Raw genomic sequence first — 72,089 nt, 5'->3', positions numbered from 1 at the left:
CATGGGTGAAATATTTTTATGTGTACATTCCGGTCAAATGTATATTAAATTTAAAATTTGGAGATTAATTGAATGACTATTTTTTTGTTTTCCCTAAATTAGGGCAAGGAGAGATATTCAACTACAAATATCATCAGTAAATTGAGGTATTCATTATTATGTCTACTTGGAGATATTTGTAAAGCACACATTTTTCAGCCTTTGGATGGCCTTTGAACTTGGATAGATCTCCTCAATCAATTGATGTATTCTCTCTACTTAATCCTGCTTGGGGATATTTCTAGAACACACATTTTGAGCCATGACTGGCATTTGAACTTTCACTAGGTCAATTTATGTATTCTCTCTACTTAATCATGCTTGGGGATATTTCTAGAACACACATTTTGGGCCATGACTAGCATTTGAACTTTCAATAGGTCTTCATTGTGAGATTGTATCTATGAGAGTTATTGCTAACCAACCTCCCCGTCTACACACAGATAGCCAGCCGTGCTACCAGATTTGCAGGTATTTAAGTGGAATGAATAAATTTGGTCCTACACTAATTATTCTCTACGTCAATTGAAAAGACTGAGCATATGCAATTGCATGCAGTCGGGACATGAAATAAAGAGTAAAATATTACTGTCAAATTATGCCTGTACTCTGTTCTCTTATTGTACTGTACTTGTGTTCAAACTTCATATAGAGACACTGTTTGGAATTCCCCTTCCTGTCATCCCTCCGCCATGGCTAAAATCAGAGGTGCTGGGATACAGCAGAGTATATGCTACTTGGGCTGGACCTCTTCTGTTTTTTAACATGGTGTCCTCATTCCTTTCACTTATTTTCTTCTCTATATCAACCAGTGTGGATCCAAACTTCTGAAATTGCTTCAAAACACGCTCATCATTTGTCCAGCCTTGAGAAGATCTCTGCCCAAGGTACACCTCATCTGTGGAATGCCTTGACAGGATCTCAATTACAGACATGCCCGTGGTGGCCTGATACCGATTTGAAACTGTTTTCAGAAAGGCTGTGTCTGGGCTGTTCACAAGCTCTGTGAAATCTTGAGATCCTTCCTGGGGAATTAGCCTTCTGCTCACAGCAGGCCTGTTGGGCATGTACCCAGAGTAGGCAAACTGCCCGAAATTGGTAGCAGCGTGAAGGGCAGAGGCCAACCAGATGATGGTTGTTAATGTTTTCTGAAGCTCTGCAACTGTTTCCATCTTATACCACCAAGATTCATCCTTTTTGTCTCCATGTCCAACATATCGGATCTCATGCCACCATGCCTGAAGTTCTGTATCAGTCTTCACCAATTCATCGTTGTAATAGATTGACAGATAGTCGCCAACCCAAGTTTCTATTGCAGACCAGATCTCCAGTCCATCCACTGCGAAGGGATAATCTTCAATCAAGAGCTTCAGCCCATGGGGCATTGAATCATCCTTGACTGCCATTCCCCTGTTCCATGTCATTTTGTTAGAGGGTCACTCACATTAAAATTCAGCAAAATTTGAATCTTTTTGTTCTGCCGACTTACATTACAATTCAGCAAAATTTAATGTTGTTGCCTACCTTTTAAGGAGATCTGCAGGTAGCCCTTCCTGGTCAAATCTCCAGTCTTTGTAAACTACAGCAGACAATTCCATGGAATACTTGCCAGAAAAGACTGATTGTTCAAGTAGTCCTCCAGCGTTTATGAGGATTTGGCGAGCCAGAGCATTGATGTTCATTGTGTCTAGGAAATGGGGGCTTAGTAACCTGTAAACTGGATGCATCGCACTAAGCTGCCTGTTTGCTGCAATTATATAGGGCTCTGTGGCTGCGTGTGTTCTCAGCCTTACAGAAGACAAGTTTTTAGGGTTAATTTGTATGCCCAAATCATATAAAAACATAAGCTTTGAGATTATTTAAAGTAACCATGAGGGAATCATATCAAACCAGTGAGTTATCAGCTCATGAACGCCAGAATCATTGACGGCCACATAAGCTTTAGCGAGTTGCCACAGGGCTCCTTGTGCTCCTTCCTCTGCAGGTGTGAATACTTTGCTAACGCTTCGAGGCAGACTAAGCTCTATTGCAACTGGTTTCAATGTACCATCTTCCTTGAGATACAATATTGTGCGAGTTGCATATGTCTTGGTTGTTTCCAGACCATTTATTCTATCTAAATATGGCATCAATAGATCATGATAATCCAGAATGAAGAGCTTGTTTTTCTGCAGAGCCTGCAGAAAAATGAAGAGTCGCAATTTCCCTGCAATCAATACTGATTTTTCTCTGAATTACGAGATGGGTCACTTGAAATATAAAAAATTACCTGAGTCACGGTAAAGCCATCAAGGTTTTTCTCAATATCTGCAGCAGTGATAGAACTTAGCTGGTCACCATACTCTTTTGGATCTAACTTGCTCTTGGGAGGAAAGCTCTGTTATATAGTTCAGATTTCAGAATAAGAATGAGCCCATCAAGTCCCTAGAAAGTCGTTCTATGATCTACAGTATAAAATCAAACAAACTAAAAATGTTCTACAGCGAATCTTTGTACATACTTTCAGAAGTTCTATGCACTCTGGATTCACACCAGAGATCATCTCACGGGCAAATTCCTCATCTTTCCTCCATGCATGTTGGTCAGCTGCATCCAAACTTCCCAATGTCAAAATACAGTTCCACAAAAGATGAATTCAGACATTTGTTAGTGAGATGTCCAGGATAATACCCACCAACAATAACTTGTGGAATAGGATACTTGTGTACTTCTCCACCTTCTGTCTTTAAAAACTGCTTGATGAGTTCTAGTGGAATGAAATCCTTTACGGCCTCAAGGAAATGATTCTCAGGCAACTTCAAACCATCACTATACAGTTTCATGATGTCTTCGAAGGAGTCGAACTCATTTGGGGTGGAGTCGAATACAGATGTCACTTGTGGCACTAAAAACTGAACGATTGATTTCAGACCATAAGCCAAAAAGTCAGACAATTTGATTTGCCCAAAACGTTCATCCCGTGGTACATAAATGTCTAAGAACTTCAGTAATGGCAGTCTGCCTTCAGTAGCCGGATCTATATCAATAAACAGTCAAGAAACCATCAAATTCAGGCCGTTTTCGCTTCTATCCTCAAGATTCAGAAAGAAATTAGATTCATATCACAAATAAAAATGGGTCTTGCAAACAGAAACACATTCTATATAAAGAAAGACCTTGGCAAACTCTGAAAGTAAGTCAAAGCAACATAAAACCAGTTAAAATGGAGAATTTTTACAGGCAGTCAACTATAGAATTAAAACGAAAGAACCGGTAACATCATAGTCAATCACTGAAAAATTCAATAAACCAAGTCAGTACTGTAACATGGTAACAAACCTGCTTTAGTATGTGGACGACCAGTTCTACACCTTCGAGGGTAAGGAAGCTTTTGGGAACCACCCAATACAGGACGGCTTAGTTCTTCATTTTTGTCTGGGTCTCCAAGATCATTATAAACATCATAATCATAAATCCTGTCCGACTCCTCCCTCTTTCCCATCCCATTTCCTCTCAGGCTTTCTAGTTCTTGTTTCCTCAAGTTGACAAGAACAGGGGGAGTATGAACGGGGAGATAACTCTGCAAATACCGAGAAGAAATTTATTAATAATTCTAGCCAGCTAACAATATCTTTAAGAGAATGATTTATGGATCCGACTGCTTAGAAGCATGCAGATCAAACAAGAAACTTTTCTCAGAAATCTAATTCAAAAACTTGAAAGAATTTTGGACTTAAAACATTAGGTTTGCCCACCTGGTTTGAGAAGAAAACTCTCTCAGCCGTATACTTAGAGGCAGGGTACACCCATGAATTGCATTCAAAATGAACAGAATTTCCTTCATGTTGCAGAGTCAAGGACTTGAGATAGAACTCACTATGATGAGAATTCTTGACCAAAATGGCTACTGGATTTCCAAAGTGAGAATCCCAATTGAAGTCAATTGCATAGGCTTTCTCCCCAGCAAGAAGCCCATGAATAGAGATCCAATTCTTTAGAAATGCAGGCTCACCCAGAATTCCAGACCCACTTTCTGCATATTTCAAGTTCAGCGAATTCAATAACAGTAATCCAGAAATGAAACCAAAATATAAACAAACTCAAAGCACGCTCTTACTTAGATCGACATTAGAACCCACAAGCCTAATCGACACTCCTTTTCCGACGAGCTCCGAAAGATCATCCGCAATGCTCGCTGGGAGATCTTGAAAATCAAGAAAGTTCTTCTTCTGAAGAACAATGTGTCCTTTTATCTTGTAGCCCATCCTGAAACTTCTTTCTCCTGGTAAAGAGTTTAGTACATTTGAATGCCAAAACAGGCCTTTAAATAGATCATGGTATTGGCAAAGCGGTTGATAAGAAGATGGGTGAGAAGGAAATGCGAAATTGATATTGATATTGGGACTCAGTCCACGATTGGTATTTAAATTGAGTTTCGTAAAGAACACCAACTTAATCCCTTTTCTTGGGGTCACTCCAAATTTGGCGATGTCAATAATGCTATCGACCATTTCTGATCATAAACTCTTGTTGTTTTCTTCAATTTTAGTTCTCTAAGTTCGTCCAAGTCAATATGCAATCTACCATTCCTGGTCATGTTATTATTTTAGGGTTTTTCTTCTTTTAACCCTGCAATAATTTATTCCTCATCTGATTCAGACAACAGGTAGATCATCTTCCACGTGGCGTAATAGGCATTTTGTTATTGGCCATAGATAATTAAGCAACGAGCATTCGATCCATATAGGTATATCGATCTGAATCATGATAGCTGAATGATGATGATGATGATTAGGGTCAAATAGAAGAACCAGCTGAGCAGGTAACTCACCTGAATTGAATTGACAAAAGCTCAAGTTTTGGGTTATCTTCCATGGAATGGTGGTCAGAAGATAATAATAGGAGCTACGTGTTAAGTTGCACCGTCGTTCGGAATAGTGTGTGATTTTACGTCCAATGGGTGCTCGCCAGTCTGGAACTTGCTCATCCCCAACTTTGAAGAGGCTGCAATCATATCTTTGGCATCTTCCTTTACTTTTCTTTATACAGGTGTTTATTTATAATATTAAGAGAGTAAAGTTTTTTTGTTGGATTGAATTATTAGAAGGAGAAAGATTTAAGATACCAAATCTCGAATGAATTAATTTTTGAAGAGAATTTAAGTTCTTGGATAAGAATGAGATTCTTTTGAGTGGATTACATGGTAGAATTGTTTTTTATAATAATTGTGTAGAGATTTTTTGGTCAATATTATAGATCATAGTTCATGATTTATTATTAAAAAAGAGGAAAAAATATAAAATGATTATAGAGTTAGCTTCCAAAAAAGAATGGACAAGAAGTAGAGGAAATGGAAAGTTAGATAGAGTAGCCTAGATACTTATCAATAGAGAAAAAAGAATTAAAAAAAAAGAAATTAGGGAATGGAGAAAGAAACCATAACGGGTTAGAGGGTAAAAGTTCTAAATAATGTAGGAATAAAAAATGGCAAAATAAAAATCACGATCACAATAAATACTTAAAGAGGAAAGAAATTAAACATAAATGCCAAAAATAAGAAGAGCAATACAAACATCACAAAATGAGTAAGCGAAAATTAGTAATAAAAATAATTATATAGAAATGTCCGAGCTAAACACAACCAATCAAAGAGGATTAGAGAAAAGAAATGGAATAGAGGGGCATGCCAAATAACAAGAAGGCCAATGTCCAAAGAGCTTAATAATACACTCAACAAATAGAATGAAAAAATCTTAAGTAATTTGAATACCAAGAATAACAATAAAGAACAAAGGGAAATGAAAAAATGAAAAGACATAAGAAAATTAGAAGATAATCAAAATAAAAGTTACTCAATATTAAGACCAAAGAACTAAGAAGAGAGCCAATAAAAGAGTGATAAAAGCAAAAAGAATAAAGAAATGAAGCAATTTAATGGGAAGATAGAAGGACCTAATGATGCACAATAGGAAAAAGTCATAAAGATAAAATTAATGAAATGAATCTAAAAAAGAAAGCAATTTAATGGGAGGATAGAAGGACCTAATGATGCACAATAGGAAAAAGTCATAAAGATAAAATTAATGAAATGAATCTAAAAAAGAAAGCAGAGCAAGTTGATGCACATGAAAAAAAGGACTAATAAAAGGAGATGGGAGGGGACACTCATTAAGATGGTAGGACTATGAGCATTATGAGGGAGTGAGGGGGAAAGGGAGAGGGAGAGGAAAAAATAACAAGAAGTAAGACATGAAAGTGTAAAGACAAGAAAGTGGAGGTGGAGGAGGGAGCTCAATATCAAAAGAAGGGATGGAGCAAGTAATAAGAAAAGGTGGATGACAAACAAGAAAGACTAGGAAGAGTAGTAGGGTTGGCAAGAGTTTAAGAGTGGATGCCATGTCAAGTTTGAGTTTCACCCCTCAACTCAATTAAGGTTCAAGAGATAACAATGGATGTGAATTATTTTTGGTTTTTTAAATGAAGTTTTCTTCTCTCCCAAAGACTCTTCATCCCCTAGACAAATGCAACAATGCTTGGCTGTAGATGAATGTTTGACAAGGAACAATTTGACAATCTACTCATACCTATGTTTCTTAACTCTAATGTTGATGAAGCAAACCGTCTCACCTATATATGTATAGAGTCTCACATCCACCATCACTCTTATATACCCTTAAATAGAAATAAAATCTCTAAGATATTTGGTAGATGGGATGATATTTTAGATGGTAGTACAAGATTTGAAGGTACACTCAAGACCTTTCCTACCAAAATCTTTAATTGAAAATACCTTAAACAGTCTGCACCAAAAAAAAATCTCTACACGTTTCCCAAAAGGGAAAACAAATCTAAAGACCATAGATTTCACATGTGCCTGAAAGTAAAATGTTAAAAAATGACGCCGCGGCACAACTTCTTGTGAGCTTCGACGTGTTGAGGAAGCCTTCCCTCATAATCAAACTTTGTTTTTGGTTTGTGTTTAAGTATGATAAATGACTGTTAATAGAAACCACATCAGCATCGTTGTTCCACGTGACACGAGAATGAATTTGCACCGTAGCTTAAAAGTTGGCATAAATATATTCTGTGCAAATAAAGTAGGCTAAACAGATAATCCAGAGTCTGTGTTTGAATGATTTTAATAGAAAGTAGTTAAACGTGTAGACGTAAATATGTTGAAACTGTAGCTACGAAAGATATGGCGTGGGTAAGTGCACTTTTTTTTTTGAGGAAAACGTATATATGGGGGAAGGCAAAGGCAGTGTAGAGCTGAGATATATGAATGTTTACAATGAAAGTGATGTGATAAGAACAGGAAAGTGATCTGTACAATTCTCATAGACGGCAAATTAGTATGAATTCTTCTCTCATTTGAAGTTTCTGATCTTGACAAATTGGCTTTCTTTTTGCATAGATCAAACCTTATCAATTAGTGGGTCCAACATCAATTTGTTTGTGATTTGTGAATCGTCAAGTCGCGTGCCATCTAGAAAATTGTTTGTTTTTGTAGGAGGTCGTGAGGGTTAACTTTATCAACATGTGGTCGTCATATGGGCTAATTTTGTCAACATGTAGTCGTCATATGGAATATTGTAAGACCTTTGTTTTTTTAAGAAATGTAAATGGATACTTAATTATCTACAACTAAAGTTTGAAGATGTGACTCATCATGCAACTCGTCAAAATAACACGTCTAGTGCGAAGTGTCCAAAAAAATGACTTTTTAAAGATTCGACCAAAATTTAATCTAAAAATCCCTAGTAGTTGAATAAAAAAATATCATTCGTAATTAGTATAATATCATATTTTTATGTAAAATATAACTTATATGCAACTTAAATGGACCAATTACCTATTAGTAATCATAAATATGTGTTATCTCTAACTTTTATATCCAACACTAAAGGACCACTAGTTGAACACAAAAAATTATTTGTTGTTATAAAAACAACATTATTATATAAAATACAACTTATATTGAACACAAAAGGACCAATTGTTGAACACTAAACCTTTGGACAATCCCTCACATTTCATGGAAAAAAATAAGGTATTTATTATGTTCACCTTTTATATTTGTGATGAGACAAATTATTAATATGAAACACTCCAATGCTTATAGATTACTACCCAATAGTTGTACACATAAGTATAATATATTTTCACTATGATAAGAGTACATGTTTAAGTGAAAATCTTATTTTATAAATGACACACTTTTTTTTTTTTTTTTTGATCGGTAATTAGCCGAAGCTTGAATAGCTTTTGATTGGAGCTATGAACCAGCGGGAACACAGTAGGGGGCCCCATCCCCATTACATATCTTTGAATTATTATTATTATTATGTTTTATTAGATTGACCCCAAGACCTTCCCCATCCTATGGAAGGCCAAGAGTCACAACTTAGAATTCCACTTCAGATGTCCCTATTGGAAATTGAACTTGGATCTCCACAGTGAGAACCCAATGTTTTAACCAGTTAAGCTCAACCCCTTGGACATGAATGACACACTTATAGTGGATAGCTATGATATTTTATTTGGAGCAAAAATTATTTATTTCTCTTGTTAATGAATGTATTTATGCATTTTTTATATAACATTCATAGGTTCTCGCATGTTCAAGTATTGGTTCATTTTGACCAACATTTGGTAATTTTTTTATTTACATGTGAATTATTTATTTACAATATATTGTATAAATTTGTGGCAAGATTGGATATTATAAGTACAAGTGAATGTACAACTAGTGGCCATGTACAACTATTGACCTAGTTCATAAAGAATGGCAATGATTTGGTATAGATAATTATAATCCATATATTGGTCTACTCTTGATTAGAATTTTAAGAGAGTAAAACTTTTTTTGTTGGGTTAAATTATTATAAGGAGAAATATTTAATATACCAAATCTTGAATGAATTAATTTTTCAATAGAATTTATGTTTTAGGGATAGGATATAGAGATAAAGGAGATGGGATTTTTAAAGTGTGGTAGAGTTGTTTTCTAATAATAATTGTGTAGAGAGTTTTTTTTGTCAACACTTAAGATCACATTTCATGATTTATTATCAAAAAAAGAAGAAGAAAGAGATAAAACTATAGAGTTAGCTTATTAAAAAAAAGGAAGAACAAGAAGTTATAGAAAACACAAGTTAGATATATAACCTAGATACCTAACAATAGAGAAAAAAGAAGCATAAAAGTTTAGAGGGTAAAAGGTGGAAATAATGTAGGGATAAAAAATGAAAAAAAAAATCAAAATCACAATAAATTGCTACAATTAGTACTTAAAAAGGAAATAAATTTACATAAACATTAAAAATGAGAAGAAAAATACAAACACCATAAAATTAATAATAATAATAATAATAATAATAATAATAACAACAACAACTATATAGAAACACCCAAGCTAAACACAACCAATCAAAGAGAATAAGAGAAAAGAAATTAAATAGAAGGACATGACAAATAATAAGAAGACCAATGTCTAAAAAGGGTAATATACCAATAAATAGAATGAAAAAATCCTAAGAAAGTTGAGCACCAAGAATAACGATAGAATTTAAATAAAAGTTATCTGATATTAAGGTCAAAGAACTAAAAAGAGAACTAAGAAAGCATAGATAAAAGCTAAAGGAATAAAGAATTGGAACGAAAAAATAATGTAGGATGATGGGAGGATAGAAGGAGTCTAGTTCCACCCCTCAACTCAATTAAGGTTCAAGAAATGACAATGGATGTGAATTGCTTTGAGTTTTTTCTTAATGAAGTTTTCTCCTTTAGCAAGAACCCTTAGATCCTCTAAACAAATACAATGCTTGATGGTAGATGAGCGTTTGACAAGGATCAATTTGGTAATCTACTCGTGCTTGATGTCAACACTATCTTTCTTAATTCTAATATTGATGGAGTAAGTGATCTAAACTATGTATAAAGTTCCAAATGAACAATCAATCTTATAGACTTTTGAGATCTATTAATAAAGAGTAAGTGATCTTACCTATGTATAGAGTTCCACATGAACAATCAATCTTATAGACTTTATAGACTTTTGAGATCTATTAATAAAGATGATATTCAAAAGTACACTTGAAACCTTTCTTACCATAATCTTTAGATATCTGCATAGCATAGATGCCTGAAAGTAAACGTTCTAAATATGAAACCGCGGCACAAAATCTTGCGATCTTCGACGTGTTGACGACGTCTTCCGTGAGTAATGAAACTTAGTTTGTGGTGTGATATGTCGAAAAATGAGTGGTAACAGGAAGCACATGATCAACGTCGTTGTTTCATGTGACACGAGAATGATTTTGCACCGTAGCTTAAAAGGTGGCATAATATAATATATTCTACTCCGCAAATAAACTAGGCTAAATAGATACTCTCTCTGCCCAGTCGGTGTTTGAATGACTTTAATAGAAAGCACTTAAACGTGTAGAGTAGGAATAGGATTGGTGTAAGATATGGCGTGTTTAGTAAGTGCACTAATCTTTGTAAGGAAAGTGGCACAATCCTAACATTTTTTAATCTCTCCTAGATCTCTACATGCCTTATATTTTTATGTTCACACACCATGATATAATATTAATTTTCTTATAAAGACAATCCTAACCAATTCTTCTCATGCCTAGAATAGCTACATGATTTGTGACTACAACTTGCTTTTATTTTAATATAAATCATTTAGTATTATTCTAGCCTAAGTGAGTACTAACATAATTTCCTAGCAATCATTGTATTTATTTTGCATACAAGTGTATAGATATATAGAAGGAAAGTTTCTTCTAAAGCATCCTATAAATGAGAATATACTAATGCACCATTATTTACTAAACATTAAGATTAATGTGTGATTAGAGGCTTAAGATGGTATTCAAGAGGATATAACCACATTTAGTAAATTAAATGAATTATATTGGAAGCATATTTTGAGTGAAAAATGCCATGAAGCTATATTAAAGTGTACTAGTTAGGGAAAGATAGATAAATAATTAGACATTTTGATAAAAACTATAATATGCTTAGTTATATTATGTAATAGTTTGGTACAAGATATGAGAGATTGGATGTGTTGTGAATGATGCTTAAGCTATCTCATGTCAAAACACTAAGCTAGCTAACTTCTTAGCTTTCTATTAGTCTTACAAACAATGGTACTATACATTATTATACATGTAAAATTATGATTAGCAATTTAACAATTGTGAAATATTATTCACCTTTTTACTCAGTCCTAGTAAGATTCCCTTCATTGTCATTATACAAGAATAACACTAAACTTACCTATGTAGAATAAGTCTATCAAAATAGATGCCACCAAAACAAAGATCCAAAATTCAGTGGTTGAAAGAGGGTGACATAAACTCGGCTTTCTTCCACCGCTCAATGAGCATTCACAAAAGGAGAAACTTTATCAAATGTCTAAAGGACGACTCTGGTCAAGAGATCACTGGAGAATCCTTAATTGGTCAAACTGCCACTGACTTCTTCATCTGTATGTATACTGAGTCTGGAAGAGACAATGAGTCCCTCCATGACAGGCTTTTGAGTAAGCTCCCTAATGCCATTGGGGAGGAGGATAACTGTCAGCTCCTTGCTCTTATTTCCTCGAAGGAGGTCCGCTTGGTGGTCTTTGTGATGGGTGCTTTCAAGACTCCGGGCCCGGATGGATTCCCCCTGATGTTCTTCCAGGATTATTGGGACATCGCTAGTTATGATGTTACTAAAGCAGTGAAGGACTTCTTCAGGACTGGAAAATTACTGAAAAAACTGAACAACACCTACATTGTTCTTGTCCCCAAGTCTTTGAGCCCCAATTGCATGAAGGACTTTCAACCCATAAGCCTTTGCAATTCTATCTACAAGATAATCTCTAAGGTCTCGATGAATAGAATTAAGCCCCTTCTAGGTAAGTTTATCAGTCCCTCCCAGAAAGGTTTTGTCCCTGGTCGTCAAATCCTAGATGCGGCCATTGCTACCCATGAAATAATCCACTCTATGGAAAGGAGTAGAACCCCAAGTATGGCTTTCAAGCTCGACATTTCAAAAGCTTATGATAAAGTCAACTGGTGCTTCCTATTTAAAACTATCTCAAAACTGGGCTTCAACCAGAAGGTTGTTGACATGATACGGGAATGTGTTTCTACGATCCAGTTCTCAGTCTTGATCAATGGGACCCCTAGGGGCTGCTTTAAATCTGGAAAAGGTATTCAATAGGGAGACTCCCTGTCCCCTTATCTTTTCATTATGATTGCTGAAGTCTTGAGTAGGAATGTGGTTGATATGATGATCAATGGTAGACTGCAGGGATTCAAAGCAACTTCTACTATTCCCCCCTCAGTGAACCAACAATTTGTCGATGATACCTTTATGTTTGGTATATCCTCAATGATTGAGGCTAAACTATGGAAGAATTTACTAGCGGATTATGCCTCTGCCTTGGGGCAATGTATCAACTATGATAAAAGTAATCTCTTCTTCTTCAACACCTTTGTCGACCTCCAGCTTAAAATTCTTGCTATCCTAGGGTGTAAGTTTGTTGCTCTTCCTGGGTCTCCCCCTCACTGTCAAAGAGGTTGCCCCTGCGTTCTGGAATACTATCCTTGAGCGAATACAAAAGAAACTTGTTGATTGGAATGGAAAATTCCTTAGTAGTGCGGGTAAGCTCCAACTCCTTGCTGCTTCCCTCTAGGGCATCTCAGTGTACATCCTTTCCTTGTTCAAAATATCTGGTGCTATGGGGGAAAAGCTTGAGAGGATCCAAAGAAATTTTATTTGGATAGGCATGGAGGAAAAGAAACGCCTCTCTTTGGTCAATTGGGACATTGTTTGCTTACCCAAATCCATGGGAGGTCTTGGTATCAAAAAGATAAATGCCTTGAACAAGGATTTAATTGCTAAAGTGGGATGGACCCTAGCTAAAGGTCAGCCAGACTGGTGTAACATTATCAAGGCCAAGTATTTGGAAAGGGCAGAATTCTGTTGTAATTTGAGTGTTGGTGACCTACCTCATGGGTCAAAATTATGGAACAACATCTTGAAACTCAGGTCGGTTATCAGAGAAGGACTAAAGTGGCAGATTGGGAATGACAGGAAGATTAGGTTCTAGGAAGACTCTTGGTTGGATGACAAACCTCTGGCTGAATCTCGATTCTGCCAAATAATGTATTCCCTAAAGGAGCACTTTGGTGATTACATTGTTGATTACATGGTGCCGAGAAGAGGAAGATGGAAGAACATAGCCCCGATCTTTTCTAATCAACCTAACCTGTTACCCACTGCCCTTAATCTGCATGATCTTATGCTGGAGTGCAGAATTCCCTTAGCTCCCCAGGAGGATAGATTCATATGGAAGGGGACCCAGTCGGGGGAGTTCTCAGTCAAGTCTGCTTACAGACAACTCCTGAGACCCACTGGTGATGTTGAGTGTTGGAGGAAGATATGGAACTCACAGTTGATTCCAAAAATTAACTTCTTCTGGTGGTCCCTTATGCATGGAAAAATATTGACTCGGGACAATCTGAAAAGGAGGGGATTCCAACTTCCCAACAAATGCATTTTATGTAAAGCTAAGGAGGAAACTATTACCATCTTTTCATCCATTGCCCCTTCGCTGGACACTTGTGGACCATTACCCTTGAATAATGTGGTATGCAATGGGTTTTTCAGGATAACATTCATCAGTTTGTCACTGGATGGACACCTCCCTCCCACCACCCCCTGATTATTCAACTATGGAGGCAGATTCCTCCCCATGTCTGCTAGGGTGTCTGGAAAGAAAGAAACAACAAAATCTTTAGAGATGTTGAACCCCCCCCGGATAAAGTTCTACAATTTCTTCAAAATGCTTATGGATAATATATCAATGACTAGGTGGAAAACACCCCCCAATCCTCCTAACCCAATTGATAAAAAAATTGTTGAACTATGGAAGCTCCCCCCGGAGTTTAAAGTCTTCAACAACAATGCAAAGATCAATAGACAAAAGACCAAATGGTTAGCCCCAAACCCCTCTTGGCACAAACTGAATTTTGATGGGTCTGCCCAAAATACTTGCCAAGCGAGAGGTGGAGTCGTCCGTGACCACCAAGGGAATACTGTTGCAGCCTATGCAGGTAGCCTGAAGAACCATACTATCACTCAAGCTGAGGGAATGGGTCTCCTTTGGGGTCTGAGATTTGCTACTACTATTGGTATTAAACATCTGGAAATTGAAGGTGACTCACAAGTTATTGTGGAAGATGTCAGTGGTAGATTTGTTGTTGGTTGGAAAGTGGATTCTATTTTGAGGGATGCTAGGATGCTAGGATGCTTTTGGCTAACCTTGATTGTTTCACCATCCGCCACATCTTCAGAGAAGGGAATGCGGCTGCTGACTCTATGGTTGCGGTGGGTAGGTTGCAAAATGACTTACAATGCTGGAGGAACACCGATCTGTTGCCAATGATCACCAAGGAGATCTTGGAGAAAGAAAAAACCAAGTCTAATGATGAACCCGTATAACTATCATTGGATGAAGAGAACCAATTTTCAAATTTTTAATTTGGAGGGGAAACCCGTCCATCATGGGTTGGGCTTGCCACGTAGCTCCATATGGCCTTGTCATCGGCCACAAGGGGGGTTTGATAATGATGATATTTATCGATGTAGTATCGATATCGGGAAAGGCAATTTTCCAATTATCATCCGGACGAATATCATTAGCGGCGATAAAGGCAATAGTTGGGCTCGACCAAATCACATTGGTTGGATTGATGGTTCACATGAGTGTAATAGATTTCGTGATGGTGAAATTTGTTTAGACACTACTTGCAATAATCGCAACATTTATTGTATGATTTTATCCCAGAGTTGGCTAAGTGTTTTTCTCGACTTTGCCTCTACTCTAGTTCGACCCTATTTCTTTGTATCCCTATTTCTCATTTGCTCTGCTAATCTGGAAGAAACGATCATGGGGGGTGATAGCCTAAGACTGGAACCTGACAAAAAGGATGAATTTAAAGCCAGGTCAGTAGTGTGGTTTGTCTGCTCGAAAGGCGGGATTGATAAATTTATGAAAAACATGAAAGGAAATGATGAGAGACTGTCTAAGAAGTTCAACACCTCCTGGGAGGATAGAAGGGTCACCATGGGTGGTATTTCCTTCGAAATCAACGAAGAGGTGATCACTCAGGCAACGGGTCTATCCATGGAGGGGACAAAATGGAAGAAACAAAGCCACATTTTGGATACCACCAACCTGAACTAGTTTTTTCATGAGGGGGAGAACCCTATGAAGAGGGCGGGCAACTTCAACTGGGAGAAGCTTTTGCTGCCTTGGGACGAGGTCTGCTACATCATAATGAAATATTTCACCCTTGAAGGATGGTATGGGGTCTTCTACTATTATCACCTTCCTTTCCTTAACCATCTTAGGAATAAAGATCTTATCTCCATTCCTTTTTTTTCTGCTGCACTCTTTGGACTCTAATGTTAAAGATATTACGAAGGCTAAGAAAAAAGGCAAGGACTTTCCTATTCTACACCAAGTCCTTATCCTTTGCCTTTACAATTTCCACCTAGCCCTTTTCCCCTCCCCCCCCCCAAATGATTTATGTCCAGAATGTGCCTGAAAACCAACCCCTAGCCATTGCTACTGATAAACCCGACATAAGCCCTCCTCGGCTGCCTGAAATTGGCTCTTGTAGTAAGAAGAATAAAAAGCACCATTTAGAGGATGCTAAAACCCCTAAGAAAGTTGGAATTCAGGAAATTAACTCTGATGTGGATATTACGGATGAGGCTAACACTCCCCACCACTCAGTGAGATTGGCCTCCAAACCCCCTGAGAAATCCTTAAGGAACCCCTCCTCATCCCATGAAACTGGGAATTCCATCCATTCTGACAATGTGGCCCCGTTTCAGTCTACTTTGACCCCCCACTCTGCCAACTCCACCCATGCTTCTGAGAGTCCAAAAAATTCCATGAGTCCGAAGGCCGACCCCAAATCCCAGACCAACTCTCTGTCCCCTACTCTCAGGTTCGATAAGATGATGGTGGTGGAGGAAGTGAGCAGCATAAAGGAGGAAGAGGACAACAATTTGGTAGAAATGGGTAAGAAAGTGGAGGGTATGTTTGAAAACTTGTAGGAAATCACTAGTAGAATGGAGGCCTTTGAGAACAAGCTGCAAGACGTCTCCAGGTTTTCTCTGAATGTTATGCACTGCTTGGCGACCACTCTGTGTCTTCTGCAGGAAAGCATAATCAAAGGCAAAGGAAAGGAGGACGAAGACTACAGGGACCTCTTCAAATTCCTCACCAAGGAATGGGTTAGGAAGCTCCTCCCTAAGAGGAGCCATGGAAAAAAGAAATAGCTGTCTTCTATGGTTTGGATCTTTGGTTTTTTGTTTGGCCCTAGTGGCCTATCGACTTATAGTTTTAGTTTCTGGTTATGTTTGAACTTAACTATTTGTTGCCCTGCGTGGCATACTTTTATTAAGACTTTTATTTACTTGGTTAATATGCATAGAATGATTAAAGTTTTTGATAGAGGAAAAGTTTAGGGGGCTGTGATTTTGTTGTTGCTCTACTGATAGTTGGCTTGCCATTGTTTTTCTTGTTCTATACCTCAGTCAACCCCCTTGTTTTGGCTGCTTTTAATATCAAAAACAAGTTTGGAGAGCTAGGCTATTCTGATATCATCATAATTGCACTGAGAGAGATTACATGGTCATATTGAGGGACTTATTTAAATGCATGTTTAGAGGTAATAGTCTCTATCTTCAATGGTACAATGTCTAAGAATCTAGAGAAAAAACTTGCAAGTTAGTGGATAGCCTACAAAACCCTATAAAAAAATCTTAGGTAAGAATATCTAAATGCACATTTAAAAAAAAAGAGAGATTTGTATTGCACGAAAGAAGATGTGTACTCAACTATGATGTTAGAATGAATTTTGTTGCACATGTATCTAGTACAATGCATGTATTTATACATGACTTATTCAACTAGGCCTCCAATAGAGAATCAACATATTTGTATACATATATAGTGCTCTTCGTGTGGGTAGCAACATGAAGATGCCAAAATCATATTGAATTGAATGGTTGGTAAAATTTTGTGGTGTATATGTAGCCATGTGTTAGACAAATGGTGTTGCATTGAATTTATCTTAGCATTTAGGTAGGGATTCTTAATTGTAGAGTCTTGTTATGTTTGAAGAGTCATATAGAGGATTGCATATTGTTATGCTACAATGCATCATGAGTGGCGATGGGTTTGTAAGCTACAAAAACTTTTGAGGTACCAATTTTTGCACTCAAACCATTTGCACTTTCTTAATAAGCATTATTCTCTAGTATGCATATTATTAGTGAAGAAAATTAGGTGTTGAGTCATTCTTGATATAGACATAAAAAATTTACCATTAATTTTCTTCAAGGTAACTTTACCATATATTAATTAAACAATTCATTATTTGATTAAAATTGCCTTCATTATTCCTCATTCAATAATTCTCATTCCTGCCCTAAGTTTAATTAAATTAAAAATCTCAATTAAATAACCTTAATTTATTAATGAAGGTCTTGAATGTGTTAGATGAAGCATTGTGCCTCATCTAATTCCTTCTTTTGAACACATATTTGTTGTTGATGAGATGTCAAATGACACTCCTTTTTGTAATGTAAGATATGTTTGAAAAGGGTTATGCCCCATAAAGTTGTAAAGTTATATATTGTAGGGATGTTGAATGTAGGGAAGTTGTTATCCCATTTATGTGGTGTTTTTATGCCACATTATAAATTATTGATGGACTTAGAGGATTAAAGAAACTTAAGATTTCCAAAAATAGTTAATAATGTTTTCTTGTAATATATCTCATAGTAAATAATAAAAGTAAATGGAATAGTATGCATCCACAAAAGCATGTCATTGACACTTGTTCAAAGCCTCAAAAAAATATCACTCAAAACATGCCATTGACAGATTTACAGAAGAAATTCTAAAAAGAGGAACATCGATGAGGTTTTGTTTAGATCAAGGAGTTCACATGGCAAGGTATTGATTGATTTGATGAAAATTTCTTGTAAATGGGAAGTAGTTTCATAATTTGATAGAAGTTTACAAAGTTGTTGAGATTGTTGTATCAATGCAAATATGCAAAGCTATAAAACAAAAAATTTATAAAAGTTACAAGAATGAAAAATTACAAGAAATCATTGTAAGATATCTTCTATTGTTTAAACAAGATTTATAATGTTGACAATTTGATGGGTTTGCCCCCAAAATTTTGAATAGGTTGAATGATATTCCTTGTTTTTATACTATTTCCAATATTTTCTTTTCTTTTGATGGTTTGAGACATATTTTGCAAGTTCTCTTTTAAGGTTAAATGTTGCCTTTGTTGTATGGTGAAAGTTCAATACTATGGCATACCTTTATAACAATAAAGAATAAAACAAGTCCAACATTTTAACTTGAAGCATCTAAAAGTGACATATATTGTTTAAAATTTAACCTAATGTAAACTAATGAATTATAAATTTTTATTTTAAGTTTATGTTTGTGTTTGTTTTTATTTTAAAACACTATTTTGATATTTTCTTAATATAATTAACATTATAATTTAATTATTGAAAATATTCATAAAATAAGTTTAAGAGGCTTCATTTTTAATTCTAAATTTCATTTTTCCTTTATATTTTCTCATTTTGCTATGTTGAAACTTTAGTGCATTGAGTAATTTTTTTAATGTAGATAAATATTTTTTAATAAATGTTGAAATATTAATATGCTAAAAACATAATAGTTTTAGGAGGCCTTTGCTTTATGTCTCAATTTATTATAAATGATTAGAAACTAATTATATTGTCTCAACAAGAATTCTCTCTTCTAGTACATCATATTTTCTTAATTATTGAATTTCTAATTAAGCCTATGTTTACTTGTAATGAACTAAAACACACACACATATGCTCTTGGATATACTAAAGTAAAGGCTATTTTAAAAAAAAATTGATTTGTTTATAACATTAGAAATTTTAATTCAAAGAAAAGGTTTTAAAATTTTGAAAATAGAAAAAGGTACCTATTTATTGCTAGAAATTTAACTAAAATGTTTTGATCAAAATCATTCTATCTAAAATGATTTCGGTCAAGAACATGTTAATATAAATACATGTATACTATTAACACTATAAATGTGTTATTGAAATTAGTTCTAGCCAAACTCAATTCAATTAGAAGAAATTCTACTAAAATTCTAGCATCCACTAAGCAATAGATCATGACACACTATTTTAGTTGAAACTTATTTTGTCATTTTTTTGCAAATGAAATTTCTTGGTTGTTCTAATGTATGACAGAACTTTGAAATTTCACCTTACAAATGAAAAAATCAATCTAGAATAGTCATAAATATGTAAATGCTTAATGAAACAATGTTAGTGTGATATCATGAGAAGATCCATTTCAATCCACTATAAGTAGTCATACAAAATTTACTAGACTATTAGGTAAATCTAATCTCTTCAAATGTGTAGTTTTCTATATTACAAGTGATTGCATTTGTAAATTTAGATTCTTTGAAGGTTCATATTGATTAAAGTGTTGATTTACATTTATAGAAATTCTTTAAACAAGGAATTGCAACAAAAAAAAAATTGAATTATTTAAATACTAAATAACTTCCTAACTATTAATATTATAAGCTAACTATTAATGACTAACAAAAATTTAACAAACATACTAATAAAATCAAATAAATAAAATTGAATCTTGACATTTGAATAGTAGGTGAAGCAAGGGAAAACCGAATGCAAGGTTAGCTTGTTAGTTGAAACCCAAATAAACATAGAAAACCAAATAAAGTATAAACCAGACTTTTTATACCTTGCAAGAGAGAGTCCTCTCTTGTTCCTCCGATTGAGCTATTGGTGAAGCCAAGGATGCACCCCTCCTCTACTTGTTTGGATTATCTCCTTGGTTGAGATGTGGATTGCTCTCCACACACAACAAGATTGGTTGGATTTGGATTGGATTTGAATGATGATGGATATGGATTAAATGAGAGAAAATTTGGGCATTATGATGGCGTGATGGATGATTTTGGATTTCAAATTAATAGTATAAGATTAGATGAGAAGTGGATGATTTGTGAGGAGAGGGTCAATGCAAGAAGATGAGTCCACTTTTTGGCCAAAAAGTGAAGTGTTTTCCCTGTTTTTCAGATTTTGTCTCATTTGAGCTTAAATTTTGAAACACTTAGAGATTGAATCTTGGAAAAAGTCAGTAATATAAAAGATAGCCCTCTGGGTGTACATTTCAAATATGTAATTTATTTTAATACCCACATAATAAAAAATAACTTTTTGAATGGAGTTCTAAAAACTATGTTTTTAAAAATCCCTGTTTCAGGACCATACCATGCATGTGTACGACCCACACTTTTTGACACAATTAAAATTATTTTCTCAAACCATTTTGGGAAATGGTTTGTAACACACTGAAGATTGATGAGCATATTTTTCTGTATTTTTTTTTCTAATATTTTTTTTAATTAATTTTTTAATGGCCGTAATTATCTTTTTAAAAATTTGACATGTACGACTCACATAATTTGACGTAAACTTGGCATTTTTTGAATTTTTTTTTAAAATAGAAAATGATTTTGTGTAGATTGATGACATATAATTTTTTTTTCAAAATTCATTAAAATAAAAAATTTATTAAATTAAGAAAATTAGTTAATATTTCAAATTTATGGACCCGATTTAGTATAAATTAAATGAAAAATAGTTAAAATAATTGATTTTTAAATAAATTTACATATTTAGAATCTAGACAGTATAATCTGAAATGGGTTTTAATTTCGTATAAAAATTCTCTGATTAGAGGCATGTAAACTATTTCAGAAGTTCATATTTGTGCTTTCATTCATGGAGCTTTGAATTTGCAGGTTCATGTCTCAGGTGTGGCCATCCCAGGCCTATCCCGGGCCTAATCCCGAAGCAAGTGGCGGGTTGTCGATTCAAATTTTACAGAACAGGGGCCCGTTCCATTTTTTGCCTGTTGGATTTAATAATGGGCCCCTGTTTTGAAAACGTGGGCTCGTTATTTAAATAACAGGCCCCCGTTTCTAAATAACCGTTACTTTAAAAAAAAAGATAGATTGCATCGATTTACCACACTATCATTGAAATCCGTACTGACAAAGATTTTTTACATCATTTGGTAGTACTTTTTAATATTTTTTACACGATTTTTTGAAGAACTCAGTAAAAAGATATTATTTTTTGAAGAGGAGTTTGTAAAGATGGCTTCTAAGCAATGTCAAAAGAAAAAAAAGAGGACAATGATAGCGGACGAAATTCAAGCACAAAGAGAGAAGGAGGCAAAACGCCAAAGAGATTGAAGATCACAACAATGACAATTGAATAACACTTCTGAAGCATCTAGTTCAGTGCCCGTTGTAGATGAGACCATTGAAGACATCATGATGGATGTAAGAAATGTAGAACCACACACGGGTATGACTGTTGATGCAAATGTTCATGTGGATGCGAATCCTGGTATGTTTTTAAATCCCGATGACTATGATGCCAATCAAATTGCTAATTTAAATGAAGCTGGATATAAATTTCATACACCAATACGAAAAGAAATAAAAATTGAAAATATTACACCACCCTCTCTGAAAGCAAATTAATGTAATTTGTTTACTATTGATAGCAATGTGCTAGATAATCTTAATGGGTTAGTTTCTTGGAGACAAATCAGAACACATGCGAACAGATTATATAAACAATTTTTCTATAATAAAAAGTTAGGATTCCAATGTCAACTAATGCTACAATTAATAAAAATGTTAAAAATGCGTAAAGTCATGAAAAAAATAGGTATTTATGCAGAACCAAAAAGAAAAGATGAATCATATAAGCAAGTTGTATCTACTGTTGCCAATGTCGTCAATTCTATCGAAAAAACAAGTCAATCTAAAGATAAGAATGCAGCACTTAGAGTTATAACGACTGCTATAGTTGACAAAATGATTGTTAGTAAAAGAATGTTAAGTGATATAAGTGGCTATTTGAACTTAAATCATAGAACCTTGTCAAGAGCAGCCAAAAGAAGAGACACAATTGAAATTGATCCACTAAACCATTGTTGGAGTTTTAGTGGTAGACTTCAAAGGTCGGACATGAAATTAAATGATGAAACTAAACAATTAATTGCAAAATTTTGGCATGATAACACTAGAGTTTCATCAAATGCTAGAGATGTTTTAAAGTTAAGGGTGGGATCAAAAATTCGTGATCCTCATCCAAAACATCTTCTTGACATGACTCAAACTGAATTCTTTAAAAAATTTAGTGATGAATCTGTGTTAATGAATTTACGAATTAGTCAAAGATCATTTGAAAAATGCAAACCCTGGTATGTTAAAATCAATAAACAAAGAATATCTTGTTGTTGTAAAACTCATGTTCATTTTCATTACTATTATGATGTTTTTCGATATATACATTGTATGTTGCATGGTAATGATCTTGTGCAGGATTGTGGTGTTTATGTTCCACCTGAAACTATAAAAGATTTTATTGGAAGTTTATTTTGTAAACCACCTAATGAACAATTATTTCTTTCCAATTCATGTATTTATGGCCTTTGCAATTTATGTGGGAGCTATTCTTCGATAGGTGAATGTTTGCATGAACATGTTTCATCTGAGTTTGGACAAAAAATGGTTGATGTTAGGAGATTTAAAAATATAGAATACCCTCTAAAGGATGGAAAGATGGGGAAACGTTTAGAATTGATTACAGAACAGAATAGTGTGAATGCATTTATTAGTGAGTTTAAAACTCATATTGTTCCAAAATATGTGAAACATTCCCAACATGCCCGATGGCTTGATGGACAGTTTCGCATATGCAAGAACACTTTTCCAGTTGGAACAATAGTATCAGTTATGGATTTTGCAGAAAATTATACTCTAAAACCACAAGAGGAAACTCAATCACAATACTACAACTCAGTGCAAGTAGCCATATTTGTGCACATTATATATAGACATGACCATGACAGTACAGAAGATAACATAAAATTTTTGAGGGAGTATCATTTCTATGTTAGTGATAATCGATTACACTCTTCAGAGTTTGTTCAACATTGCTTCGAGGTATTTTATGATAATCTTAAGGAAAGATAAATTGACATGAAACAACATATGATATGGTTAGATAACTGCACTAGACAATTCAAAAATGCAAGAATGTTTTCTTGGCTATGCAAAGCTCACAAGATAACCAATGTCCAACATTTATGGAGTTTTTTTGAAGCGGGACATGGTAAGGGGGAACACGATGGAGCCGATGCCTGTATAAAAAGAGCTCTTGCTAGAGAACAATTGAAATTCAAGGATGTAGTGAAATTCAGAGATGCTTGTGCAGTTGTAGATTGGTGCAATTCAAAGTTGTCAAAAGGATCAACTGAAAACTCTGCAATTCAATGTTTCTTCTGGTTGATAGAGGAAGATAGTATTCCTATTCGGCATGATTGCAATACCATCATTGGATCAGCTAAATGGCATTTGTTTAAGAGTTCTAATTCAAACACATGAACTATATTCATAAGGCAACTTGCTTGCTTTTGTCAGTTTTGTGTTTCCGGAGATTGGGAATTTTGTGAGAATAAAGAATGGGTTGAAGAATGGCAACAAAGATCATTGACACCCATAGATGCAAATGATCCGCATGAAAGAACTGATGAAGATATGGATCAAATGTTTGCATCAAATGACTATGATCACATTTCAGATCTTATACAACAAGGTAAAATTATTTTTGAAATTTGTTTTGATTTATTAAATAGTACATATTTATGAAATCTTACAATGTATATTTTTGTTTTTATTTCTCCTTAAATATTAAAATAAAATTGTTTTGTGCACAAGACATGTCTACGTTGTTGTTGCACCAGAGGACAATGAAGAGGGGATAGAGTATTGGTTGGCTCGATGTGTAGAGCCAAAACATAAGCTAACCACTCCTCGAGTAGATGATGATGGTTATGACTATCCAACAGGATCTATGGTTGTTGTTGGCACTTGGCTACACAAATATCTAACAAGAAAGAATGGATTGCCCGCATTTGAAGATTATGAATTAGAGAAGAAGATTATACATTACTCGCATTTGGTAGTGGCAACTAATATAAAATTGGATAGATATCGTGGTAGGCCTGCTAATAAACAATTATGGACTCTCTCTATGGAAGAGCATGAGACAATTATAGATGCTTTGCAAAAAAGAGAGGATGCAGATGGTATAACGGAATGAATATCAAGTAAGTTATAATTTAAACCCTTAATCCACCTCCCTTTTAAAAGTCATGATGCATATTATATATAGCATTTTAAATCATGCATCATAATTATAAAATCTAATCTAGTAAAATTTTGTTTTAGGTCTACCACAAGTAGAGGGCATCAATGAAAACAAAGTTATTTGTGCATACTTTATGTTTCATTTTGATAAATTACAAGTAAGTTAAATTTTTGTACCCTTAAGGCAAATCCCTTTGTATTTTAAATTCAATGCATCTTGGTTATAAAAATTAATCATATGTATTTATTTTTTCCAGGTCTCTTAGAGTAGACTTGGCCTCAATGACTACTATTGTTTGTGCATACTTTTTGTTGTATTTTGAGAGATATAAATACTTATTATTATAATTTAAATAGACTGTTTATTTTATTTTAGATATGTCTTCTTGATTACATTTTGTGTACAATATACATAAATGAGAGACTATTGGTCAAATTTATGAATGAGATAATTATGTTTTAATCAAGTTATATTCATTATATTTGTTTTGATACTTTTTAATTTAGAATATGTTATAATTATAAGATATGTTTCGATACTTAGTTCATGATGTATGTACCTTTAGTTTATCTAATCACAAGAACTATTTAAATGAAATTCCAAAAATAAAATTACAAGTCCACATAATCCCTATAAAGTTGTTTAAGCACAACTTCGATAAATAAAATTTCAAGTCCACATAATATATAAAGTATGCACAAAATATATATGATCTAATGTGCACAAAATATAATTTCAAATAATTTCAAGTCCACATAATATCTAATGGGCACAATGCACATAGTATATATGATCTAATCCTATTATGCAACTATCCATATATATAAAGTATGTGTGCACGTGTAAACAAATATGTAAAGTCCATAAAATAGTACATATCAGAGCCAAATAAATAGTAAAATTTCAAGTCCACATAATCCATATAATATCTAATCCATATATATATATCTAGATGGTAACATGATGAACTCCACATAATATCTAATGTGCACAAAATATATAAAGTATGCACAAAATATATATGATCTAATCCTATTATGCAACTATCCATATATATAAAGTATGTGCATGTGTAAACAAATGTGTAAAGTCCATTAAAAAGTACATATCAAAGCCAAATAAACAGTAAAATCTAAGTGCTATCATCAATAACATCCCATGGTCTCTTGTCCCCTGGACGTGGTCCAGATCCACCTATCTCATGTTGTACAAGAAAAAAATAATATTAAAATATTACTTGGAATTAACTATTAAAAGAATCATTTATCAAATATAGTAGAATTCGTAAATTAAGTTACAAACTTACCATATGCTCATCAGATCCTCTAGCAGTATCTCTCTTGTCCTCGGGATGTGGTCTAGATCCACCCGTCTCATGTTGTACAATAAAAAAAAAATATTAAAATAATATACTTGAAATTAACTATTAAAAGAATCATTTATCAAATATAGTAGAATTCATAAATTAAGTTACAAACTTACCATATGCTCATCAGATCCTCTAGCAGTATCTTGTGTAGAATCAACACCAAATGTAGTGCTAGCTAACTCCTGTACAAGGTCAAATTCAAAGTGTCCAATTAAATCTTAAATTAAGAGTCAAAATAAGATCAAATTAAGTATTACATATTAATACCTCAAAGGATGTTGATGTGCGTTCAAATTGGCTCTGATCAAAATTATGAGGATAACCTATCCTAATGGTAGTGTCCACCTGCATACATGAATTTACTGAAATCATATTTAGTGAACATATATATGTGTACTAAATAATTTCAAGTTAAGTTACAATGTTGTAAGAGTTCATATTTAATTTAAGAATTATAAGATACATACCATAGATGGTGTCATAGTAGTCAGACCCTCTTCTCGATGTGATGTAGAGGGTCCCTCATGACCTGAATCCTGGAGAAAGAAGCATTCAATGTATCAACATGAAAATTTATATAGAATACGATGATAACATATTAACTTAAAAAGATAGTACAATGTCTAGATAGAAATTTATACTATACCCCATAAGGTGTGTCGAGTTGTGTTCCAGTAGATGCAATATTGACTCTAATATTAGGTGTAGTCCTTATCTACATAAACAACATTTATTTAATGAAGTATTAGATTGTATAAAAAAAAGAGATGCACTTAGTTTATACCTATATTTAATGAAGTATTAAAAGATTAACATGTACATGTATATATATCTATACCTGGTCAAGATGAACATTTGAGCAAAGAAAATCCATATAAGATGTCATCATACTATCATCTGTTGCATCATGCTCAGCTAGAACTGAAGTAGATCCTGCAGTAGCAGTAGGACCTACACACGTCTCATGACAACTCGAACACATATGTGGCATCCATCGAGGAGCAGATGCCATGTGAGCAGCTTGCTCACTCAGGTTACCTGTGAGGGAAGTCAAAGCATCTAATGTCGAAATGAATGATGTATTTTGGACATCTGTAGGAATCGATGGAGCAACAAGTGGAACTATGGGTGGATCTGGTAGGGGATTATTACTTCGTGCCCCTAATCTATGTTGTGGCATTCCACGAACAACACCCTAGAATGACTTAATGTCAAAATAATTTGGTTTTTGGTTCATTTCAAACTCACAGTATAATTTCTTCAAAAAATAAAAAGGGACCTCATAATTACGATGTGGTGGATAATCAAAAACCATCCACCATCTATCCCAAAAGTATCTAGCCATTTTTGGATGCACACACCACCTAATTGAAATTCTTTTCTGGTCAGGTTGCATTGGTTCTCTTGTTTTTGGGTTAGTAAAATATGGACATAAATGAGATTTGGTTATTTTCAAATCAGTGATTTGCCTATAGGTTAAGCCATCGGCATAAAAATCATGCAACTCTTGTCGTCGTCTATGAAATTGATCTAATTGAGAATCAATAGATCTAACTGACTCGACAACAGTTTGCATTGATTTTGCAAACTCTACAAGATGGGGTGGCGTGATTGGCTCATTTTGGATAGCAGCAATGTTTTGTTCAATCACTTGTAGGTTTTCATTAATTCATTCTCTTAAACGAATTTCATCCAATCTAGGGGGTGGAGGTGGAGGTGGAGGTGGTGGTGGTGGAGGTGGAGGAGGAGGAGGAGGAGGGGGTTGTGGTGAGGGATTTTCACCTAATAGTTCATCTATGTCAAAGACATCCATGATAACAAAGAGCTCCTGCATATATAAAGATATACATGAATTATATACAACTCTATGTCAAAGAAGAATCTATTTTACTAAATTAAAAAAAAAACATTTATAAATAGTAACATTTATATGTTGTTGAATAAGATACACATGAAATATATAATATAATATTGAACTTAAAACAATATACATGTACATACTATTGAATCTTTAAATATAAAATTTGCGCACAAAACTTAATAAAAACTTTCAATGAAACATCATAAATCTATTATATATTCAATCTAATAAATTCATTTCTTGTAAAATGCATCAACTATTAAAATCAATATAAAATATTTCATACATAAGATCAATAAAGAAGTGAGAAATAAGATGATCCTCCTTCTAGTGTAAGAATATATAAGGATTGATGATAAGTGCTTAAAATAAGATATTGAAATGTAAGATCATTACGCTCTATAAACCAAGATATGATCATAAGATCATCATGTGAGGCGCAGTCATATGATATTAAGATGCAAAAATGCATGATCAAATAGTGATAATCTATTATATTCTCTATAATAATAGGCCAATGTATGAACATAAGATAATACTTTAAGAAGATAGATTAACCAATATACAAACATAAGATAATGCTTTAATAAGATAAAAACAACACTATATGAACATACATGTGCAACAAATAGTCTTGAAGATCATAAGATAGAACAAAGATTAAAGTATAAGACATCAATCATTATGAGAAATTAGTAGTTACTAATAAAGATTAGATTTAATATAAAAATAGGAGATAAAACACATGAAGCAATAGAATATGAAGTAAACATAAAATATTAAATCATGCGATATCTAGTGGTTTCTCTTTTATGTTATGTGTCACCTCAATGTGTACATTCACTTTGTTGGTGCATCATTATTTTCTTGCATTTACCTAACTATTGTATTGCATATTTGCACCTAGAGGATAGGATAAGATTACTTGGGTAGATATCTACCTAGGTAGGCATCACTTGTTCAACTCATACTCCCTACTTTGGTAGAGATGTGGATATATGTTACTCATCTTCTCAATTTTTTTGTAACAGTTCTCTGTAAATAGGATTTTATATATTAGAATTTTCCTAAAACATGTCTCAAAATGATTAAAACACTTGAATCAAGGTCAAAAACTAGGAATGTGAGATACATGATATGGATGATGACAAGGATGGTTGAGAATAAAGAGAATTTGAATGGATTATGGTATACTCCAAGTGTAGGGTACTTTTAAAAAAAATTATACATGATGCCAAGGTACTTGTCCAAGGTGTCATAAGAATGGTTTTCACCCATGAATAAAAAAATTATGTTTACTGTCATAAGAATGGTTTTCACCCATGAATAAAAAAATTATGTTTACTTTTCTCTCTTTTTTAATTTTTATGCAAAACCAAATCCTTTAGGTGTGGATATATGTTAAATGATACACAGGATATTTATAAGTTTTTAAAAATCTAATAATAGGACCAACTATGGACCTATTATGCAATGTCATGGCATAATAGGACCTATTATGCCATCATGGCATAATAGGACCTATTATGGTTCTATCATATTAAGTAAACATGTCGAATTAGCATAGTTTTAGCGTTGGAGATGAATTAGATAATGAAGTTGGCAATTTTCGAGAAAATCATGTCATGTTGTGGCTTAGTAGGTCCTATTATGGCATAATAGGTGGACTATTATGCAATGTCATGGCATAATAGGTCACCTATTATGCCATAATAGGTCACCTATTTTGCCATAATAGGTCCTATTATGCCATGACATGACATAATAGGACCAACTATGGATCCATTATGCAATGTCATGGCATAATAGGACATATTATGCCATCATGACATAATAGGTCCATAATTGGTCCTATCATACTAAGTAAACATGTCGAATTAGCATAGTTTCAGTGTTGGAGATGAATTAGATGATGAAGTTGGCAATTTTTGAGAAAATCATGTCATGTTGTGGCTTAATAGGTCCTATTATGGACCTGTTATGCCATGATGGCATAATAGGTGGACTATTATGCAATGTCGTGGCATAATAGGACCTATTATGCCATGATGGCATAATAGGTCCTATTATGCCATGACATGATATAATAGGACCAACTATGAACCCATTATGCAATGTCATGGCATAATAGGACATATTATGCTATCACGGCATAATGTGTCCTATTATGCCATGACATGACATAATGTGTCCATAATTGATCCTTTTTTACCATCACATGACATAATAGGACCTTTATGCCATGACATGGCATAAACCTAAGCCTAAACTTTGATATCTAAAATTTGAAGAGTAATGTTAATTACTTTTAAGGTTATACTAATTTAGTGGTAACTTTTGTATTGCCTAATGAGGATTAAGAACAATTTAGGTACATATGTTCAGTTTTATTTTGATTTCCTTTTCGAACATTTTTGCTTTTGTTTCCATTTCATTTTCGTTTTTTTTTGTTTTGATTTTGTTTTCGTTTTTGTTTCAATTTCATTTTCATTTTTGTTTTTGTTTCGATTTTTTTTTCAATTTTGTTTTTGTTTCGATTTCGTTTTCATTTTTGTTTCGATTTCATTTTCGTTATGATATTTCTGAGATATCTAATTTGATATTTTGTTTTGTTAATTATCTAGGTTTGGTTTTGATTTCTAAATTTGTTGATTAGGGTTTAGGGTTAACTGTTGAAGAATATTTTAGATCAAAATCAAGAATTTACAAATATAAAAAATAATTTATTTATAGGCTACTTTAAAAAAAAACTAAAATAATACACAAAAAACTAAATAATACACAAAAAAAACAAGAAAATTATGAAATGTGAAAATAAATGACTGAATGTGTACTTGGGATAGTGGTGGAGGCTTGAAATGGAAACCATAGCACGGGGGCTCATTTTTGATCTCCTCTTGTCAATTCACTGTCACGGTGAAAATGAAAAATTCGCCCAAAAAAAGGGTAAAAATACAATTTAAAAACAGGGGCCCGTTTTTTAAAAACAGCCCCCCGTTATTTACAACGGGCCCCCGCTTTTTTAAGAAACGGGGGCCTGTTTTGTAACAAAATGGGGGCCCGTTTTATTTAGCTTCGGCCCCCCATCACCTTTTGGCTTGGCAGCCCGAACCATTAACGGGCCCCCATTTTTTGAAAACAGGGGCTCGCTTTGAGGAGCGCGTTTTCCAACACACAAACTTCCGCGAATTTGTGACTCATTAGCTTGCACATACCCGAGAGGAAACTCCAATTTTTAGATTGGGGGAGGCCAAAATGAAGGGCCAAGATTGATTTTGGGATGAAGGGTTGAGATCAATCTAAGAGGGAGCACATGGATTGAGAGGACAAGGCATGAGATTCAAGAGATATGACATAAAGGGCATTTCTTGTCTTCACACCTCTCAAGGTTCATGGGGAAGATCTCCCAAGTACATTGGGAAGAGAAAAAATAATATAAATTCCTTGGGGGGAGGGAGAAAGAATTAAAAATTCTAAAATAAGAGGATATGTGGGAAGACTAAATAGATAAAGGAATTAAAAATTCCTTAGGAAGAGGTTGCATGGGGAGATTCAAAGAATTTAAATTTCTTTGAAAGGATCAAGGTGACTAGGGATATGCAAATGATTATGATGATTGATTAGGTGGGTTTATGAGGGATTAGAGTGCAAGTGGAAAAGTTAGGAGGATGTGACATGAGGAGAGAGAATGAATAAAGAAATATGAAATTGGAGAATAATGATAAGTATGATTAAGGAAGAATTAATTAGGCTAAGTGGAGATTAGGGAAATTGATTTGTAGAAATCACTTTAGTTAGGTTACTAAATTAAAATTAATAAACTAAGTGGGTTTTAGAAGAAATAATGGTTGAGGTGACTTTAGAAGAATGGACTATAGTGATAAGATTGATTAAATTTGATTTAATTAACCTTAAGAAGAAGGGAATTAATACAATTAAACTAGTTAATCATGTTGACAAGCTTAATTAATTTTAGGTGACTAATTTAATTAATTAAATCAATATGAACCTTAATTAATTAAATATTAATTTAATTAATTTTAGGTGACTACATTAGATTTGAGATCAAAAGCATTGTTTGAAATAAAATAGAAGATATTATTCTCAATATTACTGTTATCTTTGTAATATTAAAGAAAACAATTGATCATTAATGATTCCAAGAAATAAATGGGGGCAAAGAGGAAGAGGCTTGAAAAAAAAATGATGAATAAAATTTAAAAACACAAAGTTCTAAACAATACTAATCACTCTCCCAAGAAGGAAAAATATATCTACTGCCGACAGATGAATAAGCGAGCTGCTAAGACAAAGTATATTTCAGTTAAATGTGGAATGCTTTGCAAAGTCAAAAGATAACATAGATAAAGAAATTTTCTAGCAGATTAAATGGTACCCCAAAAGTTAATTAAGCCGATAGGCTTTTAGTATGATGTTTTGTTTGTCGGGAAAGTGTTAGCCATCCGGAAAAAGGTATCGGGAAAAAAGTCGATTGAAAACTCGTTTCCACGGACATTTATTAGCACATTATGTATGTAGAGGATAGTTAATGTTCTTTAATACATTTATTAAAATACGAACTGCAAGTTGTATGCATTCAGATGAAATGCAAGTTGTATGCATTGAGATTTGGGAATCGTATTTTGGAAGTGATTGTTTTTGGAGATATTGTTGCTCGAAGTGCCGCTACGTTCATTATCTATGTTTATGCTTTAGATTTTTCTTGTTAATTTCTTAGGGCTTTCTTTGCCAGGAGAAGATTGTGAACATAAAGAACTGTTTCGTCATCAAGAAGAACGACAACAGTTTTTGGAGCTATTCTTGCTCGAAGTGATTAGGGTTTTCTTTGCTAGGAGAAGATTGTGAGTAGAAATAATTGTTTCGTCATCAAGAAGAATTATAGTGAGATGCCTTCTATTTATTGTTGAGAATTTTGGTCTCCATCTTACAATGTATGGAAAATGTTGATCAAGCTATTTTTGTAGAAAACTTGAATTACAGTGAGTTGCCTTTTATTTATTGTTGAGAATTTTGGTCTCCATCTTACAATGTGGTGTTTTTTTCTTGTAAAACTTAGTCTGGAAATGCATCAGATTATACATCTAAGTATTTACATAATCACCAAAAGAGGCCTTTACTGATGGCTAAAAGTCTATGCACAAATATATATATGCATACATATACACCTGTATTGCACCAATCACCAACCAATATACAATGTATGCTACTCTTACAGTAGTCTCTATTATAAATTGTTCTGAAATGGAATATATAGGATATATGTTCATTTTAGACAGCTTGCGGTATATGCACGCGCACACACACACACATATATACACACACCTATGTTGCACCAATCACCAGACAATATACAATATAAATTCATTCTAGACAGCTTGAAGTGCATGGACACGTAGACACCCTTTTTCAGATGTCATTGCAACTGCCCTAGTAGACAAATGCAAAATAGGGAAGCAAAGACAAGGTGCATGAACTATTTGCCAAAAATCCTCAAAAGAGATGTATATGTATATGTATATGTATATAGTTGACATATACAAACATATACATATTCAGTGGAATTTTCTAAGCCATTCATTATAGTTGCAATTTTTTGTCAAACATATTGTATAGGACAGTGTAGATGCAGTCAAGTTCTTTGAAATGAATCTACACCTTATATGTTATGAATTTGGAGCCACTTTAGCAAGCACCTTTGCAATTCAGTCAACAACCATATACATTGTGTCAACAGCTAGTAAAAAAATATACATATGCAACCATATACGGTCACTAACAATTCAATCCACTTATATGTATATATATATATTAATTGGAATTTTCTACGGCGTTCATTGAAGTTGCTCAGATTTCTTGACACATATGGCATATATGTGAGGGTTGGTCTAATTTTTTGATACATATATGGCATATATTAAAGTTGCTCAAATTCCCTTTCTTGATGTATAGGACAGTGTAAAGATTGATAGTGAGGGATGTAAACATAAGATAGCGTATAGATTGATCCAGCATATAGGCTAATTTGTATATGTATTGGCTGTACATATTTTCTATGGTTGTACATATATAGTGAGGGTTGGTGACATATAATTTATGGGATACTTACACCTATTGCACAATGCAAATTGATGCAAAAGCAGAGATGATAGTTCTATTTTCTATGGTTGTACATATATGGTGAGGGTTGGTGGCATATATAATTTATGGGATATTGACATGTTCTGAATTTGGAGCCACTTTAGCAAGTGTCTTTGCAATTCAGTCAATAATCATATGCATTGTGTCAACAACCAGTCAAAAATATACATATACAACCATAGACCATCAACAACAATTCAATCAACTTGTCTGTATATGTATATGCATATGTATATAGTTGACATATACAACCATATACATATTCAATGGAATTTGCTATGGTGTTCATTGTAGTTGCTCATATTATTCAGAAAAGAGTTGATGTTCAAAAGGTTGCATTAAAGAAGCTGACACAAAATGGAACAAGCTTAACAGTCATCTTGAGATAACTTTGGACAGCAATTCAGTATTGAAGCGTTGTGATGTTGTTATTGATAGTCAAGGAAATAATTCGCGATTCACACCGATTAATGAAATTACATACTACACCAACAACACTTTAGTTGATGTTATTGGTATTGTAGTTGATGTTGGAGAACCCTCATTAATTCTTAGAAAAGATGGCAGCGAAGTAACAAAGAGAATTGTCAAAATAAATGATGTCTCAACTTTTACTATCAATGTTAACTTATGGGGAGCAACATGGCAAGGGGTAGGTGAAGATTTGAAGAACATGCATGCAACCCAAACAGTTGTTGTCCTTGCAGTCAGAAATGCTCGGGTTGGTTATTTCAATGGAAAGGTTATTAACTCAACCACAACAACAACTTTAGCTATAAACCCTTCTATCCCTAAAACAGAGACACTTATATCAAGAGGAAATATTCCAGATGACCTTTTACCACTGTCTTGTGTTGCCGGACAACTTAACTCACAATACAACAGGATGACAATCACAGTTGTTTTAGAACGTACAAGTGTTCTCTCTAAAACAGTTGAAACTACTATTAGGGCTATTGTGAGAATCATTAAAACTGATTCTTTTTGCTATCCAGCCTGCCCTTTGAAAATTAATGGCAAAGAGTGTAAAAAGAAATGTGTCCAGCAAAATGATAATGTATGGTTTTGTTCAAGATGCCAAACTCATGTGCCAGAATGCAATTACAAATACTTATTGCAAATGAAGCTCCAAGATCATACATGCACTCTTTGGGCTATTGCCTTTGATGAGGTTGGCACAAATTTGCTGCAAATATCTGCCAAGGACCTTTACATGCTGTAGTACGATTTAACTACAAAGAGAACACCTCAGACTATTATCAAGGGTGTCCTTTTATCTTTCTTTGTTTTCACACTTTCTGTTACAATAGACATGTACAATTCAAAGCCCAGGCTCAAAGCAACAATTACCAAATTCGCGAATATCAATTTCTAGGCTGAATGTACTCTTCTGCTTGTAGAGATTGCTCGCATGAGTACAACTACAACGTTCCAGACCAATTAGATAGTGATGCTTTTCATCGGCCTTTTAATCTTCATAGAATAGATAGCTTGTTAGTAGTTTTTGTTGGTAATCAGCAAACAGAACTGAATTATTGATGGTTGTGTATATCAATGCTATCTAAACTCATGTTTTTTCTGGCTGTCCGAAACTTTTGGTTTTCGACATTGGTTTTGATCTAAAATTCTCCAATAGTTGCTTCTACTTAAAGTTGTTTATGTTTGCTAGAATTGTTCATCTTACCTAGTCAAACCAATTGTTGTTTTGTTCTACCATGCTTCCATGCATCTAAAATATATTGAATGCAGTTTTGCTTCTTTGCATCTTTTATTTTATATCCTTTTGTAACTTTTTATGTTATGTTGTTATTGAACATCCATGTTTTCCAGATATTCTTAATTTGTATATCTGTATTTATACTATGCTGTAAAAACATAATAAGAAAGAAACCATACAGAATGGACATTCGCACAAATATTGAAACAAGAACCAATAGCTTCAATCTATGTTGTTTTAACAAATTCCTTCACCTCCAAATCATAATTTCTAAATTATGCTACTCCACCGCACTACATCTGTCCAATTGAAATTATAATCTGCAATGTCAATGACTTGTATGATGTTGTTTATGTTTACTATTATTAAATATTCAAAGCATTTAGTTGACCTGTCTCTTTTTTTTATTGTACTATTTTCAATCCTTTTAGTTATGTTCTAATGCTTGGTCCAGACACACTTATGCTTCTCATTATTGTTGAATTGTAAATTGAAATTACAATTTTGAGCATCCTTGCCAATTGACATACAGTTAAAACTTAGATTCACTGCCCTTTTCCTCTTTTGAAAACAACAACTTTCCTATACTTTCTTTGTATTCATTAGGTTTATACAAATGTATGTTGCCTTATATGTTCTCTCCAACATTTACTAGTATGCATAAACATTTACATCTCCATCTATGTATCACGATATACAAAGATACATATAAATTGCTATATACATTTACATATATTTCCATACACATACATGCATACATATGGTCCTGCACGACTGCAAACTCGCATACATACAACCACATATGCACTTGTATACATGTACATGCAAAGGCATACATTCACAACAGATATATATGCACATGCACAACCTTATATATCTTGAAAGTTGTGTATCTGCATATGTAAGTAAATCTGTGTGTAACATATTTTTTATGTGCATTCATGTATCAATGCATAAATGATTATATGCATGGGTTTGTGCTCCTATGTAGAAATACATACACATGTATGTGTATAGCATAGAAATTTCTATATACATTTAAAAAAATGCATACACATACATGCATACATATAGTTTTACATAGCTACAAACTTCCATGCATGTAATACATATGCATACATATGGTCCTGTCCAGCTGCAGACTCCCAGTCATACAACCACATATGCACAAACATGCATGTACATACAAAGGAATGTACTCATAGTGGATATATATGCACATGCTCAACGTTCTATATCTTGAAAGTTGCGTGCCTACATATTGTAAGTAAACTTGTGACTATCCATATTATTTTATGTGCATGCATGTATCAATACATGTATAGTTATATGTATGGGTATGTGCTTAAATTTTGTGCAAAAGTATTTAACACATGCAATTCAAAGATTGCATCAAACACAGGTTTCAAACATTGTTTTTAACAGTTGTTTCTTGCACAGTCAGAATCTAATATGCTCTGTTCATTTAAATTGTCTAAAATATTAATGCAGACCACAACCCAAGAATGCAATCTTAGGAAAGCGAAAAAGAGAGAATGAAATTGTCGCTATTATGCAGAACATAGAGAAGAAATCTCTAAAAAGCGTCGCCTGGAATGAATGAAACACAAAATGCTTTTGCATGTGCCTGCACCATGCAAAACCCCACAGATGATAGATTCAGATTCACTTATTCTGGATTAGAACCTTCCTTTATCATGTGGCCCAACCAACATTGTTTCGCAACAAATACAAGAACCTTGCTTGAATTGTAGCAAACTACAACAGAAACATGCAACACAAAACAGGCAACCTCTATACCATCAGGCAATATTGCAGACTACATTAACACATCAATGCACAAAAAACTATTTCTCTTCTATAGAGTACATTCAAACATTGCAATCCTTCCGCCATCGCATTGATTCATTGTCCATGCTTCACACATGTAGTATTTGTAAGGAAAGATATATTGGAATGGTGATACGTAGGAACCAACAACATATTATTTGTTCGAGAAGCTTTTCTGAAAGTGGTGTTCATCGTTTCTCTTTGGCAAATAACTTGGACCTAGGTGAGCAACCCCTTGTGTTAAAAAAACTTACCCAAGTAGAGGAGATGCTTATAGCTAGGGTTGCTCCTGTTTTGCAAGTCAGACATGCAAGAGGTGGCCAATACAAATACACTAGTCACACTATCAGTTTTCCCCAAGATATTTCAAAAATTGCAAAGCTTTTGCCACGAAAACCAAAAGACCTTGAAGTCCTTATTGTCCACCGAAGTAATATACAAGGCAAAAAATATGATTTCTATGTAAATAAATTTCATGTTATGGTTGCATTGAGCTATAAAATTCAACATGACTAGTACTATAATGATGTTGTCATAGACTTTGATGCTGTCAACTTGATTCCTGATACTACTATAGATATATCAAATATGCCACACTATTTAGAAGAAGATACTAATGTAACAACTATTCCACCAACAGAAGAACTTGACGATTGCAATGAATATGATGCAGAAATTTCATCATCTTTTATTCCAAAACTGCCTGCTCCAACCCGCAAACTAGATACAATTAAGAGAACCTTGCAGTTAGATGTTGATATTGATAATAATGTCCCTTGGCCCGAAATAAACTTATCCCCGATAAATGAATATAATACGATAGGCTTGTTAAGCATGGCATTCCCAACCCTTTTCCCATCTGGAGTTGCACTCCCGCTGCAGCCACCTACCAAACATGTTCATTTACATGAATATGCTCTCCACTTAATGAGATATGTTGATCCAAGATTTGGATAGCATGTCAGATTTTGCTATTACATTTACAATCTAATTATGAGACATCATTCACAACAATCTGCAACTATCTTCATTAGAACTAATTTGGGAGAGCCTATCCCACCCACTATGCAAGCGCTTCATGAATGATTGCAAAACACTCCTGATGATCAGTTGCCAAATTAATTGTTGCGATTTGGTGCAACACTTCGAGGCACTCGTGCATATTGGAGTAAATCTAGAAAAGAGCTTACTACAATGATCTTCCAATTAGGGACCCCAACACTATTCTTTACATTGAGCTCATTTGATACTAAATGGCCTGATTTGCATAGGCTTTTCTCTGAAAATGATAGCCAAAACACACAATTTACAAGAAAACAACTTATAGACCATGTGATATGCAATCCACATATAACATCATTATACCTTCACAATAGATTTACAATATTTCATGAAGAAGTTATTCAAAAGTTGTTCCAAGCAAAGGACCATTGGTATAGGTATGAATGGCAGCATCGTGGCTCAGGACATATTCATGGCTTCTTATGGCTCCCTGGAGCGCCAAATATGGAAACCATTGATTAGACAGATGATAATGAGGTCCAAATGGCAAAAGCTTTTTTTGACAAATATGTTTTTGCTTGGAATCCTCATAGCACAGCATACCGCATGAATGCAATACACTACACTGTATTGGATGATCCATGTCTAGCTGATTCAAAAAAAATATTCTCCATAGACCCTGCATTGGATTATGAGGCATTACTTAATACTGTACAGAGGCACACAAAATGCATAGAACATACATGCCTCAAGAAAATAGGTCCCACACTCTAATGTCGTTACAAAGCTCCATGGGTTCTACAAGAGATGTCTACATTGACAGTTGACAATGACAACAACCCATGCTATAAACCTGCAAGGAATGATGATCGTTTGAATATTCATAATCCTTGGATGCTTTCACTATGGAGAGCTAATATTGATTGTCGACCAGTCACTTGAAAAAAAGTTGTCCTCCAATACATTTCAAAGTATGCTTCCAAATCAGAAAACAAATCACAATCCTATATTGAAATGCTGAAAATGATAGTGAATACAACTAAATCTGAAGATAGCATCTTATTAACATATTAGAAATTTATGATGGGCATAGTAGCAGACCGTGATATCAGTGCACAAGAAACTTTCCATATGCTACAGAAATTGCCTCTTGTAAGTTGTAGTCGACAGTTTGTCTCTCTAAATGTTGGCAGAAAAATACTGCACCGTGTCATAAAATAGAATAGTGGAATTGACCTTTCCACAGCTTATATCCATGCTTATATGCAACACCCTTTTGAATTAAGTGCAACAAGTATGTTACAATCAGCACAAGGGTTCTCATATAATTCTCAACACAAAAAAACAAAATGGCAAATCAGGGATAAAAAAGCAATTGTGACTGTATATCCTTAGTTTAGAGAACCTCCAGATGAAGATACCGATGAGTTCGAGATTTTTTGTTGGTCTGAGTTGCTGCTATACAAATCATTTTGTGACATCCCAACTAAGATAGGAACTTCAAAAGAACAAATTATAACAAATTGGAAAAACTTTTAAAAGACTAATTACAACCGTCTTCACAGCCAACAAATTATAGATGATTGCAGCCCTCCAAATGAAGATGACAGTGACAATAATGGTTCTTAAAATCAAGATGATACAAATCTATACGAGTGGGAATTACTATCACGAATGGGAGCTACAAATAACTTTACCCAGAATGATCTACAAATGCTAGGCCGTCGTGATTACGATATTAACTACTTGTGGGGTGCAACTGTTGTGGATGATCAATTAGATTGTACTGCTCTTCAATTCATAGCTACAACCAAGCTACAATTCCAACATGCTAGCATGCAAATCTCAACTCAGGACACACAGAAAATTCAACTATCGCCTAAACAAAAAGTTGCACTCGACATTGTTCTACAACATCATAATAAACAATCTACAACACCTCTACGAATGATTGTTCAGGGCACCGCAGGCACTGGTAAATCATTTTTAATAGACTGCATTAGGAAACAATTGAACATATATACAGCTATGAAGCAAAACCCATTACTTGTTTTGGCACCAACGGGTGTTGCTGCATTTAATATACAAGCGACAACAATCCATGCAGGGTTACGCATACCTATAAGAGAAATTCATCCTTTGATAGGGTAGTCATTAATGACATTGCAAGAACAATTGAAACATATTAAATATATCCTAGTAGATGAAATGAGCTTTTTAAGCCCAAAATTACTACTAAAGATAGATAGTTGTTTGCACCAAGCATTCCCTGACAGTCAACATGAAAGCTTTGGTGGGGTGTCCATAATTCTTGTAGGTGATCTTGCTCAACTCCCCCCTGTAATGGATAAACCTATATATGCATCTCACTCTACAACCCTCAGTTTATGGCATTCTTTTACTACTGTCGTAACATTGGACACTATTTTCCGGCAACAAGGTGCATCTATAAGACAATAGCAATTCAGAACACTCCTTCACAACATAAGAAATGCTCAAGCACTGCAACATGATTGGCAGTTTTTGATGTGCCAGACAAATGCAACATTAACTATTCAACAAAAGAAGGATTTCAACTCATCAATCCATTTATTTGCAACAAATGAATCTGCACGGTTGCATAACAGGAAAATGCTCAAAGAATTAAATTTGCCTGTTGCTCTAAGTTTAGCTAAAGTTGGTAAGCAAACAAATACTGAATATGACAGCGATGAACAACTACCATTAGAAGTATTGCTTTCTATAAATCAGCAAGTGATGTTAATAGCTAACTTGTGGATTGAAGTTGGCCTTGTCGATGGAGCTATTGGTCTCATCAAAACAATTGTATATGAAAACAATACAAAACCACCAGACTTGCCAAAATATGTGGTCATACAATTCAAGGATTATAATGGACCTCCATTTTTCCAATAACACGAGGCAGGCGTACGCAAGTACTTTTGACAATGTCCTGGGCCATCACTATTCACAAATCTCAAGGACTTACAATAGACAGAGCTACAATAGACATAGGTAATACTGAAAAGAAAGGACTCACATTCATAGCTATTTCAAGAGTGAAGTCAATTGATGGGATATGAATCGAACCACCATTCTCTTTTGAAAGGTATTCCAAACTACAAAATAATGCTTATACAACCATTAGAAAGAAAGAAGAAACTCGTTTGCAACTATTATCTAGCCAAACAAATATCTATTCAACTTAAAATCCTCTAGTCCATAACCACCTTTGTTACATTCCTCTGCTTTCAACAAGGTAATTACAATTTTATATGGCCTTATCTCTTCAAAATATGTGCATTCTTAATCGTCCCTGGTACTAATTCTTTTCATGTTACTCTTCATTTTAGTTTACACTCATTCTAAGACATCCTCCATGTTGCATTGAACACTACACTCAAGTGTTCCTATCTACACAGTTTGCAATGAAAGTTTAAAGCTATATCAGGTATAACATAGCTGCAACAAATTGGCCATCCACATCACTCACTGCTCCAACATGTGCAGCTATCTCAGGTATGATATTTAACTTTTATTGTTTCAAATATACTCTATTCATAAATTTTAATGCCCCAACATCCTCCATGCTGCATTGAACACTACACACAAGTGTTCCTATCTACACAGTTTGCAATGAAAGTCTAAAGCTATATCAGGTATAACATAGCTACAACAAATTGGCCATCCACATCACTCACTGCTCCAACATGTGCAACTATCTCAGGTATGATATTTAACTTTTATTGCTTCAAATATACTCTGTTCATAAATTTTAATGCTCCAACATTACTTTATCTCCCTTTTATCTAACTTGCCTCTTTGTGAGACAGCTACAATACATTGCATGTCCACTTCACTTGTTGTCAATCAACCATTCAATGCAATTTTCTGCTGCACAATGCAGGTATACATACCTATCAAACATACAAAGTTTACATTCTCTTCTTTTTATGTGGCCATGTAATTCTTTCAAGGCATATTCAATGCTCCCTTCAAAAAATCTTTTCAGTTTCGCTGTATACATTGATACCTAGTACAAAAAAATAGAGAACATTTCTGATACAAGTTGATTTGAAACATCATCCTACTTCTGTTGCTGCTCTAACATTATATATCTATGCAAAAATTAAGAGCTTTTCTTCATGCCATTATTAGCCAGAGTTATGTATTACCTAATATTTTTCCCTTTTTGCACTTTTCTACTCATTATGTGGTTATTTTAAAGGCAAATAAGGCACAGGTTAGAGGTGCTTCCTTGGGGTAAGAACTAATATTTACTATAATGGTTAAACTTTCATTCCTTTAGACAATAAGTGCAGATTGTAGATCCGTTTATTTTCCTATTTCTTTTGAATGCAACAGACACTTTTATAACAAATCTTCCAATCAAATCAATTAATAATCATAGTTTTGTTTGCCATGCCACTTCAATTGTTGTAGCATTTTGTGTTATACTAGAAGATAACTTGAATGCTCCATGTCATCTACAAAAGGTTGCCAATGAGGTATGATAACTAATATGTAATTTATCAATGCATTGGTCTCTTTTGTAGAAATAGAGCATTTTCAAATCATCTTGTCATGTGACTGCCCATCTAGGACTGACTAGATGTGGCAAAAATTGTTTTTAACATATATTATAGTTCAAATTTACCTTGTTTAGTCATTCTTTTATTGTCTATGTTTAAAATTTTAGTTTCATTTTTAGACCCTGCAGTTATCTTTCATCTGAGCACTACTCTTTAATGTTTTTATTTTCTTATCAGTTGATGTCAACTTTGGGTATAGATGCAAGACAACTTATAATTTGAAACAATCATCTTGCTCTCTTCACCAATACTTATGATTTTCCTGTGCATATGTCCTACACATTTTGGTAGGTAATAAATTTCCTATTTATTGCTTTTCATTTTATAATCTATGATGTTTATATTTGATAACAATCCATTTCTCGTCTATTTAAAATTTCCCACGTTCGTACATTTTTTCACTTGCGAATACTAAACATAACTCATCTTTTTGTTACAGAATAAACTATTAACAGAAAACAACAAGCCCATACTCCCATTCCATACCATTTACAAACCAATAGTTACTGAACCAGCTAAATGTTATGCATCACAAGAATATCTTAAATGGCAGCAACCAAATACAAATATGACATGTCTGATATAATTGCTCAGCACAAGATATGCAACGCTGGAGTGGCCTCTCACAAGGTAATAAAATGAAGCAAAATTGGTTTTCAAATTTCAACTTTCAAAACAATAACATTAGCTAGTAAGTTAGTTTTTACATTTGTTTATAGCATAATTGTAGTGTAAAACTCAGTTTAGTCTAAGGATACAATTAGACTCAACCAAGAACTTCTAAAACAAATAGCTTTCAGTAGCCTTAGAAAATCATTAACGTTATTATTCAGATTATTTCATATATATTTAAATATACTTGCCAGAATTTTGGCACTTCCAAAGTCACAGAACTTAACTTGATGAGTGTGTGGATTCACCTGTCCAACCAAGCAGTAAATCCCACATACACAGGCAGAAGAAGTATGAACTCAAATATTTTATGAATACACAAAAAAAAAACATTTCTAGAAACACCCATATCATTTCTATTGACTATTCTTTAATGATTTTATATTGTTATGAGTTGATATCAACTTTGGTTATAAATCCAACACAACTTATAATTTGAAATAGGCATCTTGCTCTCTTCATCAATCCATGTGATTTTTTTGTGCATATGTCCTGCACATTTTCTCAGGTAAGAATTTTTATATTTGTTGCTTTTCATTATATAATCTACAGTGTTTATAAATTAAAAAGCATTGCATGGCGATATACAGTTTTTAAAGTCTCCTGTTCTCTAGGTCTCTACACCTGTGTCCTTACAAAATTTGAAGGCACCAAAAAAACCACTTCAACGTGTTTTAAAACTTTGCTGCATTTTGGTTTTATCACACTAATTATGTGAGTTATAGCTTTCAATCAAATATTTTAAATTGCTCCCATTTTTACTCTTGTTATCTTATCCTTTTCACTTGAATAATTAATTGCTTTCCAATTCCTTTCTTCCATTTTACATCCTAAAATTAATTAATTTTCGCTTCTCGCTGCAGGAACAATTATTCTTGGAAAATTTCCTTAATGCGCTCTCCACGATAGTTCATTCCTACACATTTTCTAAGGTTGCTCTTTGCTGTTTTTTGTGTTGACTACTCTTTAATGTTTTTATATTCTTATGAGTTGATGTCAACTTTGGTTATAAATCCAACACAACTTATAATGTGAAACAGGCATTAAAAACCATTACATGGTGATATACAGTTTTTAAAGTCTCCTACTCTCCAAGCCTCTACACCTATAAGTATAAAACTATCTCAGGTATTCTTTAATATCCAACTGACTTTAATTATATCTTCATCTCTAATAGCTATATCCACTTTTTTGGGACATCCTATATATTGCTATACCAAATGTTACTAATCTCACAGACAGGATTGCTAATATGTTTCATTGGTTACCTTGCACTTTCAAGCCTCGGCTCTCATGGATTGTAAGTTTTCTTTCCACCTTTCCTCTTATTTCATTGCTTCTCATCTCGTTTTGATACTATAGTCCTCTTCTCTTTGTTTATCATTTTCCTACATTCTCATCCTTTTACAGTTTGTTTTCCTGTCACTGAAATACAAAGAATAGGTCATTTGCATTCCTCTCGTATCCAAACATCACTAGCCACATCCATCAACATAATAATTTTGCAGTAAGCTCTCTTATTTTCAACTCTATTGCTTGCACCTTTTTAATCATCATTACATCTCAAAACTCTTTGTCTCGCACATGTACTTCACCCATCTATATCACAAACCTATGCCTCTATTTTCCTTACAAAATTTGTAGGCACCACAAATATCCACTTCAAGATGTTTAAAACTTCACTGCATTACACTTTTATCACACTAATTATGTGAGTTATAAAGTTCAATCAAATATTTTACATTGCTCTCATTTTCACTCTTCTTAACTTTACCACTTCAATTCAATGAATAATTGCTGCCAACTTCCTTTCTTCCATTTTTACATGCTAACATTATTTTATTTTCACTTCTCGCTGCAGGAACAATTGTCCTTGGGAAATTCTCTTAATGTGCTCTCCACGATATTTCATTCCTACATTCAATTGTTCCTACACATTTTCTAAGGTTGCTCTTTGCTCTTTTTGGGTAATTTCTCCACTAACTAATCTCTACATTTATCATTTCTTACAGCTCCATGTTTTTTTGCACCTTTTCATTTTACATACTCTTCTCTACAGGATTACATATCATACACACTGCATTAATTACAAATTGCCTCTATTTTTTCAGGTTGCCAAAGGACCCATGCAACAATTTACAACTTCCCTTCTCTTGCACAAAACTTCACATTGCTTACATTAATTCCTTCTATATCATTATTACGCCACAATATATCTCTTGCATTTATTGTATGTCATGCCCAAAATTTAGGGCAAAAACGGGTTGATTTTTTTTTTAAAATACTAATTTAATTAACAAGTTCGCTCACACGACAAGCCTTAATGAAATTCCCATAATTATATTAGAGCTAATTCTGAAACGAACCAAGCATCGATAATTTGTTTAATTCTATTTGCGGAAAACTAACTGGTTTAAAAAATTTATCTCCACGAGATACCTAGTCATTAAGTTTATTAAATCCATCATGATAAAGGAATAGGAGAGGAAAATTAATTCAATCTCCAAAATGACTATAAAGTCTAAACAACCATAATTAAATTTCTGTTAATTACTTACTCCAAATTATAACCGAAATTTTATATATATATATATATATATATATATATATATATATATATATATATATATATATATATATATATATATATATATATATATATATATTTATAATTAAATACTTATTCCAAAATATACCAGAGTTATATATATATATATATATATATATTTACATATATTTATAAACTTTAATTCTTCTAAAATAACTTTCCAAAATAATAAACAATATTTTCCCAACCCTAATTAGGGTTCTTTTTTTTTTATAATATATTATCAACTCTTAAACTATCATATTATTTTATTTCCTTTAACCCTAACCCTACCCGGGCTAGGGTTTAATCTCTTTTTTTTTGTTTACCACTGAATTTTTTTAGCAGGGCCGAAACCCCAAGGCGGCGGCCATTTTTCATTGTGGGTTCGAAGTAGGCGACAGGGAGGGCCGAGGCGCCACTGTGTGGGCGCACAGTGGGCGCCGCGGCACCACTGTGTGTCCACACAGTGGGCGCCACTAGCGGCTCACACCACTGTGTGGCCACACAGTGGCGGCCGCGGCCGTCCACTGTGTGTCCACACAGTGGGAGCCGAGCGGCCCGCACTGTGTGTGCACATAGTGGGCGCCACACGGCCCTCACTGTGCGTACACACAGTGGGGCCCGCGTGGAACCCAATTTCCCCTTTTTTTTAATTTATTTATTTATTTTTTTAAAATATATTATATATAAATATATATATATATATGTATATATATTTTTATATATATATATATATTTATATTTATATTTATATAAATTTATATAAATTTATATATATAAAAGTTTTAAGGGTGAACATATATAAAAATATATATATATTTTTTTAAATAAGATTTACATACAAAATTTTAAACAAAATAACAATGGGAAACACATTATGTAAATCCAAAATTACATGTGCACAAATAAATATTTAAGTATATATATATATATATATATATATATATATATATATATATATATATATATATATATATATATATATATATATATATATATATATTTAATTAATTGATATAAAACTTAGTCTCTTTTATTTATTTATTCTAATTGCTGATAAAAGAAATAGAAGTAGATCTTTTGCTAAACTTTTATTCTAACACTTTTTCTTTTTCTTAAAATACATCATTCTATTCTGAATAAAACACCTTCATTGATTTTTCCACTAATAAAACAATTACTTAAAACACTCTTATTTTTTTTATACTTAGAATTCTTCAGCAAAATAACCCATACTTTTCAACAAGTAGAATATAGATAAAATTCATTTGAAACTAATTTTTCCATAATACAAAAGAAGCTTTTACATGCAACTCAAAGAAGCTTTTCTTTTTCTGAAACACAAATAGAAGTAGAAATAAAACAAACTTTTACAACTCTAAGATATTCTACATATTTACAGGATGTTTCTTTGCTTAGCTACGACAATAAATCTCAAGTCTATTTTCAATAATTACAACTTGCTTCTCTTTTCTATGAAAGAGGCATACTTCTATAACAAATTTAAACATATATTTGCAACTGGATTTAAGTATCTTCATCAATAATCTTCTGTGTCTTTTCATGGTTCCTATTCTCTTTCTCCTAACTTTCCTGCATAATAGAAAACACAAATATAACCACGGAGTGCTCACCTCCCAGCCTAGGCTAACTGGTAGCCACCCCCGAGCTCGGAGAACCAATTCCTAGATGGGTAACATACAGGCAAACACATAGAAGGCAATGCATACAGATTTTCAAACACACTCCCAACTTGGCTTCACAGCACCACACTTTGGTGATGATCTTTTCAAAGGGTGGTAGTGGACCAATACTCTGAGGAGAACTGCAAGTATGAAATAAACAAGAAGCCACCTCATGGCACAATAAATATATCAAGAATCTCAACCCCTTATTTCTTATGCCCCCCAAAGGCATTCTAGCCTTATATCCCTCCTTATGACCCCCATTGCACAAACAGGCCATGCAGCAAGGGTCACACAAAGATCCCTTGTGATCACTCTCAAAAGAGAGTCTCTCACTCGAGGGTTGTCACTGCTACCACCCACAAGATCCTCTTCTCTCCCAAGAGAAAGAGGTCTTGAGGAAACTCCCAAAACACAACACAAATCATAATGCAAAAATACCAAAAGATTTTTCAACAAATACATTCAAGAAACACAGATTTCTTACACCAACAAACTTCCAGACATAAGCAAGAAGAAGACATTAAAATGGATATCTGAAACCAACCTTAATCTGCCCAAAGGTATTATGATATTTGATGAAGAGCTGCCCAATCCACGAATCTTTTTCCTTCTACCCTTAATCGATTTTTCTATTCCATAACATTATTTTCTTTTCAAAATTTCTCGTCTCCAAAAATGGAGAGTGGGTGATTACCCTTCAATTCCCAAAAAATCTTCCTTAAGAAGCTCACTCTCTGAGTTCTCACAAGTTTCTAAAAACCAAAAGGGAAAGAAAGCAAAAATGCAAAAAGACTCCCATTCGAATAAGAAAAATCTAAATTAGATTTAACTTCTAAATTTTCAATTTTTGCACAACTCAAAAAAGCCAATTTTTAAAGCGTTAAAAAGATCATTATAAAGTAGAAACTTGCCTCAAATTACCCCTAACCCCTAGGTATACCTTATGGGCTTTAGGAAACCCTATTAAACTACCCCTAGGTGTTCATTTAACCCATTTTAAACCCCTCTGAAGTTTATTTTCGGGTCAAACATAAGTTGACCACCCCAAATATTATATTCCCAAAGTATTTATGACAACACATTATTTTATTTAAGAAGAACTATAATTAAACACTTTCCCACCAAGAGACAAAATAAAACATTTAAATTTAAATCCACAAATGTGTCAAGTGACACAAATAAAACACTTTTACAAAAATAAAACATGAAATTGTCTCTTGTGGTTTTTTACACAATAAATTTAAATAACATTTAACACTCATGCATTATATACTGTTACGAATAAAATACAACACAAACGGGGTGTTGTCTCTCCAAATAGACAAACCCTGGCTTACGAACATACATAAGTCTAGGTTTGATTCTCCGTAATTTCCATGGTCACATGGTAAATTTCCTGCGCATCTCAATTTACACATTAGTACTTCCAAATATCCATATATAATACAATTCAATAATATAACAATGCACATCATTACTTGCATACAATTTTCATCTGCACAGATTGAATACATCTTTAATCAAGCAAATTCACATAAGCAATTTCATCCCAATTCACATAAACTAAACATACATCATAGTTCTATATTCAGAGTAAAGTCCTGCAAATTCAATAACGACATCTATCATTGCAATATCATCTTATCTAACAATCATGTAGTGTTCTATCACAAAAGCATATAAGTAAAATCATCAAATCATAGCAATGTTATCCCAAATCCTGAAATCATATAAGTTCTAAGTCTCAAAAAGCATCAAAATAAAGTATCCATAATAGTCTAAATATAAAATCCACTGAATGTTAGACTGAGTCGAGGTGAGGCGTCATATCCTCCCCCTCTAGGCATGAACTTCCTCCTGGAGTTCATCAAAGAGGTGGGGGTACTCTGATCTCATACATGCTACATCCTCCCATGAAGCCGTAACCTCATCATAACAATCCCACTAGACCCTAACCTGGTCCAGCTCTCGACCTCGAAGGGCCAATGTCCGGCGTGCCAAAATGCGAATGGGCTCCAAAGCTAGCTGCCCGTTTGACTCCACTTGCAAGGCATCCCAATCTAAAATGTGAGACTCATCATAGATATACTTTCTCAAAACTGAAACATGAAACACATCGTGGATGCGTGACAGGCTAGGTGGCAAAGCTAAACGGTAGGCAACTGGGCCTATCCTCTCCAAAATCTCAAAAGGTCGTACAAAGCGAGGTGCGAGCTTAGACCTCTTTTCGTAACGGATTGGACTCTTATGCGGTCGCACTCTCAAGAAAACTCTGTCTCCAACCAAGTAGCTATGATCTATCCTCTTTGCTTCGGCATATTTCTTTTGTCTATCCTGAGCCTCTCTGAGACACTGCCTAATCAAATCCACCTGCTATTCCATATCCCGAACTAACTCAGGACCAATAGCAACTCTATCCTCTATGCGATCCCAACTCAAGGGCGTCCTGCAAGGCCTGCCGTATAATGCCTGATAGGGTGGCATCCCCAAAGAAGTGTGATGCCCATTGTTATAGGCAAACTCCACTAAGGGAAGATACTCCTCCCACTGGGTCTGATGATCCATGACGTACATACAAAGCATATCCTCTAGCACCTGATTGACCCTCTCTGTCTGACCATCTGTCTCTGGGTGATAGGCTGTACTGAAATTGAGCGTAGTGCCCATAGCTGCCTGTAATGACTTCCAAAAGGAAGAAGTGAAAAGAGAATCCCTGTCAGAAATAATCTTACGGGGTACGCCATGTAGTCTAACAATGTCTCGCAAGAACACCTATGCTACTGCTGGAGCTGTGAATGTAGTACGAACTGGTGAAAAGTGAGCTACTTTGGTCAACTTGTCAACTATCACCAAGATAGCATCATGGCGACGAGAAGACATAGGGAGACCAATGATGAAATCCATGGATATAGTATCCCACTTCCACTCTGGTATAGCATGAGACTGAAGCAACCCACCTGGATGGCGGTGCTCCGCCTTTACCCTCTGACACTCGAGACATCGAGCTACTATCTCAGCAATGAGCTGCCGCATTCCCGGCCAATGATACAACTGCCTCAAGTCAGCATGCAACTTCTTAACCCCGGGATGCGCTACATAAGGAGCTCTATGAGCTTCCGTGACAATGAACTCTCGCAATCCTTCGGAGGAAGGTATTTAAATGCACCCTCTGTGGCGTAACAGTCCACCAGACTCCAAAGAATAATCCACATATTTCCCTTCTAGAGTAACCTGAGAACGTAATACCTGACAAACCTCTGCATACCATCCATCCTCTGACAAGTGCCGAATTATACGGTCTCTCAAGTCTGTGCCCATGGATATGGTGTAAACCTCATGATGTCTCCTACTCAAGGCATCTGCAACTACATTTTCCTTTCCTTTGATGTAGTGAACGTCAAAATCATATTCGCACAAGAACTCCATCCATCTCCTCTGACGTGCATTAAGGTTCGGCTGAGTAAAGATGTACTGAAGACTCTGATGATCTGAATGCAACTCGAAGTGATGTCCTAAAAGGAAGTGTCTCCACCTCACAAGTGCATGCACTACTGCTGCGAGCTCAAGGTCATGAGTGGGATAATTAAGTTCATGAGTCTTAAGTTTCCTAGACTCGAAAGCTATGGCCCTACCATCCTGCATAAGAACTGCCCCTAAACCCTCTAGAGAAGCATCTGTACAAACCATGAAATCAGCTGTAGGATCTAGTACAACAAGGATAGGAGCGCTCGTAAGTGCCTTCTTGAGTTCCTCAAAGGCCTTCTCGCACTTCTCTGTCCACTCAAATTTCTTTCCTTTACATTGAAGAGAAGTAATAGGGTGTGCGACTCTGGAAAAACCTTCGACAAAACGTCGGTAATACCTTGCTAAGCCCATGAAACTCCTGACCTCTGTCACACTGGTAGGCGCTGGCCAATCCATAATAGCCCTAATCTTTGATGGGTCAATTGAGATCCCATCACCGGAAATAACGTGCCCAAGGTACTTAACCTCAGACCGAAAGAAAGAACACTTTGACAAACTGCCAAACAACTGATTATCCCGCAAACACTGCAATACCTGTTTCAGGTACTCCTCATGCTCCTTCTCATTCCGAGAATATATCAATATATCATCGAGGAACACAATAACAAAGCAGTCCAGAAAGGTACGGAGCACCCCATTCATGAGGCTCATAAAAACTGCTGGGGCATTCGTAAGCCCGAATGGAACTACGGTAAACTCATAGTGACCATATCTAGTGTGAAATGCGGTCTTGTGGATATCACTTTCCTCTATTCTCAACTGATGGTATCCTGACTTCAGATCTATTTTGGAAAAGACTTTGGCACCTTGAAGCTGGTCAAATAAATCATCAATTCTGGGCAAAGGATATCGGTTCTTGATGGTTACTTTATTTAGCTATCGATAATCCATACACAATCGGAGAGATCCATCCTTCTTCTTAACGAAGATGATTGGTGCACCCCACGGGGATACGCTAGGATGGATATGACCCTTCTCAAGAAGTTCCTCGAGCTGAATTTTAAATTCATTTAGCTCATTTGTGGTCATCCTATAAGGTGCTTTGGAAACTGGCTCGGCTCCTGGTACTAGGTCTATATGAAAATCAATCTCTCTGTGGGGAGGCATTCCCGGTAACTCTGAAGGAAATACATCTGAATATCCCTTAAGGATAGGATGGTCATCGAGCGATGTTTCTTTTTCCTCCTCTTCCCCTCTGTCATTGATAGTGATAGCAAAAAGCTGACATCCCTTCCGCATGCTCCGCTTAAGCTGCATTGCGGAGATCATACGAAGAGACACGGGCCTCTGAATCCCGGTGATAACTATGGACGAACCATGATCATCCTCACACTCGATCTTTTTCAGGCGGCAATCCATCTTGGCCCTGTGAGCATAAAGCCAATCCATGCCAAGTACGATTCCGTAAGATCCAAGTGGAGTCACTCTAAGGTCTACTAAAGTGGTGGACTTACCAATCTGCAGCTGACATGCCCTAACCTCTGATTCCACTGACACTCTAGCCCCTGAAGCTAATTCCACTTCCCAACTAACACCCTGTCTAGTTGCCACTAGCCCGCAACGCTCCACAACCAATGGAGATATAAAGGAGTCAGTAGCTCCTGAATCAAACAAAATAGATACATTATTACCTTTGATTATACCTGTAGATTTGATAACCGTGGCCTGATGCTTAGCCTGGCAGTTGTCAACCGCTGCGAATACTCTATGGGACCTGCCCATATCACCAACTGTCGGCTCTGAAGTGGCCATCCGCTGACTCCCTGCTACCTGTCCCTGAGGGCAATCCCTCGCCATATGCCCCATGGCTCCACACGTAAAGCAAGCACCTCGTGCCTGGAACTGGGCACCCTGAGGCCTAGAGAATGCCTGACCTCCTGTCTTACTGGATCCGCTGTACCCACCCCTGGAGGACTGCTGAGTCCCCGTCGGTTGTGTGTACTACCCCTGTGCTCTCTGATCACGTTTATGTCCCTGAGTCTACCACTGTTTGGGCTTAGAGCCTTGCGGATACTGTGGAGGCTTTTGCCTCTGGTTCTATGGTGTCTGTTGTGGAGGAGGGGGTTTGGAGAACCCCTGAGAATTTCAGTTGTTCCCTTTCCAATTTGGTTTCTGGAATCCATAAGTCTGAGGTGTGGGATTTCGGTTCTGAAACCGATCCCTATTGTCCTGTGGTCTAACCTGAATTTCCTCGGCAATCAGTGCCTTCTCTACAGCAACCCGAAGGCTCTCTGGGGCGGACATCTTAACAGGCCCAGCTATACCGGCATTTAATCCCTTGATGAAGCGGTTTACAAGAAGTTTCTCATCCTTAAGATAATCTACATAAGGAAACAACTCAAAGAATTTACTCTCATACTGGGTTACTGACAAGCCTTTTTGTTGGAGATCATGAAATTCGTCTATACGACGCTGCCTGAAGTGTTCTGATAGGTACCTCTCACGGAACCTTTCTGTGAATATCTCCCAAGTGAGTGTATCAGGAACTAACCTGCATTTGTACTCTTCCTGTCTCCACCAAGTGGAGGCTGTCCCTCTCAGAAGATGAACTGCAACACGTGCTTTGAAGTTGCTCTCATAAGAATGCAACGCAAAGCACCTCTCAAGACTCAGAAGCCATGCCTCGACCTCTACTCCATCTGTAGAACCTCCGAAGGATGGTGGTTGGAGGCACATGACCTCCCTGATGAGATCCCCTGGATCTCGACGAGCTCTCTCAAAAAAAACTGGTTCCACCGCTGGAGGTGGTCCTGGCAAATGCACTGACTCTGGCTCATTACCACCCTGACTCTCTATAGGAATCGGAGCTGGGCTCTTGCTTCATTCTCTATCAACAGATCTATGACTCCCAGAGTCATGACTCCTAACCTGAGGGTTCTCTGCTGGGATCCTTTCCTGAACAATGCCAATAAGATTCTGAATGGCTGCTAAGAGGTCTTGGTTAGGTTCATTTGGTTGTTCGGGAGGTGCTTCTGGGTTCTCCTCTGGAACCAATGCCTCCCTCTCTACCTCATCGCGTGCTATGCGCACACGTCTAGGACCCCGTCCGCGCTTGCGAGCTTGTCGCGTCGCCGGAGGCATCCTAAGAGGAAATAAGGCAAAACAATTAATTTATTTCTTCTAGAATTAAATTCAATTAAATTCAAAAATCAATTTAACAAAATAATTTTAAATATTTTAAGGCGAAACGTAAGTGAGTAAGGTTCCTAGTGTGGAAACCTTGCTTTGATACCAAAATGTCATGCCCAAAATTTAGGGCAAAAACGGGTCGATTTTTTTTTTCAAAATACTAATTTAATTAACAAGTTCGCTCACACGACAAGCGTTAATGAAATTCCCATAATTATATTCGAGCTAATTCTGAAACGAACCAAGCATCAATAATTTGTTTAATTCTATTTGCGGAAAACTAACTGGTTTAAAAATTTATCTCCACGAGATACCTAGTCATTAAGTTTATTAAATCCATCATGATAAAGGAATAGGAGAGGAAAATTAATTCAATCTCCAAAATGACTATAAAGTCTAAACAACCATAATTAAATTTCTGTTAATTACTTACTCCAAATTATAACCGGAATTATATATATATATATATATATATATATATTTATAATTAAATACTTATATATATATATATATATTTACATATATTTATAAACTTTAATTCTTCTAAAATAACTTTCCAAAATAATAAACAATATTTTCCCAACCCTAATTAGGGTTCCTTTTTTTTATAATATATTATCAACTCTTAAACTATCATATTATTTTATTTCCTTTAACCCTAACCCTACCCGGGCTAGGGTTTAATCTCTTTTTTTTTTGTTTACCACTGAATTTTTTTAGCAGGGTCGAAACCCCAAGGCAGCGGCCATTTTTCATTGTGGGTTCGAAGTAGGCGACAGGGAGGGCTAAGGCGCCACTGTGTGGGCGCACAGTGGGCACCGCGGCACCACTGTGTGTCCACACAGTGGGCGCCGCTAGCAGCTCACACCACTGTGTGGCCACACAGTGGCGGCCGCGGCCGTCCATTCTGTGTCCACACAGTGGGAGCCGAGCGGCCCGCACTGTGTGTGCACACAGTGGGCGCCGCATGGCCCTCACTGTGCATACACACAGTGGGGCCCGCGTGGAACCCAATTTCCCCTTTTTTTTTATTTTTTATTTTTTTAAAAAATATATTATATATAAATATATATATATATATATGTATATATATTTATATATATATATATATATTTATATTTATATAAATTTATATATATAAAAGTTTTAAGGGTGAACATATATAAAAATATATATTTTTTTTTTTAAATAAGATTTACATACAAAATTTTAAACAAAATAACAATGGGAAACACATTATGTAAATCCAAAATTACATGTGCACAAATAAATATTTAAGTATATATATATATATATATATATATATATATATATATATATATATATATATATATATATATATATATTTAATTAATTGATATAAAACTTAGTCTCTTTTATTTATTTATTCTAATTGCTGATAAAAGAAATAGAAGTAGATCTTTTGCTAAACTTTTATTCTAACACTTTTTCTTTTTCTTAAAATACATCATTCTATTCTGAATAAAACACCTTCATTGATTTTTCCACTAATAAAACAATTACTTAAAACACTCTTATTTTTTTTATACTTAGAATTCTTCAGCAAAATAACCCATACTTTTCAACAAGTAGAATATAGATAAAATTCATTTGAAACTAATTTTTCCATAATACAAAAGAAGCTTTTACATGCAACTCAAAGAAGCTTTTCTTTTTCTGAAACACAAATAGAAGTAGAAATAAAACAAACTTTTACAACTCTAAGATATTCTACATATTTACAGGATGTTTCTTTGCTTAGCTACGACAATAAATCTCAAGTCTATTTTCAATAATTACAACTTGCTTCTCTTTTCTATGAAAGAGGCATACTTCTATAACAAATTTAAACATATATTTGCAACTGGATTTAAGTATCTTCATCAATAATCTTCTGTGTCTTTTCATGGTTCCTATTCTCTTTCTCCTAACTTTCCTGCATAATAGAAAACACAAATATAACCACGGAGTGCTCACCTCCCAGCCTAGGCTAACTGGTAGCCACCCCCGAGCTCGGAGAACCAATTCCTAGATGGGTAACATACAGGCAAACACATAGAAGGCAATGCATACAGATTTTCAAACACACTCCCAACTTGGCTTCACAGCACCACACTTTGGTGATGATCTTTTCAAAGGGTGGTAGTGGACCAATACTCTGAGGAGAACTGCAAGTATGAAATAAACAAGAAGCCACCTCATGGCACAATAAATATATCAAGAATCTCAACCCCTTATTTCTTATGCCCCCCAAAGGCATTCTAGCCTTATATCCCTCCTTATGACCCCCATTGCACAAACAGGCCATGCAGCAAGGGTCACACAAAGATCCCTTGTGATCGCTCTCAAAAGAGAGTCTCTCACTCGAGGGTTGTCACTGCTACCACCCACAAGATCCTCTTCTCTCCCAAGAGAAAGAGGTCTTGAGGAAACTCCCAAAACACAACACAAATCATAATGCAAAAATACCAAAAGATTTTTCAACAAATACATTCAAGAAACACAGATTTCTTACACCAACAAACTTCCAGACATAAGCAAGAAGAAGACATTAAAATGGATATCTGAAACCAACCTTAATCTGCCCAAAGGTATTATGATATTTGATGAAGAGCTGCCCAATCCACGAATCTTTTTCCTTCTACCCTTAATCAATTTTTCTATTCCATAACATTATTTTCTTTTCAAAATTTCTCTTGTCTCCAAAAATGGAGAGTGGGTGATTACCCTTCAATTCCCAAAAAATCTTCCTTAAGAAGCTCACTCTCTGAGTTCTCACAAGTTTCTAAAAACCAAAAGGGAAAGAAAGCAAAAATGCAAAAAGACTCCCATTCGAATAAGAAAAATCTAAATTAGATTTAACTTCTAAATTTTCAATTTTCGCACAACTCAAAAAAGCCAATTTTTAAAGCGTTAAAAAGATCATTATAAAGTAGAAACTTGCCTCAAATTACCCCTAACCCCCAGGTATACCTTATGGGCTTTAGGAAACCCTATTAAACTACCCCTAGGTGTTCATTTAACCCATTTTAAACCCCTCTGAAGTTTATTTTCGGGTCAAACATAAGTTGACCACCCCAAATATTATATTCCCAAAGTATTTATGACAACACATTATTTTATTTAAGAAGAACTATAATTAAACACTTTCCCACCAAGAGACAAAATAAAGCATTTAAATTTAAATCCACACATGTGTCAAGTGACACAAATAAAACACTTTTACAAAAATAAAACATGAAATTGTCTCTTGTGGTTTTTACACAATAAATTTAAATAACACTTAACACTCATGCAGCATATACTGTTACGAATAAAATACAACACAAACGGGGTGTTGTCTCTCCAAATAGACAAACCCTGGCTTACGAACATACATAAGTCTAGGTTTGATTCTCCGTAATTTCCATGGTCACATGGTAAATTTCCTGCGCATCTCAATTTACACATTAGTACTTCCAAATATCCATATATAATACAATTCAATAATATAACAATGCACATCATTACTTGCATACAATTTTCATCTGCATAGATTGAATACATCTTTAATCAAGCAAATTCACATAAGCAATTTCATCACAATTCACATAAACTAAACATACATCATAGTTCTATATTCAGAGTAAAGTCCTACAAATTCAATAACGACATCTATCATTGCAATATCATCTTATCTAATAATCATGTAGTGTTCTATCACAAAAGCATATAAGTAAAATCATCAAATCATAGCAATGTTATCCCAAATCCTGAAATCATATAAGTTCTAAGTCTCAAAAAGCATCAAAATAAAGTATCCATAATAGTCTAAATATAAAATCCACTGAATGTCAGACTGAGTCGAGGTGAGGCCTCACATTGTACTTAATTTAAACTCTTCTCCAATTTGGCCATGTATGATTCTACAGTTGACATTGCACAATTACAACACTAAATTCATTTACTCTTTGTCAAATTTCTGTACATTTTGAATGTTACTATCAGCTACATATATCTATTATATGGCATTGTTATGGAGATTGCAAGTTTCATGCATTTCCCATTTCTTCGAATCTCATCAATAATTACTCTGCACATCCTATTCCTTTCTTGCCTATCGGCTTTCCATTGCACGCAAAAAAAACGTGCAACTGCTAGTAATAATACGTGTTGGATTCCAAGACATCCTATTGTGCCAATTAATTAAGTTGCAGTATGAGCTCATAATTGTAAGAAAAGCAAAAGAAAATTCCATTATATTCCGCATTAAACATACCTAATCATCATGCTCATTAAAGCGTCCATTCACCATTTAATGAATTGAAAGCAAAGTTGAGGGACCTTTAATTCTCACTTCACATTGCCTTAAATGAAAGCCCTCATAACTTCTCACAAGATGGTTTTGATGCAAGGGACTAAAATTAAGACAAGATGGTTTTGATACAAGGGACTGAAATTTTGGATTAAAAAGTGACGGCACATTGGCTAAGATGTAAAGCCAAAGAGGGAAAGCATTTGGCTAAGGTATGCAATGTTTGACCCCATTTTAGTGAACATGTGCACTAGCGATAAAAACAACACTAAAATATCAAAAAGAAAATTTTAAAAAATAATTAATATTAAAAGAATAAATATAAGATGCATTTCAACTCTTTCAATGAGGGGCATGCACCCAACCTAAGAACCTACAAATTTTCCACATATTTGACAATAAAAAAGAAACTTATAAATAAAAAAAAATTAGAGTATAAAACCAACAAAATAGCATTAAAACATCATAACTTGCAACAAAAAAATATGTCAAAAATTTATATTTCCTCTAATACAAACACATCACATATAAAAGTAAATAACATATATAGAAAAGAACTAAGAGCAAATATGAATTTGAAAAAAAACAATATCATTTTTAGTATGCCCTGTTTCTTAAAAATAAAAAGACAATTTCAATTCCATCCATCAAATGTGCTAGCATAATTCTCTTCCCAGATGATCCAAAAAGAGTATAGAAAGTACCCAATACAAGTTACATGCAGTAGCATAATTTGCTGCTAGGTGACTCATATCCTGTAGCGTCCTAAAATTGCGACACTTGCAATTTCGACCGCATTTGGGTCTTCACGATGGCGATGCAACACGGAACCTGAATGGAGACCCCGAAACTTGTTCATGACATCAAAAACTGCATTTTTTAGCACCCTGCCTGATCCCTCCTTGCACCCTGCTGTCCCGGGAGGTGGGACCAGAGCGCCCAGCGCCCTGGTCCTTCTAGACCAGGGCGCCCAGCGCCCTGGTCCCCCAGGACCATGGCGCCCAGCGCCCTGGTCCCCCAGGACCATGGCGCCCAGCGCCCTGGTCCCTGGCCCTATTTTGGGCCCGGTCTCCTATGGGGCTTCGGGTCTTTAAGTTTGCAAATTGGAAAATAGTATTTCCTGGTCGGCCTAAGGTCAGGAAAATCAGTCTTTCAACCCTAATTGACAAGTATATAAACTACATTTCCTCTCCCATTTGGAGGAGGAGGAACATATGTGTACAAGACGTGGAAACTCTATTCAAACATTCAAGCATTCAAGCATTCCTTCAAGCAATTGAGCATTCTAAGTCTCCATTCAAGGCTAAGTGTTGCATTCAAGACAAGGATTCAACCATTGAAGAGGAGATCACATATCACATACAACATACAACATACAACAACATCTACACCTTCGCATGTAAGAATACAAACATTCTTACAACAAGGTACTAGTACTTGTTTTACATTACAAACATTTACATTTACAACATTCTCATTTCTTGGTTAATTCCAAAACTGGGGTTTGACCTAAAGGCAAACCCCTCATCCCTAACCCCCCAATCGTCTTCGCTTTTCTGTGTGTAGGTTGCAGGTACGCGGCTGAAATTGAAGATCTGGAATCCTTGTGCAGAGATGAATAGATCCCCTTTCATTTCACGGATTTTTCGGAGGACCGTGTGCACGCCGGGCGCCATTGTCCTGTTAACTTTTGCTCAAATTTGCAGGACAGCGCTGTCTTGACATTTTACTGCTAATTCCAGGTCCGCAGCTTCATACCATATCCCTATCTCTGTTTATAAGTGAATCTTTCCTACTTTACATGCATTCCTAGCTTAATCATTCTATCCACATTCTTTACAAAAGAGGGTATCCTTGCTATCACAACCCTTGAAACTCATATAGAATCCAATCTTGCATTGCTTGGGATTGGATCTTGTGGGTTTCAACCCCTCTTTTGAATGTAAAGTCTCTCCTAAGTGAAAACCATCAACCCTAGTGACTCTCCCTTCTCTCTCCTCGGAGTTGGGGAGGGGAGAACGGCTAGGGTTCGATTTTTCCGCTTTACATTTTGGTGAACCCGACGTGAACATCCTTTCTGATTATTCATGGTTAGATCTGAAAATTTTGCTTTCCTAATTATATTTCCATGTTTGATCTTTTGCAAATTTTAGAGGTTGATTGCATAAAAAAACCCTAAAATTTTCTTTTTAGTAATTGAACTTGCGAAATGTCTAAATGTTAATGCTTGTTTCAGATCTACCCTTCTATTGCAAATTATCAATTCATATTTGTGCTTTAATTTTGAAAATTAAGTGGTTAAGTGTCAAAACCCTAATTTTTGAAACCCTCTTGATTCAACCTTTGTCCGACAATTTCACTGATCAAAACATCTCCAAATCAGCTGTAACTTTGGATTCCGCAATAAAATCATAATATCTTTCATCCCTGAAAATTTGGAAAAAAGTTGCGAGGACCGTGTGCATTCCGAGCGCCACCGTCTCCGACATTTTTTTCGAAATTTCGGGAGCTAGATCTTACTGTATTTTTCTGCTAAAATCCAGAATTTTGGCTGATTTTATCAATTTTAACACTTTCAAAATTACAGTCAAAGTTGGTCTAGCGATTGCTTGGATTGAGGCTTCTAATCATTCAAAAATTGTTGAAATTGAAATTTGTGTCAAAATTGTGTTTCTTACAGTCCTAAATCTGAAAAGTGTGTTGGCATTCATTCGAAATTTCAGTGCTTTATTCAAATTTTTGCAATTTGTGACTTTTGAAATTAAGTGCTTAATTACAACAACTTTGATTTCCACTTTCAAATTCGAATTTTGCATGAAATCGAGTCAACTTTTAAAATTCGAAACTTGCATTGCTTTCAACATTCCCTCTAAAATCATAAAATTCAAAATTTCAGTTTCCCTTTGTTTTTCAAAATTCAAATTTTGCATTTTTTCAACAATCTGGGTAGGGTTCAATTTTGAGATTGCAACTTTAATTTGGCCTATCTACAGATTGTAAAATCACTCAATTTTTTCAGATTAGCTTTAAAATCATCATAACTTTCATCCCTGCAAATTTCGGAAAAAGTTGCGAGGACCGTGTGCACCCCGAGCGCCACGGTCCCGGACATTTTTTCCGAAATTTCGGGAGATTGTCCTGATTGTATTTAACAGCTTAAATCTAGAAGATTGGCTGATTTTACTGAAATTTGCTACCTCTAAAATTCAAAATCTTCTCTCTTTCTTTAGTGCATGAGTTTTACAACAATAAGCCCTACTTACACTATTCCCGTTAGACGAAGCCTTAGAATTAAGTCCTTCCAAGGTTTAATTACTGAGGAGATGGAACCTAATTTGAATGGCCTTTTTAACGAGGACATGGGTAATTCCTCTAATCCTCTTAATGATGAAGAAGCTCTCCATGAGGTTTCTGTAGAACAACTTTCAAAATTGGATAACCAATTTGATGATTTTCGACAATGGATGTCTCAAGAATACCCTGATAGTCAAGCTCTTCCTTTACTTGAGGGTCTAAAACGTATGCTTCAAAGTGATAAGAATGGAATTGATATTTTGCGTGGTATTGCACACATTGTGGATTCAAATGTGATGCCTATGAAGAGTTGTGCTGAAACTTTGGGTTATACACAACCTCCTACTCAAGTCAATCATTCTATTCCTTTGACAACTCCTATTGCTAGTATATCTACTTTTACATCAAACATAATGACTACTTCAATACAAGACATTCCTCCTATGATCACTAGTCATGGGGGCAATCCCTCTTCTTCAATCAACCCTCTTCCTTCATTCAATCCGACTTCTTCATTCATTCCTTCAATAAGTGTTCCTATTATATCACCACAAATGAACATGACACAAGGGGGCAATTCGTTTTCCATTCCTCCTTGTAGTGTTCCTCCTGTCCAATCATCTCCTATGACTAACTATCATAGTGTCCCACCACCTTACTCTCTACCTTCTTTCAATAACATAACACCTCCATCACAATCTAACACGTCTAATATGAACTCTTCAACTGAAGCGACCATTAACAATCTTGCACAAACTGTCTCTTCTTTACAGCAACAAATTGCCTCTATGAATCCATCTAAGTTTAGTGTGCCCACATTTGATGTTGCGAGCCCACTTTCTCTTGACATTGTTCGAGTTATTCCCCCTAAACATGTTGAAATTCCGCATTTGGAGCTTTATAATGGTAAGGGTGATCCTCTAACACATGTTAAGACCTTTCAAACAATATGTACTGATTTTGCTTATGACCAAAGGTTGCTTGCAAAACTGTTTACTAGAACATTAAGAGACAAAGCCCTACAATGGTATTGCTCGTTGCCTTCCTATTCTATTTCTTCTTTCGAACAACTTGCAAATGCTTTTATTCAACAATTTCAAAACAATATAAGTCCTAAAGTTACTTTGATCGATTTAATGCATTGTAAACAAGGTGTTAAAGAAAAAGTGACCGATTTCATTGGTAGATATAAGCATTTGTATGCTCAAATTTCTTTTCCAGTGCCTGACAATGATATTCAAAGAATCTTTATTTCTAATTTACAAAAAGATATTCGAGATAAACTTCTGTTTTCTGAGTTTACTTCTTTCCAACAGTTGTGTGCAACTCTTCACAATTATCAACTGACTGTGAGTCAAATGGAACAAGCAAATCCTATGACTCCGAGTGATAAGGGTGATAGTAGTCAACAACCATTTGGGAAGTTTAAACCGAGCAGAGAGTCCATTAAATTCAATGAAAACATCATCAACAATGTGAATGCAGCATCAGGTGTGCCTCCTATTTCTAAGTTTTTCAAGAAAGAAAGAAAGTTTACTCCTTTGAATGAATCATTGCATAGTATTATGAATAAGTTATTGGAACAAAATGTGCTTACTCTTCCTCCTATAAGGCAAATTGATCCTACAAAGATTACTTCACCTTATTTTGATAACAAATCTTTTTGTCAATTTCATCGTCAACCTGGGCATGATACTGAAAAATGTTTTGCTTTAAAGGGTAAAATTCAAGATTTGATTGATAATAATACTATTTCTGTTTCTGGAGTGAATGATAAAGGCAATACATCTGTAGCTCCTCCTAACCAAAATCTTCAGATTTTTACTGATCCATTACCTTCTCACACCTCTAATGCGATTGATACTAATGATTCCTCTGTCTCACCTGATGATCTTGTGTCTATGACTCCGAATGTGATTAACTTCGTAGAGCAGCAAGAAAATCCTAAAGAACCTTCCATCACATTTGATTCCAGTGAAACTATCAGGGCACCTGATGGTCCTTTATATATAGTTGCAAAAGTAAAAAATACACCTTGCCATGGAGTGCTTATTGATCCTTCTTGTATGGTTAATATCATTACTGAAGAATTTCTTTTTACTTTGCAATTGAATCAAGTGATCTATGACGAAACAAATGTGGTTGTGAAATTATTTGATGCATTTTCTTCTCCTGCAATCGGTTCTATTACATTACCTATTGAGGTCCATAACAAATCCCTTGATGTGGACTTTGCTATTATTCCATCATCTGAACAATTTCGTGTGAAGCTAGGCTATCCTTGGCTATCTTCCATGAAAGCTATTGCTTCTCCTATTCATAAGTGTTTGAAATTTCCCCATAATGGTGAAGTTGTTACTATCAATCATAGTCTCTTTAAACCAGCTGAAAGAACTTCTAGCGTTCCTATTGATTACTTTTGGCCTAAACAATTCCAATCCCTTCCTCCGCGAAGTGATCATCTTTTCAAATCTTATCAAAAGTGGAAAACAGATATGATCCTATCTCTAAGTGAACCTAGAACACCCAAACTTGACATTCCTATCGTTCTTGAGAAGGAAATTCTTCCTTTGAAAGATAAAACTAATGTCTTTCCTCAAGAAGATTCCCAACCCATCCCTATGGATGTGACTATGCCTATATCTAATAAACTTCCTAAAAGTAGACCTATCCCTGCTCGTCATGATGGACTTGGTCTCCTTCCTAAACCGAATATTCCTCCCTTATATAGAGCAGTTCCTCCTCCTTTCTCTTATGGAGAGAAGAGACCTTCCTCTTCTCCTATTGTTCAGCCTAAGAGACCACAACCTAAACACCCAAGTGATAAGGATGAGAACATTCCTCCTCCTCGATCTTCTCAACTTCCTACTAAGACTAGACGAAATCGTTCTGCACGTGAACGCCGATGAAAGCGTCGTCTTAGAGCTCAGGCAGCTGCCTCTCAAACTTTGCAATCCCCAAAAACACCTTCAACAAGCATTATTCCAAAATGTCAGACTTTTATTTGCAAAATGTTCATGCTTATGATGATTATTATGAGTATAGCCAAGATGAATTAGATGAAGCTTTAGATGAGTTTTTGAACCCTAAAGATGCCAAACCTAGTCTTAGTATGCCCTATTTCTAAAAAATAAAAAGACAATTTCAATAACATAATAGTGGCGCCCGCGCCCCCGTCCCGAACATTTCCACTCAGATTTTGACTCCGGGTACACATTTGCATTCTTGTTTTATCCTTGTGTTTACAACTTTCCATTGTTTAAGTTCAATTCTGCAATCTTGTTGTTAGCTCATACTTGCATTTTAGGGTTAGGAATTGAACTTGCATAATCTTACCTTTCAATTACAACAAAGGAATAGAAACCCTAATAGGTAGCCCATGGCTCTCTCTTTCACAAAAAGAAGTAGCCAATTGTGTGATACCTCTAGGCTCTTTTGTATTCCGTAATGTGTGACAAAAGGTAGGATTAGGGCATGTTAACCTAGTCTCGCTTTTTCCCCCACACATTTTAACATGCATTCCTAGCTTAATCACACATTAGATCACAAAATCACACGTTGATACAGTTAGGAGTGCATAGAAAACACACGTTAGATCACTTTGATCTGATGATACCTAGCTCTGGATCAACAAATGTAGCGTCATAAATTGTACGCACTTGCTAGGGTGGTACAATTTCACACCTAGTTTAGCACCCGCCTTAGTGCATTTTACATTTTGCATTGCATCGCTCCTTTAGCACTTAATTAATCAAATTAATTAGGTCTAAGGTCCTATTTCATCATCCTTCACATCATAAAGTCGGGCCCTTTCGTTAAAGTGTGCCCCTTTTCATGTTATTCCTCCAATATATCATCTAATCAAAAACCCTAATTAAGTCCTATTCTAAGCTTGGGGTCGGAGTATGCTTGCACATCTCTATCACGACCTTGAGGAGTATGTATTTGGACAGGGTTGTAGTTTGATGACATGCACACTTCTGCAGGTATGGATTTTAGAGCACTTCACATGCACCAGGCCCGTTGGCTTTCCGCTGAGTACGGCTAGCGAGCGACCTAGGGTGTTTGCTTATCCACTTACCAGCGAGTGGAGATTTGGAGATCTATTGTATTGGAGAGTGATTTTTGATAGACTGACAACCGAGGTGACAGTGTGGAGACCCTACCTGCGGATGCACATATGGGATGGGATGGAGAGACAATTAGCATGCTTACAGAGGAACCGCCTACTATAGGGATGATATTCACACATCATAGTCCCTTTCTACTTTGATCGAGTACGGAGGCAGTTCGGGCTAGAGCAGTGTGTTCCAGCCGATGTGCCCATCTATACTTGACACTCACGAGTCCTTCCCAGACCTAGAGCAGTAGCGAGACCAACGATAGATGACATCGAGACTACAGATATAGAGGGATCTGATCAGGATGTAGTCACTGATTATTCTGCAGAGCCTGGAGCACAGCGCAGGTATGTCTCATGGTTTATGAGATCATATCCAGGTCCTATCTTTCCACCGGATCACCCGACAGGCCATCCAGGCCCATGGAGACATGGAGACCGAGATGAGGACCAGGGATCCAGGTCAGAGGAGCCAGAGGAGGGAGAGGGTCATGAGGAGGCGGGAGATCCTGATCCACCTACAGGCGATCAGCCCAACGCCGAGGAGGAGGAGGACACAGATAGAGATGAGGACAAGGAGGAGAGAGTTGATGATGAGGAGAACGAGGATGTAGATGAGGATGAGGATGCAGATGAGGATAGAGATGATGAGGAGGAGTCAGATGCAGCTCCTCACCATTCAGGGGATGATACTATAGCTCTGGATAGCTCTGGTTCACCAAAAATGTGTGGGGGAAAAAGCGAGACTAGGTTAACATGCCCTAATCCTACCTCTTGTCACACATTACGGAATACGAAAGAGCCTAGAGGTATCGCACAATTGGCTACTTATTTTTGTGAAAGAGAGAGCCACGGGCTACCTATTAGGGTTTCTATTCCTTTGTTGTAATTGAAAGGTAAGATTATGCAAGTTCAATTCCTAACCCTAAAATGCAAGTATGAGCTAACAACAAGATTGCAGAATTGAACTTAAACAATGGAAAGCTGTAAACACAAGGATAAAACAAGAATGCAAATGCGTACCCAGAGTCAAAATCTGAGTGGAAATGTTCGGGACGGGGGCGCGGGCGCCACTGTCCTGATTCTGCACTTGAAACTGCACCGGAAACTGCTGTTTTGCACTCTGGAACACTGTCGGAAATGCTGTCTGTCTGGAGGACCAGGGCGCCCAGCGCCTCTGTCCCAGGGACCAGGGTGCCCAGCGCCCCTATCCTGGCAGGACCAGGGCACCTAGCGCCCCTGTCCCAGTATTTTGCTCTGCAATTTGATGCAGAGTGTTGTCTCAACCTGCTCTCTCCGGATCTGTATCCTGCGGCGTCGTCCGAGTCCCGAAACCTGCACTTATATCTGAAAAAGGGTGTATGGGCGGCTATATAGGGTTTTGCCTTAGTCAAACCCCCACTTCGGTGATTTCCACCTCCACGAATAGCCAAGTTGTTTTGTAAAATGTATTGTGTGTGCAGACCTAGTGTGTGTGCAAGGTCCTAAAATGCAAGAAAGCAAACTAGAGCAACCTAGAAAGTAAACCCTAATTGCTTGTAAATTATAATGTAAATGCTCTAAATCAAGATGCAAAGTGATCTAAAGCATGAATAAATGAGATATTGAAGCTTATGCAAAGACATGAAAACAACATGAAATCATACCCAACCCTCAAGGGAAAGGTACAAGCCAATCTTCAGTCGGTAATCTTCTATTGTTCTTCAATGTCTTCCAAGCCCTAAATGGATGAATGGAATCGATAAATGCTTGATAGAGGGATGTTGTAAGATGTTGAAGTTTTCAAAGATCTGCTCTTTCGCTGCATATGAGGTTCCTCGAAACAAAATTTGGATCCTTTCAAATGAAGAAAGAGAGGTCTTATGTATGAAACCCTAGGTCGCAATTTCGTCTTTTGGCCGACCTAGAGATTGAATATCCCGCCAATTTCTTGGGGTTAAGCTTTATTTTATGATTGGATCGCACTCCTAAAATTTCGGGAAAAATGTCCGGGACCGTGTGCACTCTGGGCGCCACGGTCCCGACAACTTTTCACCAAATTTTCAGGGCCGTCAGATATGATGATTTTAGAGAGAATCCCGAAGTTATAGGTGATTTCGAGATGTTTTGACCCCCGAAATTAAGCCCCCAAGCTCAGAATAGGACTTAATTAGGGTTTTTGATTAGATGATATATTGGAGGAATAACATGAAAAGGGGCACACTTTAACGAAAGGACCCAACTTTATGATGTGAAGGATGATGAAATAGGACCTTAGACCTAATTAATTTGATTAATTAAGTGCTAAAGGAGCGATGCAATGCAAAATGTAAAATGCACTAAGGCGGGTGCTAAACTAGGTGTGAAATTGTACCACCCTAGCAAGTGTGTACAATTTACGACGCTACATTTAGCCCCCACTTTAGTGGTCATATGAGTACTACATGCATATGCAAGCTAAAGTACAGAAAAGTAAACATCATTTGAAAAAGGATATATCCATAAGTTGTCGGACGAAGCCCCCAGCGGTATCTATAGTACACAGTTAGGAACCGCACCCTACAAAACACACGTTAGATCACAAAATCACCTAATGCTTACTAAGGAAGGTGATGAAATTTGTGAGTAGCTATATGCCCCCCCGTTTCGACTTGCTTATTAGGGAGGTGAAATAGGGTAGCATGTTTACTTGCGACAAATTGTATAAGAGAGTATTGATGAGGGACGTTCACTAAATAGGCTTCATCAGAGCACTTTTTTGGAACATCCCGAGAGTAGGGGAATGAAAATACGATTCCTACGCAACAAACGGTTCGAAAATCGCATCTCCCAAACTCAAGTTATGATGAAATGAGTGATAGAGGAAAATTAGGGTTTGAAAGGTAAAGATAAAGAAATGAAAGTATATACCTTGAAAGTGACATTTGCATTTGTCACTTTGTTGATTCTAAGTACTGTTCATTGCAGCGGAGCCCACATAGCCATCATCATGCCTTCACGACGACCGAAGCGTCCCACGAGGATTGAGATCCTGCGCCAGGCCGTGATTGACGATGAGCCACTGGACGAGGTGAGTTGACTGAACATTTGACTTTTGATTTTCCGCATTTTGACCTTTCTGTGATCGTTTGCGGGCCCTGAAGGCTGACCTGGGCCCCACCCAGGGCGCCATGGTCCCTGTGGGGCGCCCTGGTCCCCCCAGGGCGCCATGGTCCCCTCAGGGCGCCATGGTCCCTGACAGGGCACCATGGTCCCAGCCAGGGCGCCATGGTCCCTGACAGGGCGCCATGGTCCCAATCAGGGCTTGGCGAGGGGTTTCAGGGTTAGCATACGATGTTCAACAGTTTGCATGAGCAATTTTGATGATCGAGTACTGATTACGGTTATGTTTTTGTGTTGCAGGGTCTCCCGTACATGAGAGAGCATACAGCGGGACATATTCTTCACAGTTTGCGAGATCAGATTCCGCGGCTGACTCAAGCAGAGAGAGACACATTATCGATCGTGGGATTATGGTATGTGATCCTCATGCCAGCCATTCGGTTCCATCCTGCGATGCTGATGGCATTGATGGAGCGATGGGATCCTGACACATGCACATTTCATCTTCCAGTAGGGGAGCTGACGGTTACACTCGAGGATGTGTACCGTATACTTCATCTTCCTATCAGAGGAACGACTGTTACATACGCGACCGATCGGTCAGCGGAGGATCATCAGAGAGAGCAGGTATATTGCATAGGGAGAGTCATGCCGAGCGAGACGAGAGGTCGCATCATGGTCAGCTAGCTCTTACATCCTACAGGGGAGGTACCCCTTCTGAGACGCCTTATGATCGCCATCATAGCACTAGCCGTCTGCCCTAATGGGCAAGGTACGCACATGCATGGGGGTCTCACATGGTGCATCAGAGCGATGGAGAGACACAGGAGAGTGTATGCTTGGGGTCGGAGTATGCTTGCACATCTCTATCACAATAAATCCTCATCATCCAGATAAAAAGACAATTTCAATTCCATCCATCAAATGTGCTAGCATAATTCTCTTCCCAGATGATCCAAAAAGAGTATAGAAAGTACCCAATACAAGTTACATGCAGTAGCATAATTTGCTGCTAGGTGACTCATATCCAAATATAATATTAGGAATTACCCATGTACTAGTGTTCTTTGTAGCTAGAAAATCCCAATGAGAGTGGGAAAATCCAAGAAACTCTCCATATTTAGGGTCACAAGCTACTATGTATGTGCATTTGCATAACATGTATGCCCTCCTTAAGATAATTACACATTTAATTGATTTTAAGGCAAAAAGGAGGAATTGAAAAGGATTTTTATGAAATAGGCCGAGAGTGATAAGATGTTCTTGAACAATATAAAATTGCCAATATAAAATTACGACACTTAAAATGATGTCTAAGGAATAACATAGGCAATAGCAAAGGCAATGCCACACACACACATTTCATAAAAAGACAAAATGCAATTTACAATGGTAAAACTTAATATTCCTTTTGAGGTTGAATGTTATGTTTTTCTAAGGGTGAAATTTCAATGGTGTATCATACTTTTATAAAGGAAATGAGAAATACAAATTCATTTCAATTTGAATTGAAAATAAGGCATGTTTTAAATTTTATAATGCTATATTAACTAATAAAATATAGAAAAAACAATGTTGTTTATGTTTGCATTTACTTTTTATTCTTTAAATTATATAGATATATTTTCTGAAAAAAATTGATAGTATAATTTGATTATTGAAAAAAGTTTCAAAAATGAGTGGCTAGTTTCTATTTTTTATATACCAATTTTAATCCATTTTGTTAACCTTTTTCTTGGGAAAAAGGCTAAATTGTATTAATCAATAAAACCAAAAACATTACAAATGGATTTCCAAATAACAACAAATATTAATAAAGTCTTTAGAATAAAAATCCAAAGAGATTTTCCACATAAGCACCACCTTCAAAACACAAAGGGAAATACAAACAGGGAGAACTTTAAGAAACCACCCCCCGAGCAAAATTGTAAAATCCTAGCGAATTAGACATTATTTTTGGGGGGAAATTTTCATATTGATGGCGAATTTTTTTTTAAAATAGGAAAAAAATTATTTTGTATTGCCGATTTTTTTCTAGGGTACAAAACATTCTAGCGAATAATACCTTGTTATGTGGGGAAAATATATATTGTAGGAGGCATATTTTTTTCGTTTAAAGGAACAAATATATAATTGTATGGGCGAAATTTTTTAGTCCGAAGGAAAAATTATTTAAATGTATTGGCGATTTTTATCCACCGCTTGAAAATTATTTAATTTGTTTGGCTAATATTTTGTTATTTATGGAAAAAAAAAATTTTATTGGCGATTTCATGAATTCATTGCCATTAATAGACAAGGCACATCACATCACATCAGTACATCACATTGAGTTTGGACTTTGCACGATGTATCGAAAAGCGCAGCCTCTTTGACACGTGAAGGGTGACACGTACCTGAAATCCATCAATGATTTTAAAGCGTTTGATGATCGTAGATCAATGGTTGAAGTTTTTTTTTGGCCCAATTTTCTAAAGAGAACATAGTTCACCAGAAAGTGCCCGAAATGGAATTGGATTCAATAGACCCGTATCAAATGTCACGATCGATAATGTTGGTCATTTAATATATGTCTAGTCACTAACTGCAATCCACTTTGTCCCCACAACTTCCAATGTGGTACTTGCCAACTTGGTACTGGTTTATAGTTGTTTCCAATTTCGCATACTAGTGCATTTATGGGAAAGATTTGCAGAGATATACGAAAGATTTTAAAAAAATTTAAAGCAATTAATACAGTTAGAGAAGGTATTATTACAATCAAGAACTTCAA

The 72,089-nt window shown here is 35.5% G+C and overlaps 2 protein-coding genes across 2 annotated transcripts; one reads left to right on the top strand and one right to left on the bottom strand.

The window, feature by feature from the left end:
* Positions 1-114: 114 nt before the first annotated feature.
* LOC131066791 (probable linoleate 9S-lipoxygenase 5) lies at positions 115-4,966 on the bottom strand. The gene is made up of 9 exons (XM_058001643.2): positions 4,136-4,966; positions 3,774-4,051; positions 3,358-3,598; positions 2,714-3,055; positions 2,540-2,625; positions 2,309-2,416; positions 1,930-2,216; positions 1,564-1,827; positions 115-1,449 (listed from the first exon to the last, which is right to left on the bottom strand). The coding sequence occupies exons 1-9, from the start codon at positions 4,527-4,529 to the stop codon at positions 684-686; spliced, it is 2,766 nt and encodes a 921-aa protein (XP_057857626.2). The 5' UTR covers positions 4,530-4,966; the 3' UTR covers positions 115-683.
* A 7,845-nt stretch (positions 4,967-12,811) lies between these two features.
* Positions 12,812-35,004, top strand: LOC131066860 (replication protein A 70 kDa DNA-binding subunit A-like). The gene is made up of 2 exons (XM_059219207.1): positions 12,812-13,010; positions 34,115-35,004. The coding sequence occupies exons 1-2, from the start codon at positions 12,812-12,814 to the stop codon at positions 35,002-35,004; spliced, it is 1,089 nt and encodes a 362-aa protein (XP_059075190.1).
* The last annotated feature ends 37,085 nt before the right edge of the window (positions 35,005-72,089 follow it).

Source organism: Cryptomeria japonica, chromosome 4 (assembly GCF_030272615.1).
Source record: "Cryptomeria japonica chromosome 4, Sugi_1.0, whole genome shotgun sequence".
Lineage (NCBI taxonomy): Eukaryota > Viridiplantae > Streptophyta > Pinopsida > Cupressales > Cupressaceae > Cryptomeria > Cryptomeria japonica.
This window is presented reverse-complemented; position numbering and strand designations above follow the sequence as displayed.

Bases quoted from the DNA above. Each gene is read 5' to 3' on its own strand.
- LOC131066791 (XM_058001643.2), bottom strand. From the start codon at position 4,529: ATGGTCGATAGCATTATTGACATCGCCAAATTTGGAGTGACCCCAAGA. The intron at 3,056-3,357 runs GTTTGTTACCAT...TTATTGATATAG, and splicing joins TCGTCCACATACTAAAGCAG to ATCCGGCTACTGAAGGCAGA. The intron at 2,217-2,308 runs GTAATTTTTTAT...ATTTTTCTGCAG, and splicing joins ATGGCTTTACCGTGACTCAG to GCTCTGCAGAAAAACAAGCT.
- LOC131066860 (XM_059219207.1), top strand. From the start codon at position 12,812: ATGGAGGAAAAGAAACGCCTCTCTTTGGTCAATTGGGACATTGTTTGC. The intron at 13,011-34,114 runs GTAATTTGAGTG...GATGTTCAAAAG, and splicing joins GGAAAGGGCAGAATTCTGTT to GTTGCATTAAAGAAGCTGAC.